Source organism: Pan paniscus, chromosome 5 (genome assembly GCF_029289425.2).
Source record: "Pan paniscus chromosome 5, NHGRI_mPanPan1-v2.0_pri, whole genome shotgun sequence".
In the NCBI taxonomy this organism is placed as follows: domain Eukaryota; kingdom Metazoa; phylum Chordata; class Mammalia; order Primates; family Hominidae; genus Pan; species Pan paniscus.
This window is the reverse complement of record NC_073254.2, coordinates 159752629-159824717: the sequence shown is the minus strand read 5'-3', so window position 1 is coordinate 159824717 and position 72089 is coordinate 159752629.

The following is a 72089-nucleotide window of genomic DNA, read 5'->3' as shown; positions in this document are numbered from 1 at the left end:
ACAGTTTTACTTAATTGTCTTTGGGCACAACCTAGTTATACGGCCACACTTAAACACAAAGGAGTCTGGGAAATGTCATTGTTTAGCTGAGTGGCATTGTGTCAACCTAAAAACGTCAGGATTTTTTTACTAAGGAGAAAGGGGGAAATCAATTTGATAAGATGTTTCTCATAGATGTTTAAGAGTTCTTACAGAAGAATTAAGTGTATTTTGTGTGTCTATATTTGGCATCAAGCACGTTTATCTATCAACGTACTAATAAGTGATTTCTTTGTTTGTCTTATGTTTTTCAATTATATACAATAGAGAAACATAAAAATTCAGACTGTTCTCAGAGATTAAGTGAAATATATATACACACACATATACACACAAACATGCATATAATTGACATGGAGCATAATAAATCCTTATCTATGATTTAAAGATTTTAAAAAATCTATCACTACAAGGAATTTGTTGCCATAATTTGTTGTATAAAATAATATTTTATTGTTTAAACAATATTTGCCACATTTATAACTAATAGCAAAGAATTATTCCAAAACATATTCCTGAGATGAATTTTTGGTCAAAATTTAAACTGAAGCAAATTTGTAAGTTTGCAAAGAAATCAAGTTACTTTCCCCACACTCATAAACTTCTTGAATTCAGTTAGCACTAGACATAGCATATTACAAGAAAGGCTGTTTGTTTTGCTGTTTACAGCCCAAAAAGTACTGGATATCTCCCAGGAAATTCCAATTTTAGGAGGATTCCAACAAGCATGAAGAACTGAGTGGTTCAGATTTAGGCACAGATTGGAATCATAACATGGACATTATTCCAAGTCCAACGTGTCCGATCTTTGAGATTCAGCTTTCATTCATGCAGGTTCCAACAGTGAGGCATTTATAAATAAAACCTGGAGATAAAACAGGATTCAATATGTCAATATATAATCTTCATTACTGGCATAATAAAAATTAAAATGTACCACTTTCACATAAGCAAAAAGTGATAAATTTTAATTTTTGTTACTTTTTTCTAAGATAGATGGCAGTTACTTATAGGTTTTTTTTTAATTTATGCTGTCCCATAATATACAAAAATGCTATAAAAAATGCTTAAAAACTTGAGTGAAACCAATGTTGTAAGATTACATATGCCCACCAAATATGCACTTTCATTCATGAAATTAGTTGTTCTTATGTATGTTTAAAATAGGCTTTTAGTAATCATTCATTTGTTATTTAACAAATTTTTCATTGTAATGTACAATAAATGCATTTATTTACTAGAGGTACTTATGGCTCTCAAAGCAAGTAATGCACACTGAACCATATATTAGTGGATTATTTCTGTGATATAAAGTTCAGTGTTCATCTAAAATAGATCTCTTTCTCTTTTTACTCTATGCCCTTAGTCCTCCTAATTTCTTTATCTGGTAAAATATCCTGCACAAGGAAGATATTTAATAAATGAGGTTAAGTAATAGGTAGGTCAACGGTAATATTAGAATTACCTTTCTACAAAGAGATGCATTAAGAAGCAATGTAGGTCAGTCCTGCAGAGCCTGACTAACAGGTTCTGACACAGGCAAACAGTGCACTTTGGCTAATCCTCCAGATTGCTTATTACCAACACTTGCAATTTTAACTTATTGGAGTCAATATCAGAAATAAAGATGAGAAAATGATTCAATCCATATTGCTACACTTCAATCACTGAGTTGAGAGACAAGACGTTTTAAGATTTCCAGAAGTTACAAAACCTGTCTCTACCCAATAATTGGAACAACCTGTTAACAAGTAAAAGTTATCACCAACCCAGTTTTGTTATCCACTGATGGTGTGTGTGGGAAGGGAGATTTACTGGATTTATCGATTTTATTTGACAATTTATATGCATAATTCTAAAGAATCTTTTCTAGCATAAGAAAAATGAACTTGGGACCACTGAGAGTGAGTTCATTAATTTTCCAGTACATAACGTTTTTATCTTTTTCACTAATTTTTTAATTTTTTCCAACTTAGCAGGATATATTTTCCTCATCTTCAGGATTTAATAGGTATATTTCCAATTTCACTAGTACACTAACAAACAGAAAAAAAAAGAAAGAAAAAATCATAGATATGTCAGATAAATATATACATTACATTTTATTATTTAACATAAAAACATAAATAATTAGCCTGAAAGTAGCAAATATAGAAATGAGGAGAGCAAATTGTCATCCTAGCTTTGTCCTTACTTTCTGGGTGACCTTGAATAAGCCTCTTACTTTCCTGAGCAATAACTTTCTTGTCTGTAACATAGAATGATCATGCTCATTTCGTCTTTCACGGCGTTGTCATAACAATCACATAACACAATTTACGTCAAATACTTTTAAAGCATAAAGAATTATATAGTAAAATGTTAGCCTTGTTAAAAACCAATTCAAAATATGAAATGCAATCCTCTTTAAAAAGATAAATTAGAACCTTGGGACATCATTATTGGCATTTCAAAATGATTATTTGCTTTTTAAACAAATTTACTGCAAGATTAGTATTTTCATTTAAGGGAGAGGATAAAAGAGAAGAAAGAGAAATTTAGAAAATTCTCTGAATCTCTGGGAATAAGCGATTACTCAATTTCTTGGTTTCCGGCATAAAATGTTTAGCAGAAGACTTTCTTTGAATTATTCAAATTATATTAGGAAGTAAGTCTGAATTTACTACCAATATGAATTTCACACCACTGTATTCAACCAAGAGGCATTTGAGCACCCTCTCACTGTGATTATTGTATTTCAAGCATTAGGTAGTTCTAGGGGTCAAACTTTGCACTGTCGTCTGTGTGAATGGTGACTCTAGAGTTCAGTTCTATTCGGCCTGCACAGCCATATGAGGCAGCTCTGAGCAAGGAAATTTGAGTCTGTTTCTATTACATTGGAACTGAGTCAATGATCCCAATAATGTAAGGATACATTACCAAGTTTCCCATAATATATGTGAAACTACAAATTCTAAATTCCAAATCTAAAAGAACAGAGTATTTTCTATCTTAAGGCTTTCTAACACACTTTTAAATAGAAGCCACTCATTTAATTATGATAGGACTTGTCAGGAACATAATTACTACATAAAGCAAAGATTTCAAATGTTTCTTTCACTAATCTTCTTCATATGTCTAATAACTGGGTATTTTCTAAATCATAACCTTTATTTTTGAATGCATTTCACATTCCCATCATTCTAAGCCCTCTGTAATATTAAAAATATGTTTTTATCAGCCATCTACTTTCAATATTTTAAAATGTTGGTAGCTCTGGGGCAGATGGAAATAGGCATGATTACGTGTTGTAAAGGTGTCTTGGGTTTATGTTCTAAGATCACAGATTACTCTGACTTACCTGTTTTCATTCCTTTCTTTTAGATGTTTACCTGCTTTGGGATTATTTGCTGCTGGCTAGAATGAAAAGACAAACATTCCCTTCAAACAGTATGCCATTGCCTAATAATTTTGCAAACTCAAATGAAATCCAACCAAATTCAGAATTTAGATTTTCCTACTGGCTTGTGTAATTTTTGTTTGTATGGGATAGAATCAGGTTCCATCTTTTATTCTCCTTCACAATATCATTAACAAAGAAAACTTTGAATGTTAGCTGGTGGGATAGATACATTGACACTGTTTACATAGCACTGTTTCCTACTCGGGCCTGCACACAAACATTCACACACATTTTCATGTACACACACTCCTGCGGAGGTCAATGAATATTACAATTCTTCTTCTGGAAATAATCCTTAAGAATGAATGAGCAAAAGACACAGTTTTCAACCCTATTTTCTCTTCTCTTTCTCTCTTTTTCTTCCCTCTGTTCTTTCTCTCTCTCTCTTTTTTCCTTCTTTTTATTTTTTTCTTCCTGGAGAGGTTTCTGAAGTTCAACAGTGATTCTTTAATTAAGAGAAAAAAAAAACCACACATACACACACTAGGGAACAAGAAGGAATAGTAAACAGTTCCCTCCACTGCTAGAGGGGTTAGTTACAAAATAAACATTTCACAGACTGGACCACATCTCCTGTAATGAGACAGCTCTGGCTAGTGAGACTGCAGCTAAAGTCCCCCCATTAAGGGCATTCACTCGAAAAATTAAGCGACCCACTTGTGTTGACTGAAAACATCCTTGCAGAGGGTTTTTGCAATCACCTACAGCATTTTTTGACAATCTGCCTTGTGCTTAACACTGCCTTTCCTGAAGGCTCTCTCTGCTGTGTTTTGTTTTAATGGTTCAGCCTCCTCACTGGTGATTCAAGGTCTAAGCTCTTTCTGTTAAGCCTCTGTATAAAATAAAACTCCTTAAGTCAGAGAAAAGGAGAGGTGAGAAGGGCATTCAGTTTGATTTTTTAGAAGGACATACAGAGGCAGGAAATTAGTATTACATTTTTTCCTTCTCCAAACCAAAACACACTGACCAAAGAAGATTGTTCACATTTGCAAAATTTGCTTTGAGCTCCTCGAAGGAAAGATGCTATATAAAATCTAAAAATAAGCCATGAAAAAAATGCCTTAGAATAAAAAAAAAAGAGCATTCTAGCAATAACCTTAGAAATGTCAGCATCAGTCCAAGAAATGCAGCAGGAAGTCACACTAGGATATTATTTACAATCCGGTGGCATGTCACATATCAAAATATATCATGATCTATCAAAATTAGGTCACTGTCTCTAAAGCACTAAATACATACAAACTATTAATGAACATGACATTATATTCCTGTTTAAGCAATGAGAAGATGGAAGTAAAGAATTCACCCGGACAAAGTCATTGGAAAAACAACAGAATTTTAGCTCAGTATTTTCAAACAAGAAAAACTCAACAGGGGTCATACTTCATAACATTACAGATGAAATGAGACAGAAAGTCTAAACCACCCATTTATTTGTCTTTCAAGCTACAATTAAGAGCTACTAATTTATGAAGGTGTTTGTTCACTTGTCAACCAGCACAGCACTGCATACTGAAATGTGTAATTCACTTCCAAGTCTCTTCTATCATCTAGAGTTATTTCTTTGACCCACTCACAAAAGGCATTTTTCTAACATATTAAATAATTGATTTCTGCTCTCTATTGTATCCATTGTATCAGAATTAAAGAAAAATACAGACAAATACATTTGTTTCTACAAAAGGTAAAAACATATACATGTAAGAATAAATTGTTAGCTAAACACTTCGGGGAGTACCTTGGAAAGCCAGAGACATAGATCACCTTAATTTACTCCAGGCACGGCTGGGTCTTCACTGTTACTCGTTGACGTCTACTCACCTTTGCTTCTTTACTCTTTTCAGCTTTAATAGCTCCCTTCTTCATCTCAACTATTCAAACCCAATCCAGATTTCACAACCCTGCATGAATAGCATTTTTTCTTCAGACTCTTCTTTGAAAAATGCTAGCTTTAAATTGTCCCCCTTCTCTGAATCCTTATTGTAGCTAGATTTCATATAACCCTATTAAAGACTTGGTTGTTTTGCTTTAATGTATGTTAGCTTTGTCATTCATTAATTCATTCCACAAATATTTATGGGATGCCTACTATGTGCCAGGTATAACTCTAGCTGCTGGGTATACAGCAATAAACACAACAGACAAAAATCTGTGCTCTAATATGTGTTTACATTTTATTGGAATTTGTAGCCAATATACACTATAAATAAGCTATAGCGTCAGGTAGTGATAATGCTAAGAAGAAAAGCTAAAGCAGAGAAGGGTGATTAGAAATCTCATAATGGAGATATATGTGTGGAGAGGTGCATATGTGTGAATAGGGTTCTTATTTGTCTGATTTTGCTGAAAGTTTCCTTATAAAACTGGCATAAGAAAAAGCTTTTGCAAACCACTGCTATATGGTTCTTAACACAGTAATGGACATAATACAAGTATCAATAAATACTTAGTAATTAATTCTTTTAGCTCTCTGCTACTGCCTTGGCCTATAATTATAAATAAGCTATTTTTACATTTGACTGTTATTCTCTGATGAAGAGGAAAGCAAAGGATCTTAACTCTGCTTAAAAAACAATGAAGTGTTTTGGAGTCTGAAGTCTTGCATTCTGAATTCACCTTTATTATTCATTAACTGCTTGACCTTGGTCAAATCCATTTTTCTCAGCATCTCTTTTGTCATTTGTAAAACAGTAATAACTATATTTGCTTCGCAGAATAAGGACCAATGAGGTCAGGCATATGACAGTATTTGTAAGATATTCTATGTTACACAAGTGGTGGTTATTTATATTATCAATGAGAAGTTGGGAGAAAAAAAACTTCCCTAATGTCCAGTTAGGAGACATGCATGTAAAAGGAATGTGGGGCTGTGGAGAGCTGAGTTAGGACACTAGAGCTTTAGGAATACACTCATCACATTTTACAAGGCAATATTTTAAAACGTGCCCAAGGGCTTCAACCAATAAAAAACTAAAGTTGCCATTTGCTAGAAGAAATAAACTTCCAGAAGCTATATAGTATCTGTTCCTTGTAGTTTATTCTTAAATGGAGAAAAGCAATTACATACACACAGAAATACCTAGTCAATCAGCCCTGAAGTAGTTACCAGGAACTTGAGACGAGCTACATACTTTTGTTTCAATAACTAACTGAACACGTGCTTCACTCAGGTCTGCTCCTAGATACTTTTATGGCTTATAGTTAACTCTGCTGGGTAAAGGTCTTGCCACTTCCCTGACCTTGGACCTTGATGTCATTGTGAAACTGCTGCATCCAATTCCAACTTCATTCTCAAGTCAGCCTTAACCACACTTACTGTTCTACCCAGCATTTGAGAAAGAGTGTGTCCCCAGAAGCTGTGGGAAAAGATCCAGAATGCCTGTGACCATTAACGAGTTGTTAATGGTCTTAACAACTTATATTCTCTTGTATTCAGAACCAAAGCTCTTTGTTTTATGTTTAATGAAGAATATAAAAATGCAAAAATGTCCACAGGACATCAAAAAAGTATACTTGAATCTCTCATCCATTTCTGAAAGAGAAAAAGAAAAAAAACGATGTTGAATTGTTTGGATTCCATTCAGAGGCATACAGAGAAATAAAAAGTTGAAACTAAGTTTTCGGATTAAAGAGTCTTTAAAGTGTACAATAAAAAAAATCTTGTGTTGTAATAAGGTCCAAAGGAAGAATTTATGTCTTTTCTCACGGCATTAGGAAAACAGGCTCTCACTAGAGCACAATCCACGCAGACCAGCTGTGGAGTCAGAGGGATATTGCTATCACAAATCCTTTTGGTATTCTCAGTGATAACTACTCTGAATTAGATTTTTTTTTTCCATGGCGGTCTCTTTTCAAGCCAAAATCCTTCTTCAGTGGACCACTGGAATGGTGAGTGTTCAGTGAACCGCACAATTGCCACAGAGATAAATATTCCAGATGTTGGGAATCAGAGGTTAAACTAGGTTTTGTTTGCATTACTAACAGACACCTTCCTACTTAAATCAGAAAGACTCATGGGCCTACAGGAAGTGACACACAACCTCAGAGGTGTTTACTGTCCATAGTCTGTAACAGCATCTCACTCCATGCACAGTTGTAACTGCAGAGACGTTCTTGGACGTGTGTTCCCAGCCCTAAGTAATCTCCATAAACTTAACCATAAATCTAACTACAGCTAAACGTGAGAGTTTCTGTTTTGTTATTATATATCTTAATCCTCCGTGTGGAACATCACTCATTCCACAAGAAAAAGGAGAAGAAAGGCTCTGAACAATAAAATCAGCAATGTGTCTCCCCAAATCATGAAACAGTTAAGAATGAGCCCCACTGAAAATACAACCAGAATGTGAAACAAAGCCCCTCTCAAGCCCATCATAAAACCGTGGTCTGGTCAAGCTGCCTTTGTTTAGTAGTCAGGTCTTTGCTAGTGAAAAGTTGTAAATGCATAGGAATGTTTTATCCTTGGGTGTGACTGTTAGTAGCTTGCAAACAAGGAAGGAGAGGAGATGATAAAAAATATATATCAACCTTTTTTGATACCACTATCTAAAAGTGTTTTTTTCTCTCTTTCTGTAAAACCGTATAGATAGATGCCAAGCCCATAATCAATTTTTCCTATCCAGTGTTTGAATATGAAATCATTATAGTAATAGAAACTTATAATACTCAACCACCTTGACTTACATAAAAACTGACTAAGTCAGAAGAACATAGAAACAAAATTATTGACCAAAGCTGGTAAAATTAAAATAATTGATTTTATCTTTAAGTCTAGCCTTGGTGTATGTGGATATAGGCTGAACTAATTTAAGACAGAGAAGGAATTCCAGATCAATGTGGAGGAATGAAGGCATACCATTTACCACGTTTTTCTTCCAAAATTGGCAGTAAACGTATTTTAAAAGAAGATAAAAAGCACGTTTAAGAGATTAATGAAAAAGGGAGAGGAGATAACAGGATTTTGTTTTAATAAGAAAATCAAGAAGCAGAAGAATGAGTAGTAAATGACACAGTAGAAACCCCAGACTATTTTAAGAAAACCTTAAAATTGAGCCAAATAACACTAGGATTCTGGGGATCCTTGAAACATAAATCATTAAGTACTTATGGAAGTAGAGTATACAGCTAAAAGTCCATAGGTATTAGCTAAAATTCTGTTTAAGAAACAAATAGAGACCTACACCCTAGGTGCTCAGAGATAGCCCCTTCCCCATCCTTGACAGACTAAAATTTTACTTTCTAACAATACAGAATAACAAAAACCCTGGATGCAAGAAAACCAGGCCCAGATAAGAGCTGTGATTCATTTCTTAAAAAAGGAAGGTTACGTGAAAGTCTATATTCTGAATATTATTCCAGTCCGCTTATTTGGCAAAGTTCTAGAAAGAATGCTATCAGGGTTATGCCTGCAAGAAGATGGGAGAATTACTAGGGGAGAAAAGCTCTATAAATTCTACCATTTGGGGACCTCCCCCAGTGAAGATTCCCAACCCTGTAATTCTACTGGGAAGTCTAGCATTTAACAAGTTCCACCCATAAATGCACAGTGTCCAGTTAGCTTCTTAGTGTGTCGTTAACAAATGTGCACAGCAAGCTAAATAGTCAAAGATATTTTATGAACGGCATAGACAAAAATAAAGATAATTTAAAACCTTGGAAGACATAAAGAAAAGGAAGAGAAAAATAGATTTATAAAATCTATTATCATATTTATAATTTAAAAAATTATATGAATGCAATAAGATAATGCTGTCAAAAAATCTGAGAACAAAAAGAGCTATTCAAAAATTTAAAATATAATATAAAAAATTAAAATTCCATAGAGGATTAGAAGATAAATTTGATGAGGAGCCATAAAATAGAAAAGAAAGAGAAAGATGGAGAACAGGAAATAAATTAATAATAGAGATTCAGCCAAAGAGGTCCAACGTCTGAATAATAGGAGTTTCTGAAGAGAAATTGGAGTGAAAAATTACCCAAGAAATTATTCAAGTAGATTTTTCAAGAATGAAAGGCATGGATTTACAGATTAAAAGATCCCATCAATGACCCAGCACAATGAATAAAATAAAGAACTACATCAAGGCAAGCTGTGAAATTTTGGATCACCGGGGATATATTAACAATTCTAAAAAGGTCTATATTTTTAAAAATTGTTCAATTTTACATGAACAACAAAAACCAATTTGGCAGAAAAAGAATCAGAAAATAGAGTAGCATCAGTTTTCTCAAATGTACTCTTGGAAGGTAAAAATGTCTTTAAAATTTTGAATAAAAATTCTTTTCAATCTAGAATTCTATACCCAGCAAACTGTCAAACATGTATGAAAGTTACCCAGCAAACTATCAAACATGTATGAAAGTAAAAAGATGTTTTAAGGCATGCAAAGTCTCAAAAAATGTAACTCCTATGTATCTTTTCTTAGTGAACTAATAGAAAAGGTATAGCAATTAGATGTGTGTGTGAGTCAAGATAAGGAGCATTTGGGATTCAGGAAACAAGAGACCAACCAAAAAAGACCAGGAGCATTCTCTTCAAAAGGATGAAGGGACATTATGGAATAATAATTGAGGTGTAGATAGCAAGAAACTGGTCCAGGTTGAAGCAACAGGATGGAAAATTCCAGAAGGATGTCTCCTGGGGGATGGGGGAGTGGGGGTGGGGGGTGGATGAAAGCTCACCTGATGCTTTGAATGAACTTTGGCAAAGAATTTTGGAAGAAATCAGTGGTAGGTACACTGATTTCTTATTAATTTCAGGTTAACAAAAAGCTGTATGAACAAGAAATGTAGTCATAGTACACTGTATAGTTAACCTATGGATGCTGGTTAACATAGCCATGACAATGTAAGTACTGAATATTAGTTTAACCTAACTATTGATTGTATTGGGTGAATGGGGAAAACAGTGGAAGGAAGATGGTATTAAGGAAGTGTAAGAGAAATCAAACCTGCATTATCCAGAATGGGGAATTAAGATCTAAAATGGAAAAATCAAGAAATAGTGTCACAAGCATACCATTTAGAAATACAGAGGCAACCAGAAGAAACTACTGAGATCGTAGAAGGTGGCAGTTTTGAAGAAGTAGAAACTGAATGTAGACAAGAGTGTGACAAGGAACTTGTTTCTTGTTTAGCATTATAGGACCAGTTGATATGGAAAATTATGTGTGTACAGCTGATAAAAATAACTTTTAGGCCAGGCAAGGTGTCTCAAGCCTATAATCCCAGCACTTTGGGAGGCCGAGGAGGGCAAATCACAAAGTCAAGAGATCGAGACCATCCTGGCCAACATGATGAAACCCCATCTACTAAAAATACAAAAATTAGCTGGGCATGGTGGGGCGTGCCTGTAGTCCCAGTTACTTGGGAGGCTGAGGCAGGAGAATTGCTTGAACCCAGGAGGCGGAGGTTGCAGTGAGCCAAGATCACCCCACTACACTCCAGCTTGGTGACAGAGCAAGACTCCGTCACAAAACAAAACAAACAACAACAACAACAACAAAATAACTTTTAATTTTAAAAAGAGAATAGCTAGAGAACTAGTGCTATGAAATGGTTTGGTACATCCAGCTACTAACCAACTGGGGAGATTTATACAACAAACTGTTGCTCAGTTGAATATTTACGGAGAAGTAGTTACCAACAAGACATAATTAAGATAGACACTCCTGGCCGACAGTACAGCCCAATCAAATATATAGAGGCAGGACAGGGGAGGACACACTCAGGAACCTACAGGTAATATGAAACGGTCAGAGCAGGGGGGCACAGATGGTGATAGTGGTCTGAGTTGAAGTAGGTGAGGAATGTGTCCAAATGGACATTGGAATCTTGAAATCCACCCTAAGGAGTTTGAACTTTTTTCCGCAGACAGTCAGGAGCTCTCTGCAGATTTAAGCCAGAGAAATAACATAACAGATTCCCATTTGGAAAAGTGTATTTGACAGTTTTATGGAGAGTCAATACAAGGCCTGAGACAGAAGGCAAAGAGTCGATGCAGGGGACTATTACGAAAGTCTAAGCAGAAACAAACAAGTGACTAAACCAAGGTATAGTAAAAGGGATGTAGAAGCATAAGGATGTGGTAGCTACAATGCAGGAAACTGGTGCTAAGAAGAGAGATGCAGAAAATCTTCCCAATTACCCGAAGACACAAACCATTATCCCTGTTTAAGGGAAAACCATGCTGATTTGTCAAGTAACTTGAGAAGAGAACACAACTAGTAAATGATAAAATCAGAATTAAACCTAGGTCCCCATGAATACAAATCTTGTTTTTTAGCTGGATCACATGGAGAAAAACCTTTACTTCATACATAAAATGGGAATGATGATAGGATGTAACTCATGTGATCACTGGGAGGAGAAAATGAGAATGCACATAAATTTGTTTTTTAACCTAAAAAAAGCGTTACATAATATTGGTAGTTAAAATAACTTTGCCTTAAGTCCAGCTGTTTCCAAACTTCTGTATTCATCATTTCTACTCACTTCTGTACACTTATACTAAGACGTGACAAATATTTGATTTTTACATGTACCGTAATTTCATGCAGTTGTACATCTGTGATGTAATCCTGTCTTTTTGAAAAATTGCCCATTTGTTCCAACTGAATCTAAGTTCCCTGAAAACCAGGTGGGAACTTTAGACCCTTTACATAGAATCTACCTAATGCTTTCTATCTGCTTAAATATATACTGACCCTTTGAATTAAAATCCTTTTCTAATCTCTCCAAATTTCTGTGCAGTATTAAAATACACCTTTCTTTCCCCACCCATAGGGAGGACAGACTGAAAGACAAAGACGAGGGTTATTTTTTGGTAATAATCATTTGCACTTGTGGGTTGGGTTAATAACAGTCAAGAGCACACAATCTGTCAGAAACAAAAACACAAAGGTCTTATCTTTGATATGCTCAGAGGTCTCCAAGTTTTTTATTATTTCTGTTTCAGTGTGACACACATTGTCTGAGGGGAGTAGAGGGAGGGGCTCTGCTGGCAGCTCCATTATCTATGCCTCGTTGTTAGCCTGGGGAGAAGATATCATTTACTCTGCCACCTTTGTGTCTCCTGGAAAATCAGATAACCTACTTAATGATTTCTAACCAGTTAAGCAATCTGGACCCTACATAGATGCTGTAACTCCTTGGCACTGATGTCTCAGGCTAAACCGCTTAGTCCCTGAGACTCTATACTATTTCACAAAAATACTGAAGAAAACAGCCTGGTGAAATAAGGTTTGCTGTTTTGTATGGGGGTTGCTATGTTGGTGTTTCTAGGACTTCGTCAGTCTCTCTCCATTTAGGATCATTTGCCTTAATTTTCCTCCATGATTGCACTAGGTTTATTGCTCCAGTAAATTTCTACAGGGTAAGGGAGGGCGGGGAGGTACCTGAATACCCAAGGGATTGCCAGCCCGCCTGATATCACCTGACTGCTCAGACCTTCTATCACAACAAGCGCATTCCTGAGGATTCAGTTGCATTGGTGGTGCTAATCCCAGGCTAGAGACATCAGAGGAAACTAAAAGTGAATGTGTATTTGCTATAACTGCAAAGGTAAGGAGCAAAGACAGAAGTGGGAAGAGGGCAGAGCCACAGCTCAACCAGAAACATTCTTAGGGGAAATAAATGAAAAGCCACACTGTGCTTACACCTCTGCCGGAAACAGTCAAATCCAAGGACATGTCATCAAGCTAAACAGTCATATTATTACAAATAAAATTTCATTCTTCACTGGTTTTTTTATTGTTATCCTGACTATATTATTATGCTTAATTATTCATTATCATTTTTCTCCATTATTGCTGTTATTGATGATACTGTGTTTTTAAAAACCCTGTAATAAAGCCACTTCCCTTAATCAGTCACTGTTTATTTTCTGTACTTCTGTCTCCATGGTGCAAGGGACATAATTGCTTTTCATTTTCGGCAGGCAGCAAGGGTGGAGAGAGAGGGAAGGTACTGGAAAAGGAAGGCTCTCCCTAAGTGCCTTGTGCAGGGTACATGGCAAAGCTACTCTCACAGGCATTACACTTTCATCGGACTTTCTCAGCACATTTAAAGTGTGGCATGTGTTCCAGGAAGAGGAACTTAACCTGCAGGAGAAGTTAACCCAGCAAGTTACAAGTCCTAGAAAGCCTGTGCCCAATAGTGAGCCACAAAGCCTACAAGATAAAATTATTAAATATATATCACTGCGTTGGAAAAATTTCTGGCCTTTGATTCCTATCTAAACTTAGTTAATTTGCTATCCCAGGAAAAAATTTATCTTATAATAACTACCTGGGCAATCTACTGAAAATGTAAAAACTAGAGCAATCTTGTCATTCAAAGTACTTATCCTACAGATGGAAATACTGAGGCTGACAAGAGGTCAAATGACCTCTTGCAAGGTCACACGGCAAATTAGGTGTAGATCCAGGAAAAGAAACCAAGGCTGCAGGATCCTTGTCAGGTTCTCTCTCTTCCTTAAACCACAGTCTTCCTCAATATGATTCTCCAGAACTGAAAATGATGAAAAATAACTTACAAGATGACTTATAAACGGTCAGTAAGTCCTATGCTTGCCAATGACAAAAAAAAAAAAAAAAAAAAAACACTTTAGTTGAATTGGCTTTTCTTCCCCCAAAAATCTGATCATCAAATACAATGTCTGTATATTGCTATAATTTACTGCCAGCAAATTGCATTTAACTTCATATTAGCTGTGGTAACTCAGAAACTTATATCATTCTGATTCACATTCTACCATATACTGAAAGCCGACTATGTGTGAGATATTGCATTAGATGCTGTGGGGACAAAGGCAGCCCCCGCTTTGGGGTTCAAAATCAGAGGCTGGGATTCAGCAGTTAACCTCTCTGCAAAGACTTTAGGTGGAAATTTGGACATAGGAACCCTTGTAAACCTGTGAGCTTTGGAGCCTTGGGGGCCCACACAGTGATTGTGAAGAGTCTTTAAATCCATATATATATTCACTTGCTCTTTCAATGAATGTCACAAATGTTGCTAACATTAAAAGTGGTCCTTATGGCCGGGCGCGATGGCTCACGCCTGTAATCCCAGCACTTTGGGAGGCCGAAGCGGGTGGATCACGAGGTCAGGAGACCGAGAACATCCTGGCTAACACGGTGAAACCCCGTCTCTACTAAAAATACAAAAATTAGCCGGACGTGGTGGTGGGCACCTGTAATCCCAGCTACTCGGGAGGCTGAGGCAGGAGAATGGCGTGAACCCGGGAGGCGGAGCTTGCAGTGAGCTGAGATCGCGCCACTGCCCTCCAGCCTAGGCGACACAGCGAGACTCCGTCTCAAAAAAAAAAAAAAAAAAAAAAAGTGGTCCTTATGTTGGAAGTTTTAGGAAGCACTTAACTAGAAAAGCTTTTTTTTCATTCATCTTTTAAGTTACAGGGTATATGTGCAGGATGTGCATGTTTGTTACATCTGTAAACAAACAAAAAAAATGTGCCGTGGTGGTTTGCTGGACAGATCAATCCATCACCTAGGTAATAAGCCCAGCATCCATTAGCTATTCTTCTTGATGCTCTCCCTCCCTCAGTCCCCAACAGGCCCCAGTGTGTGTTGTTCCCTGCAATGTGTCCATCATCTGCAGGGATGCTCTTATCATCCAGTTCCCACTTATAAGTGAGAACATTTGGTGTTTGGTTTTCCTGCTTACGCATTTGTTTGCTGAGAATAACAGCTTCCAGCTCCATCCATGTCCCTGCAAAGGACATGATCTCGTTCCTTTTTATGTTGCATAGTATTCCATGGTGTATATGTACCACATTTTCTTTATCCAGTCTATCATTGATGGGCATTTGGGTTGATTCCACGTCTTTTCTATTGTGAATAGTGCTGTAATGAACATACCCATGCATATGTCTTTATAATAGAATGATTTATATTCCTTTGGGTATATACCCCATAATAAGATTGCTGGGTCAAATGGTATTTCTGCCCCTAGATCTTTGAGGAATCTCCACATTGTCTTTCACAATTGTTAAACTAATTGAACACTCCCACCAACAGTGTAAAAGTGTTCCTTTTTCTCCACAGCCTCGCCAGCATCTGTTGTTTCTGGACTTGTTAATAATTGCCATTTGGACTGGCGTGAGATGGTATCTCATTATGTTTTTTATACCATTAGAGAAATCTCATTTGATTTCTCTAATGATCAGTGATGTTGAGCTTTTTTTTCATGTTTGTTGGCGACATGAATGGCTTCTTTTGAGAAGTATCTGTTCATGTCCTTTGCTCACTTTTTAATGAAGTTGTTCATTTTTTTCTTGTAAATTTGTTTAAATTTTTTGTAGTCTCTGGATATTAGACCCTTGTCAGATGGATAGATTGCAAAAATTTTCTCCCATTCTGTAGGTTGCCTGTTCACTCTGATGATAGTTTCTTTTTCTATGCAGAAGATCTTTAGTTTAATTAGATCCCATTTGTCAATTTTGGCTTTTGTTGCAATTTTTTTGGTGTTTTCATCATGAAATCTTTGCCTGTGCCTATGTGCTGAATGGTATTGGCTAGATTTTCTTCTAGGATTTTTATAGTTTGGGGTTTTATATTTAAGTCTTTAAACCATGTTGAATTACTTTTTGCACATTATGCAACGAAGGGGTCCAGTTTCGATTTTCTGCATAGGGCTAGCCAGTTCTCTAAGCACCATTTATTAAATAGGGAATCCTTTCCCCATTGCTTGTTTTTGTCAGATTGTTGAAGATCAGATGGCTGTAGGTGCTTGGTCTTATTTCTGAGTTCTCTATTTTCTTCCATTGGTCTATGTGTCTGTTCTTGTACCCCACTACCATGCTGTTTTGTTACTGTAGCCTTGTAGTATAGTTTGAAGTCAGGCAGCATGATGCCTCTAGCTTTGTTCTTTTTGCTTAGGGTTGTCTTGGCTATTCGGGCTTAAAGAAGAGTTTTGCTGTTGTTTATCTTTTTCTCTTTTGCTTTTTGATCTGGAAGATCAAGGATGGCACTACTTCATCACTTAATGGTTGTATTCTTATTAACATAAAAGGCTATCAAATGTCCATCCTAGTAATGACTCTTTTAAGTTCTCACCACATGCTATTGGCTTCCAGTCTTTATTTAAGAAAAAAAGGAGGCCGGGCGAGGTGGCTCACACCTGTAATCCCAGCACTTTGGGAGGCCGAGGCAGGAGGATCACAAGGTCAGGAGTTTGAGACCAGCCTGGCCAATATGGTGACACCCCGTCTTTACTAAAAATACAAACATTAGCCGGGCGTGGTGGTGCACACCTATAATCCCGGCTACTTGGGAGGCTGAGGCAGAAGAATCACTTGAACCTGGTAGGCGGAGGTTGCAGTGAGCCAACATCATGCCACTGCACTCCAGCCTGGGTGACAGAGTGAGACTCCATCTCAAAGAAAAGAAAAAAAAGGATGCTATATTCTCATCGTTACAGGTTTTTCTGAGAACAACGGGTAGAGCATTATATTGGAATATAGCATTCCTGTGGGGAGAAAAGGTTTGTAGGAACTAAATCATGCAGATTTTTAAGTGTCCAATCCAATCTGTCGTGTGAGAGGTTATATCATTTATCCATTCCACAAATATGTAACAAGGGCACACTATCAAAAGAATGATCTGGGAAAGAAGGAGACAGACTGGGTTGAAATTTTATCTTGGATAACTGGAAGGATAGGGAAGACAATAACAGAAATATTAAATTGAAAAAGTAAAGAAAATTAGCTGCCAAAAAAATTTTGATGAGGAAAGGAGATGGCTTAGGAAGAACCTTGAAATACTGACATATTTAATAGTTTGATAGAGAAGAAGGAGCCTGCAAGGGCAACACAGATGGAAGAGAGAGATAGGTATGAGGAAAATAGAGGAATTGTGGAAGATAAGGAAAGAGAATAATTCAAAAGGCAAGAAGATGCCAACATTGTCCAATGCTGCTGAGAGACCCAGTGAGATGAAAGGCAGAGAAATATTCATTCAGGTTGCAGGTATCAAAATGTACTTATATGAGGAGATAAATAATCAGTCTTTAAGAGGGAAGCTAATACAATTATAAATATAAAGAAATAAAGTGGAAATATATAAAGAAAAAAGATACAGTTTTATTGGGAAAGTAAATCATTGATGAATTTTATAAAGGGTAGGTATGAGCTTGTAATTTCTATACTACACAGCCTTTAGTAGAAATGAGAAAATGAAGATAAAGAAACTCAACAAAAAACAACTTGAGTGACCAGGATCATGTTATTCAGTCATATTTTGTGTGTTCGAAAAGAGGGGGTGCAACATTTCAAATTAGATAAAAAAGGTGACCCTGGAGAATCCATATAGAGAGAATCTTGCTTTCTCTATGGTTAAGGGATTATCTATTATGCATCAGATGCCTTTTTGGGTATTTTATACATGACTCCATTCAATGCTTACAATGATAGCTAACACATACTACTATGGGGTAGGCATGTTTCTATGGGCATTATGTGTAACACCTCACTGATAACTTCCATAATGTTGGTAACACTATTCCCTTTTTTAAAATGAGAATAATGAAAGCATTCAGTACGATTAGGTAGTTTGCTGAGAGTCACAAACTAATAAACAGCACATCTGGATTCAAATCCCTGAGTTCAAAGTCCATGTTACTTTCATTGCATTTATTACTTGGCTCAAAAGAGGAAGAGAAGTGAAACAGAACAAGGAAGTGAAATCAGAGATGCATGTCAAAATGTTTAAATTTAATTAACAAACCAGATGCATTTTGGCTCAGATATGCCCAAACGGTGCCTTGCAAATGCCTTTGTACTAATATTGCTAAGAGGCAGTAGGTTCTGCTGAAGGCAATACTGTAAGGAAAATGAAAGAGAAAGGCTGTGACAATACAACCATGATTGTCTCCTGAATCATGGTTAACTTTCACCCTTAGAAACACTCACTGAATATAAGCTTTTTGAATAAGGAAGAACAGTTGTATGGTCAAAAGACAATGTTAGGGTCTACCTTTTCCCAGTTATAATTCATTCACATGTATGTTTTTCTGTTCTGCAGCTAATTTCTACAATGGGTACTTCACAGATCCATGGGGAAAATTCAATAAAACAATGTATATACATAGATTTTATGGAATTTAAAGTGCTATACAAATGGCATGCCTCATTATTCTCTGAACATTCAGATTCCAAAAGACTGCCCCATACACCTCAATTCCCTCTAACTTTCTTCTCAGCCTTCTCCATTCCATGTCCACTTCTCACTGTGTTCCAGAAAGGACAGACTGTATGCTCACCAATGATCCTTGTTGATTGCCAAAGGTTAAGTGGCAAAGCATTGTGGGGATACATTATAGATGTTAAAACCCAGGGAATCCAAAAGACCTAGGATTCTGTAATACTGCACTATCACATTCAATCTAAGACGCACATATCTCTGCATTCTAACAACTCTGAAATATGGATGCATCTTGTAATTAACATGATAAGAAACCATAACGTCCTGTCGATCAAATCTAGCTGACCACCTTCTTTTGTATGGCTCTAGCGCTAAGACTGGCTTGTACATTTTTTACAGTTACAAAAAAAAAAAGAAAAATAGTTTTATAACATGTAAAAGTTACATGAAATTCAAATTTCCATGTCCACAATTAAAGCTTTATTGGAACACAGCCATAGCCATTTGTTTACATATTGCCTACGGTTGCTTTCTTGCTGCGATAGCAGGATTCAGCCATTATAATAGAGACCTTGTGGACCTTAAAGCCTAAAATATTTACTATCATCATTTACAGATAAGGCTTACCGATTCTTATCATACTTCAATTGACAACACTTTATGTTTTTTAGTGGTTGTATTAGAGTTCTCCAGAGAAACAGAAGCAATATGATTGATAGATAGATAGATAGATAGATAGATAGATAGATAGATAGATAGATAATAGGTGGATGGGTAGATAGGTAGATGTTAGATAGAGATATCTCTATCCATCTGTATCTATATCTATATCTATATCTATATCTATATCTATATCTATATCTATGGCTCCTGCAATTATAGAAGTTGAGAAGTCCCAGGATCTGCCATCTGCAAACTGGAGATTCAGCAAAGCCAGTGGTATAATTGGGTGCAAGTCTGAAGGCCAGAGAACCAGGGCAGGCAATGGTATAAATCTCAGTCTGAGGACAAAAGACCCATGGCTCAACTCAAGCAGTCAGGCTTCTCTGGTACCTTTTTGAAATAATTGCATTATACAGGTGGTTGGAAAATAGTCTTCACAAACTCCTAGAACAAAATTCCAGGTTAGCAGCTGGGAATCAAATGTACATGGGGCAAATCTCTCAGATATTTTAGAGCCTAAATGGTGATAGTGGGGCACTGAGAGAAAAATATATATATTTCTTATGAAAGAAATAAATCTGGCATGAGAAACTTATTTATGCAGTGGATCCCGGAGTTTGGGGAAGAGTATAAATTACAAGATTAGTACATCTACTTAACACATACCAACACAAGCTAGTTTCTCCTAGTTTACCAAAAGACCTAAAAATATGCTATTAATAAAAGAATTTTCTCATTAAATGAGGACTTAAGCCACCCTGCTTTTGGACACCACTCTTTGAGGATAGCTACAGGGGCAGAAAGTATTTGCCGTTATTGATTGCAAAAATAGGAGAGCAGTCATGACCTCGTGATGGACAGCTCAGAGGCTGGGCAGGACTCCTCATGGTTTAGCTCTTTATGTTTGGTTTCATTTTCTCAACTTTCTCTCCTCAAGCACTTCTTGAGGAGTCTTGGCATCCAAGTACTTCTCCCCTCTGGCTCAGATTAGGAAAATCTCATGGAAAGCCTCTGATTGCCTGGTTTAGGTCACGTTCTCACTTCCTGGACCAATCTGCAGGTTAGTAGGTGAGGTTCTACGTGACTGACTCTGCAGAGGTGCATACTTACTCTTAAACCAGTCACTGTTGCTAACCAGGCAGGTTGGGCAGAGGAACTTCCATCTGGCTCTCATGCTTGTGAAATGGAGAGCAGCTGAGGAAGAAAGAATGAAGCTCCTAAAAAGGGAAGGAAGCACAGACATAGACGTGGGGGAGATCTGAGTCAGCCAGCCTCCCTTGTTCCTGTGTCCTGCCCTAGGTCTGATGTCAAGGCCCTCCAGCGTTCATGTCCACAACACAATATTTCAAGAATACATGAAACAACTTCATCAATGACATCATGGTAAAAATGATAACTGTGAAATACCTACTGTATTTAATGGTCAGGATCACCGACCATTAAAAAAGTATTTTTCACTAATGTAAATTTACAAATCACAGAAAAAAGATTTAATAGAAAACATAATTTGTTATTATTTGATTGTTGCTCATGACTCAGATTCTTTGATGTCCACCATGTTCTTTAGTAGTCTACAATTTCTGTTCATGACACTTAAGGACTCTGCCTTGAATAAAGAGCAGATCACTTTAGTAGGTGACACAAAGAAAAATGAAATGTCTTAGGATCAGGCAGAGAAAGCTCAGGAGTGCCCCAGCTCTGTATGTGTGAAGGAGACTTGGTATTTGGCATATCTGGCACAGTTTAGAGGAGTCTCTTTGGAGTTTGAGTTTCTGGCTGTATTAGTCTGTTCTCATGCTGCTGATAGACATTCCAGAGACTGGGTAATTTATAAAGAAAAAGAGGTTTAATGGACTCACAGTTCCTCATGGCTGAGAAGGCCTCACAATCATAGAAGAAGGTGAAAGGCACATCTTACATGGCGGCAGACAAGAGAGAATGAGAACCAAGTGAAAGGGGAAACTCCTTATAAAATCATCAGATCTCATGAGACTTATTCACTACCATGAGAACAGTATGGGGAAAACTGCCCCCATGATTCAATTACCTCCCACCAAGTCCCTCTCACAACACATGGGAATTATGGGAGCTACAATTCAAGATGAGATTTGGGTATGGACACAGCCAAACCATATCACTGGTCAAAGAGCAACTTATCCCAATATTCCCTTCCTCCTTGTGCACTTAGAAAGGATGTTGTCCCAATGTATCTACATTTTAAACAAGACTCATTTCTTAACTGCTCAGAGAAAATTTTTTTCCTTTCTTATTTTCTTCTATAGTTCTCTAATTTCTTCTTAACATATTTTCCTCTAATCCTCTTTATTTTTAGTTTCAATGCCTTAATTTTTTTCCTACTTAGTGATTCCTACTAATCCTTAGTTTTATCTATTTTTATATTGAAATTTTATCTGATGGGTTTAAGTATTTTATCTTATTCTTTAATCTTCTATAGTTTTATAATTTTAATGATCCACTTTTTATCTTTTAAATCTCATTTGTTTAATCTTACTTTCAAACTCAACATTTTGTTCTACTGGAATTTTAATTCTCTTATATGTACTTTTACTTTATTCTTGTTTTTTCAATCTAAATTTTTATGTTAAATTTTTCTCTAAACCTCTATTGCCTTGACTTTTCTTTTTCCTTTCCTCTTTCTTTTTAAGTTTTAAAAATTATGATTGACAAAAGGAGTGTGAAAGTGGTGAAAATGAGAATGATGATGGAACTGATAATAATAGTAGCAGAGGAGAGAGGTAGAAGCCCTTCTTTCTCTCCATGGCTCTTAGGGCCTCTGTGTTTGCCCCCAGATGAATTCCTAATTTCTTCCCCTCCACAAAAACCCTCACCTTAGGAAATTTGGGAAAATCTTTAATCAACACCCCCAAGATGACTATTTTCTCAACACAGGAAGAACAACTCATTTATTGAGATGTTTTCACTTCTTGAGACCTCACACTATGTTGGTTTTGGCAGTTTGTAGGCTTTGCAGACAGAAGAGAATGGCCAGGGAGGCACCTTTCCTGAGGGGCATCCACTAGGCGATAATGCTGGCCTAAGCTCCTTACAGTTGACCAGCACGGAGACTTCCTATCACTAGACCCAAAAAGACACGCAGAGGATAATCCACAGCTGGGTTTCTGACTCTACTTGAACAACAGTCTGCCCTTAGAAATAGTAGTGTTTACCTCATAGACTTTCATAAGTATTCAATGAGTTGATGTTCATAAAACCCTTAGAACTATGCATGGCATACAGTAACTGCTATATGCTAATTCAATTTAAAATTTCTAAGTTGATTCCTCACACTTATTGGTGTCACAGAAGAATCCTCTTGCGGTTCAGTGAACCCTAGTCCCATTTCCTCACTGGGAGAGCAAAGAAAAAGCTAATGAAAGTGAGATTTATTCAAAAGAGGTTTGTTGTTGTTATTTATTTTACTTTTGTTACAGAATCATCTGGCATCTCTGGAAAACCTTCATAGATGCCAGAGACCATATTGTTCAAATCAGCAAGTTGTCTGTTTTCCATCTTCTCTTGAGCATAAGAAAGTAATAGAGATTGATTTCTTTCAGGATCTTTCCATCTTCTTAAGGGATAGATAATTGGGGAAAGTTAGAAAGAACTAATGACCCATTGTATCTACTGCATAGGGATGGTAATCTGTAAGATGGAGCTGATTATATTCCTACTTCAAGAAATTTTCTCTCATCAGAGCTCCATCCTTGCAATGCTCCATGTAGAAGAATTTCCCTCCTTATGACGGCCCTTGTCACATTATTAATGCATGTCCTCCTGCTCAGCCTTTAGGAATTGATACCTCTACCTTTTTCTGCATTAAAGACTGGACCCTCGGGTCTTCTTCAACAATTGCCCAACACTCTTAGGCAACAAATAATCCTTCCTTCATTGACTCACCAATAAACTCCACCTCAACTCATTTTCCCATTTCCAGAAGGGCCTATCTTGTGTACATGAATTGTCAGGTCTAGGTGAGCCTTCTCCAATTAGGATAGTGGTTTTTAACTGATGATAATTTACCTAGGAATGTTGACAATTGTATTTCCTTAGATTTACTAAATTTGCCTGGAATTTTTCTTTCAAAAGCAAACTGAGCTTAAAAAAATCTTTTTTGTTTCAATAACTTTAAGGGTACAAATGGTTTTTGGTTACATGGATGAATCATATAGTGGTACAGTCTGGGCTTTTAGAGTACCCATTACCCAAAGAGTGGACATTGTGCCCAACAGGCAATTTTTCATCTCTCACCCTCCTTCCCACTCTCCCACCTTCTGAGTCTCCAATGTCCAATGTCCATTATACCACTCTGTACGCCCTTACATACCCATATCTTAGTTCTCACTTGTAAGTAAGAACATGTGGTATTTGGTTTTTCATTCCTTAGTTACCTCACTTAGGATAACAGTCTCTAGTTCCATCCAACTTGCTGCAAAAGACACTATTTCGTTCTTTTTTATGGATGAGTAGTATTCCATAGTGTGTGTATATATATACACACACACACACACATATATGTATATATATGTACACACATATATTATATATATACACATATATGTGTATATACATACACACACACACACATTTTCTTTATCCATTCATTGGTTGGGCACTTCGGTTGATTCCATATCTTTGTAATTGTGAATTGTGCTAAAAGCAAATTGTTTTGTTATTTTCATTTTGTTTTTCTCATCTCAGATCTCATAGACTTCTGTATTGTGGAAAACTATTTCTTTGACAGAAGATTAAATTTTAAAATATCCATCAAGTGATATCCACGGTTTTTAGACCATTTATTTTTCTGGTGTTTTTTTAAATATAATACTTACATTTATTTTGGTACATACATTTCCTAATCAGGGCTCACTCTGTGTGGACATTGGGTTGCTGTTTGACATTCATTTATCCCACTGATCTATGACAAATTTAGTCATTCTTGGATGTAAACACCAAAATTTCTGGTGGCTCACATGCTGAACTACCAGGGTCACTGGAAAGTAGACGGATTGCTTATTCATGGACCACCTTTTAAAGGCCATTATATTTATGAAAATTTTTTTAAACTGCTAAAATTATTCATGAAGTGAATACTGATGGTGCTGAGTGGTAACACACAGAATGAAACACATGAAATGAAACCAGGGAGTATTTGACCCACATACATAGCCTTGGTGTGAGGTTCATAGATAATACTCACAGAGAGTCTCTGTGAGCTGATCATCATCTCTCAGATTGCTATTCTGAACATGGTAAAATGTAATCATTTCCCTACTGTAGTCCCTGGAAGGGCTTTTATGCAGTGTGCCTGCCATCCTGACTGGATTGGGGGAAGCAGTGAGACTCAAACATGAAAACTTTACAGATGAGCAGTTGATCTCCCAGTAATATTTAAAATTATGCATGGGTACCATAAGAGATTTCTTCTCCTATTAATGAATATCTAACAACTTAAACTGTTTATATCCTACTAACAGAGATGATAAAATATTTTTTCCCTTCTGACATATTCATAAGGAAGCAACTGTCTTTGATTAAGAAAATATTTCAGGCCGGGCACGGTGGCTCACACCTGTAATCCCAGCACTTTGGGAGGCCGAGGCAGGTGAATCACTTGAGGTCAGGAGTTTGAGACCAGCCTGGCCAACATGGCAAAACCCCGTCTCTATAAAAAATAGAAAAATTAGCCAGGAATGGTGGCATGCGCCTGTAATCCCAGTTACTCAGGAGCCTGAGGCAGAAGAATCGTTTGAACCGGGGAGGCGGAGGTTGCAGTGAGCTGAGATTGCGCCACTGCACTCCACCCTGAGCAACAGAGCAAGACCTTGTCTCAAAAAAAAAAAAAAAAAAGAAAGAAAGAAAGAAAATATTTTAACACAGGAGTTAGGGTATCACTTAGGAAACTTGAAAACCTGGGTTCAAAAGTCAATGCATCACATTAAGAGAAAATTGAGAGGACTTTATTTTTATTTCTGAAAAGTGACGGAAGAGAAGAGATAGAAAAAATTGGGGGAGATTAGAGCCTGTCACAGAGGAGGCAGCCAGGGAAAACCTCTGAGGATATATGGTAGCTTGGTGCAAATATCTGCTATAATTTCATCTCCATGAGAGCAGGGATGTTTGTCAGTTTTTTTCACTGATAACTCCCAAGCACCATGAGCTGTGCCTGGCACAATGTAAGGATTTAATGTTTTTTATAGAAAAGAGTGAATGAATGAATGAATGAATGAATGAATACACGAGTAGAAATTTTTAGTGTTCAATTTGAAATAGCTTGATCTTGGAATGTAAACTCTCAAAAAAACATTGGCCGACTTGACTATTTCCAAAGTTCTTTGTGAGTTGGTGAATGTTCTGAGAAAACTGCGGCTGAATTTCACATCTGGTAAAATCATGCCAAACAGACAGCACGTGTGAGAGAACATGATGATCCCTCACCCAACCTAATCCAGCGAAGGCAGATAAAGCCCCAGTACCTGTGCAGGGATAATTGCGATATTTTTGGACTTCCATGGGGGCATAGAATGGGCTTCAAGCTGATTTTCTCTAAATACTACATGACCTGAAGTTTCCACCTAATGTCCAGGTTTTGTCCATTCATGTACCACCACATGTAAGAATTTGCCTGCATGTACTAGATCAGGACTGTAAGGAACAACAGAATAACACACACACACACACACACACACACACACACCAATTTAGAAAACCCTCTCATAATATTAGTATAGTACTAAAGGAAAGGTTTAGAAGTTGATTACCCCCAGGAAAGCATTGTGTTTAAGCTATACGAATCCAATGAGAATATACTGTGTCTTTCAAAAATCTTATTACAAAAGAGGCTGGGGGCTGAAAAATGAGATCGGAGGTGACGGATGAAGTGGGAGTAGCAGAGGGGAGCACCATCTCACATCTGGTTGCAGCTCTAAAGCCGTGGCTCAGGCTGACCCTTTGCTCACCTGTGTTGATGCTGCCACACACGTAGGCAGCACTATGCCGCGGGCACTATGTTTGCCCATGGGCTGCTGTCCATGCTGTTGCAAAATACCCCTGTTCCCATAAACTCTGCCCAGACCATGCATCACTGCCTTATTTGTGGCACTAATTCACCCATGACCTCCAACCTCTTTCAGGATTTAGAGCACCAAGTCCCTCTGCTGCCACTGCCCATTGTTCCTCTTAGTTTTTCTCATTGTCTCTGATGTTCACCCCTCCAGATGGTGGGGAGATGGACTGTTCTTAGGTTTGCACTTTAGCAGAGGCAACACTAGATTGAGGGGCTCTTGAGCCCTAATAATACTGTTTTTATCTTCCACTCAGCAAACTGGATTGAAGTCTAATTTTACAAAGCTTTGATGTTTTCTCTAGCCCTTTCTTTCCCATAACATGCAAAACTTTCTTCCCAAGGCACACAGATACGGGAAACTGAGGCTATTTGTTTCCCTTTATACACAATTTATTTGTGAAGAGAGTATTTGCCAAACATAATTCACAGAAAACACAAACTGTACTTCATCCCGGGTTTCATCTCATTTTTATATCCTTACTTTCCTTGGGTCTTTTTCCCTAAAAACTTACTTTCCATTTATGTTATCTAGCTGTATTGAATATATTTGTACATGTTCTTCAGTTATTTCTAGAACAAGATGAAGTAAAATTAAGCAAGCATACTACGTACAGGTAGACACTCATGCCAAATGTGGCAAGACTTTTCACCGAGTCACTAGGGAACTTGAGAGCACCATCGTTGTTCCCATTGTACCACAGGTTCATCATACGATCTTGGCTGACTCTCTTCCCCCTTTGTTTTCATTTACTTTGGCATAAAGGAGTATCATGGCAGTTAACCTATCTCTGGGGTGTGTTCAGGTTTAATGAATAAATGTGTATAATGTCTTCGGAGCACCTCACGTGAGATGTGCTGTAACTGCACATTATTAGAGCTGCTATTACAGCACCACCTCGGGACCCTTAGCCTTTAAGCTAGCTCGAGACAGGAGGTCTCGGAAATAATAACAGCCATTCTCCCAGTGTGCCTTTCTCCTGAAACCTCAGAGATCTTAAAGACATTACCTTATTAATGTAAAACTCAGCACGAGACGGATGGGAATGACTCCTGAGTATTTCTTGTTTCTAGGTGGGAGACATCAGGCAACACTTTTGCACTAACACACATTTCACCTGAAATGTGAGCACTTAACCGACATTGTTCATGTAAGAGAGAACCCCTAATTCATGGTTTCTCTGCAGAGACCTGGCGCTGGGTGATGCTGCTGCGAAGAGTGGCTCTAGTGTAGTATTACTTACGCCTCTCAAGATAGTAATAAAGGAATCAAGCCACATTCATATATTAATAATCATAGTGGTGATCATATGTTTTTATCTAGCCATAATTTGGCAGAAGTTTGCTTAAGAAAGCATCCAATGTTTTTGATAGTAATATCAATGGAATGCACCAGAAGCCTCTATTTGTAGTTATATGGGTTATTGATTACTTTTAAATGGCTGAAACATTGGCTCTTATTTCAAATTATGACACACTTTTCGTAGATAAGAAATCATTGGCTGAGAATCAGAGTGTATTTGCCTAGAACCTCATTATTTGAAGGATGAAGAGGCCATTGGCTAAAACAATTATAGTATCAGCCTGCTCAAAAGTAATTCAACTACATTTCTTAAAACTATTCTATAAATCAGACAGCCCTTTCTTACAATTAGTCTTAATTGGGAGGCAAAAATTTTATGACATTCAGTCTCAGTATTATGCTGTCCTTGATGCCTAGTATGATATGCCCTGATGAGTTAAACCTTTCTAATAATGCTCTTCAGGCTCTTTAGTAACAAAGTCTTTTTGAATTGAGCTCCAAATGGACCTGGTTATACTGAAGTCTTCAAAAGTATAATTACTATTATTCATGGTGCTTTCAATGTTGAACCCTTTTTACCTTAAATTTTCTCCAACATTTTTATAAGTGATTTTTAAAGTTAACTCCATAATTCCACTACGTAACACTGGCATTACATACAGAGATGATGGAGATTTCAGTGAGTTGTCTGCTCACACAAATATATATTGGAAATGGAACGAGCCCCTGGGCTCTCTGTCACTTGGTTAAACCTCGGGCATTTGGCTGACATCATTCTTTGGCATTTGCCTCTCTGCTCTCACTCTTTTACCAACGGGTAATGGAAATATGGTTTTCAGCCTCAAATTATCCAAATGTGAGGAAACTAACTCCTTATAACATTCTACCTTTCCCATTCAAGCCCCATCGAACTCCACATGGCTCCAGCACCTCTGTTCTTCAGCTAGTGGGAAAAGAGCCCAGACAAGCTCAGTGTCAGACGTTTAACTTAGTCTTAGGCCATTGCCAGTCACTGATTCCTCATGCTTCATGTAAAGGCAGAAAAAGACATCAATTTACCCAGGCTAGTTTATAATGATGTATGTTATGAAAGCATTCCTCCTAGACACCTGCAGCAGGTAGCCTAGGCTTTGAAGCATGAGATTTGATTTCTCCATTTCAGCATGCAGGCATACAAATATTGTTATTGATCATAAAATTATCCCGTCCTTTAAAAATACAGCTACACTATTTGATTAAAGTACTTTCCACTGCCATAAATTTCAGACTGACTCCCCTTCAGTGCAGAAATTCCTTTCCACTTGGTTTTTTAGAGTGTCTGCAATTAATTTCCTTGAGCAATTCTTTAGTCCCATGTCAGTGGATGGTTTAAAAAGGAGGAACTGGCAGGTTCATTATACTGTCAGCTTAGCAGAATACTAAACTGTCACTTCTAGTAAAATACAAAGTTTTGCTGCTTTCTAACCTTCTGGAGAAAAGTACATCATCGTCTCTACTGGACAAGAGACCTGAAATTGGAGAAAAGCCTGTGGTGATACAGTCTCGGTCTCATCACTCACTCATTCATGTGCAGACATTACTCAGCTCTTCCTGAGTCCTTGTCTTCTCTTCTCCCAAGGCAAAGAATCAATTCACCCAACTGGGCTACCAATTGTCTGCATTTAGCAAAAGGGCACCATCACTGTTTGGTGGGAGCCAATCCTAGTATTTGTGTTACAAATCAGTTCAAGTTCTGACTCATAGCTTTCTTAAAAGCCAAAGAAAAATATTGGGGCTGGTGTATTATAGAATGAATTTTGAGTTTTCCCAGGAATTAAACTTGATTTACCACTAACCAAAACAGAACACTGCACGCTATTTTTAACAACAGTTCTTTTATTGAAACAATTAGAACAATTTCCCAGTAATTTGAGTCCAAAGATAGGACTTTCCTGGGAATATTCTGAAAATTAGTTTTTAGCATCAATTATTAAGGATAAATTTATATATTTTCCTCTTCGCTACTTTAGATTTGGCCTTAGGAAATCCTTTGGAAGCTTGCCCTAAAAAAAAATCACTTGGAGCCAGCAATCAATCACAATTTCAGAGTGCTTGATTACCAAAAAGACCAAGAAAGAATAACCTTTCATCACTCTTCATGTTAGCGTGTGTCAACGCTGACAGCAATTTCTACCTATGTTGTGGGTTGGTTGAAAAGTTAGATTTGGTAACTATTTTTTTCCATGTTTTGAACACAAAAAAAATGGCCTTTGATATCTGGCCATAGACCTTATTTGATGGACTTGATATTGCTTTCAGTGAAAAAGGAGTAGTTAGTAATAATCAATGTAATTTTAAACCCCAGTGTTTTTATTTATCCCACAGATCAATACCTCTATAGGAGCACTGCTTTCCATCAAAGACACTACGGAGAAACTCTGTTCATCAGCTTAACCATATCCATTTCTCAGCACCAATGATTAAATAACTTCAGCCTGTATGAATTTGTTTGGGGTGTACTTAAAGTAGGCTAATTCTGTTCCAGTTGAATGTCCTTGATTATATGGTACTCAGACAGAAGGAGATTACAAACACTAGAAACGATTCAAATGTCTTTGTGTTAATTAAATTGCCAGAAATTTTATCATGAGGTTGTAATGATTCCAAGGCCCTGGCAGGATGTGGCTCCTTTAAAAGGAGCAACACGCTGGACCCGCAACCTCCCTTTGCTGACTTAGCAGGGCTGTAATCAGCCTGCATGCTAGAGCCCCTGGGAAATGGGCAAAGCAGCCCTTTAGTACTAAGTGGATGTACAGAGGTTTTGCAGGAAGATTTTAAAAATGCGTGCTGAATGTCAAATCTCAAACCTACTCAAATAGGACAAGGTTTTAGAAAACCTCCTTTTTATTTCAAAGTCCAACACTGCTATTAGAACTTGGAAATGCAACTTTTCTCTTCACCTTCACAGCCTGCTAGAACTCATTTCGTGAACAATATTTTAGGAATTGTCTATTGATTCTTATCATTGTACTTTCTTTTCCACTCTTTGGAACTTGAGAGGAAATGTCCCATGCATTCTTCTCTCCAGTGCGAATTTTGAAAAACCCTCTGGGAGAGTATTTTCCCCTAGCTTGGCTTTGAATGTGGGAACATTATGATACAATGTGATAATGAACAATGTGAAACTGTTGGTGCAGTGATAGCAGCCAGGTCCATTGAAAACTGCATGTTCTGAAAGAGGCTGGATGGGTTGCTATGAAATGTGTCTCCCTGGAGGTTTTATTCTTGGTGAATTGTCTCTTCCAATAAGTTATCCAAAGTAAGAAACTTGGATTTTTCTCAATTGCAAGCAGCCTTCTTGCTTAGACTGTTGAACATTTTACACTGGAAATTTGAAGCCAGGTAAAACTTTCATATTTCTTTTGGAATCTGACACTACCCAGTTTACCAAGAGATTTGCCAAGATTTGACGAACCTTTCTATGAACCTCGGGAAATTTCACGCTAGTGCTGAAACCGGAAACGAGGCACATTTCACCAGGTGTCAGATTTCCTTCTGACCAGCTATCCGGGCTCTTCCCCCAGGTTGTATTAATTATTTCCTGCCTTAAGATGCAAGAGAAAGATTAACTGGCCTCACACACTACCAAATAAAATATTTCCATGGAAAAAGGATTCCTACCAAATACGTATCTGAAGAAGATGACTTCATGATATCACATCATTTTTATCTGGACTCATTGTTTAACCAGTGGCTTTGTTACAACACGGATAGTGTTCTGTGAAAATGGAAGCACAAATGGGGATTAAAAGTATATTATGACGGTCTAATAATGATAATAACAAGACCTGCAGTAATAGCTTCAGAAGGAAAAGAAGGAAGGAGTGAAGAACTTTTGAAGATGTTCTTAGTAAATTTACCAGTGAATTCAGTGACCCAATAGAGTTCTTGATGTGGAAGAGGAATGCAAAAACAAGCGTGCAACTTATAAAATTTTACAATATTAGTACACCTAGGCAAGCCATTTTGTAATTCTTTCCTTCTTTTCAAATGAATGAGGTTTTTATGTGATATTTATTTCTTAGATGTTTGTGGAAACCAGGCTTCCTCAGCCTCGGTATTATTGGCATTTTGGGCTGGATGATTCTTTGTTGTGGAGGCTCTCTCCTGAGCATTGCAGGGTGTTTACCAGCATCGCTGCCCTCTATTCACTAGATACCAGAAGCATCGCCCCCGCCACAAGTCATGGCAGTCAATACCCATCTCTAGACATTGCCAAATGTCCCCTGTGAGGCAAAATTGTCCCGGTTAGAACCATTTGTTTAAATCTTGTGTGCCCTATGTCTCCAAATGTTCCAAATTCTGCGATTTATGTGTCAGTTTTGCTTGTCGTTTGTTTGTTGTCCCATGCATTCAGAGTACTTTATATATATCAAGACTATAATTGCTCAACGTTTCCAAGGAACATCTAGAAACAATGATAGAATCTATGAGTTTGAAGAGACCTTAGGAAAAGAGGATCATAACAACAGTAGCAGCAGTAGCAACAAACTAAATTCTGAAGTTCAAACCCATCAATGAGGAAACAAAAAATGCCCTAAAAAGAAAGTACAAATATCAACAATCTCTTGAAACTTCTGAAGGGCCAGCATGTGAAAATGATCGCTAGCTTTTTCAGCAAACTACTATGGTTGTGTTGTCCAGTACAATAGTCACTAGCCTATTGTATTTTGTGATTATTTACATTGTATTATGTTGTGATTATTTAGGTTGTATTGTGTGATTATTCATATTTAAATTTAAATTAAGTAAAATTAAATAAAATGAAAATTTCCGTTCCTCAAGTCACTAGGGCTCAAAGCCATATGCAGCTAGTGACTGCCCTATCAGATGGTGCAGATAAAGAATATTTCCATCAGGGGGGAAAAGTTCTGGCCAATGCTGCTGAGAGTGCAGATGTAACAGGTGGAAATTCCAGTAAGATAAGTTTCAATTTAATATATATTTTTTAAAAAACATTTAAAAATTAGAGCTTTGCAACAGTTATTCTCTTCAATAAGGTTTGAGTAGATACCAAGAAAGAATTCTTGCTGAGTAGACTGGTGCAATGGATGAACTGAATCCTCTAGCCCAGACTCAAAGGGCCTGGTACAAGTTTTTGTAATGTTTTAATGTAATAAAATTTTCATAATTTCTAAATACAACCCCATGAAATTGAAAGAAACATTCATATTTTAAAATTGAGACATTTCAAATATTACATATCTTCTCGATTAAGACAATATTTACAAAATGAAGACTGCTTATTTAAAATTTTCCCCTGTGCTAAGACCTGTTCATACCTTATCTGCCTTCCAAAAGAAAGTATATATTATTATGCCAATATTCTCAAGTGAATTCCAGCCACTTATAAAATATGAACCTTGGTTGTATGCCATTTCAGTTCATATGATATCCAAACTCAAGATTTAGTTCTGTATTAGGGGAAATGAAAAACAAGGACTTAGGATGCTCAGGGCATGAAAGGGTCATCAGAGTGAAAGTCAAATGCTACACCAGCTTGACAGGGAAGATACTGCTCTTATATGTAGCAAAACAACTTCCAGTTAAAGAAAGAAGTCCTCTGGAAGGCATTTGAAATCCAGGTGATAATTGAGGCTAAATTATCCTCTAAAACTACTCCCAAAAACAAAACAAAAATGCTACATATACAGTTGACCCTTGAAAAACATGCATTTGAACTACCTGGGTCCACTTCCACATGGATTTTTTTTTCAATAAATATATTGGGAAAAATTTTGGAGATTTGTGTAAATTTGAAAGAACTTGTAGGTGAACCATGTGCCTATCCTAGAAATATCCAAGAAATTAAGAAAAAGTATATCAGGAATGCATAAAATATATGCAGATACTAGTGTATTTTATCATTCACTGCCATAAAATATACACAAATCTGTTATAAAAAGTTAAAATTTATCAAAACACACACACACACAATACAGGGTGTCATTCAAAGTTGCGAGAAATATAAACAAACATAAAGATGCAAAATTAAATCATAACTGCATAAAATTAATTGTAGTACAAACTGTACTACTGTAATAATTTCATAGCCATCCCCTATTGCTATTGCAGTGAGCTCATGTGAGTATCTGCTTAAAACACCATGTGATGCTAATGATCCCCACGTGAGCAGTTCCAATTCCATATTGCGGTAAAAAGTGATCTCTTGAAGTTCTCGCATATTTTCCATCATGTTTAGTACAATAGTGTCAGCTTTGAATAACACCATGGGATCCATAGGAAGCGCCAACAGTGAGGCTGGAAGTGCCCATAAGAAGCAGATTAAAAGTCATGACATTGCAAAAAAGAGCTGAATTGGTTAACATGTGGGGACTGTAGATTGAGGTCTGTAGCTGCAGTTACTGCCATCTTAGACGATTCATCTTGTAAACAGACAATGTAAACTTATAGTATGGAATACAGTACTGTAAATATATTTTCTCTTCCTCATGATTTCTTAATAACATTTTCTTTCTCTAGCTTATTTTATTGAAGGAATACAGTATAGAATACTCATACAAAATACGTGTTACTCAACTGTGTTATCAGTAAGGCATTCTGGTCAGTTAAGTTTTGTGAGTCAAAAGTTTTATGTGGGTTTTTGACTGCATGAGAGGTTGGTACTCCTGACTCCCAAGTTGTTCAAGAATCAATGTACTACTCTCTTTATTTATGATCTTTTTTTCCCAAAATACAAAGTCCATTCATAAAGCATGCACACATGCACATGCACAGTTTACAAATCTAATTCACTGAATTCCAGAGAACCAACTGGTACTTATTGAGGATTTTATTTTGTTTTTATGATTTTTATTTATTTTACTTTGTACTACTGGTAAGGCAAAAAGAAGACACAATTCCTGTCCTCTAGGAAGCTTAGTGGTTTAGGTGTATTGTAGTCACACACAAATACAATGAGAGAATATTTGTAGGTAATACAAACACACAGGGCAATTAGAGTTGACGCAGTAAAGAGATTGCTACAACTACAGCAGTCCATGGAGGCTTCTTGGAGGGCATGAGAGGAGTAGGGCTTAGAAGCATGGATGAAGAAGTGAAAACCAAACTCTGGATGAAAAGCAGAATGTGCAAAAGCAAAGCAATATCCCAATGCAAGCAAAGACGAGAGCTGCAAATCTGGACTAGGATAGGGAAATGACAGTTGAAAAATGGAGCAGGGTCCGATAGTGTGTGGCCTTAAAAGCTAGGTAGAGGATCATACACCTGATGTGTTAGGAAACAGGAGGTCTTTACACTCTTGTTTAATTAAGTGGTACAATGAAATAGAACCTAGGAATGTCACTGGGCATAGACCATAGAGTTAACTTGAGGATGGGTGGAGGAGAGTGACTACTAAAGGGTGCCTAGTCATAAGGCTATTACAGGGAATCGAGTCATGACAAAATGAGTGCTGGGATTTATTTGTGGATGATGGCAAAGGCTGAGGAGGATCATTCTAGTAATGAAGAATATTAAATATTGGTATGGATTAGAGTCAGGAGCTTGACATATCTTCTGGCTAAATTCACATATAGGCTTCTCTAAAAAGAGGATAGTAGGCTGCCTGTTTCTCAAAGAATCTTTCAGCCCCATGGTGCTCTGATCCTTAGCAAAGGAGAATCAGAGAGGAATTAGGTTCTTTCTTTTCTCTGTCTTTATTCTGCCATTCCTTGCTGAGCTGCTGGCAGCCTGGAGCAGATCACATACTTTCTCTGTGCCTCAGTTTTAGCATCTATAAAATATAAATTGGTTTGTTACCCATCTCACAGCAATGCTGCTGAGCTTGTGAAATATTGGACCCTAGGAAATATTGGACATTGGGAGAAAAAAAACTTGTCATAAATAGGAGACAGAGACCACCTAAAATTAGTACAGACTTTTACCTTTGAGAGCTGCGCATTTCTTATCCTGCAGGTACCCAGAATTCATCATGGACAAATATATTCATGCACACAAACTCTGAACAGTAGAGAATATTAAAATCCACATATCTTCTAGTGTTCCAGGATTGCAATGATGAGTTATAAATGTGAACCTCAAAAAATATATGGTCAAGGTAATTTTTCTATGCATTTAGTACTCTAGAAAGGAATATGTGAAATGAATGTTAAGACAAAATGACAGATATTCATGAGCAGTTGTTAGAAAGTGAGAAGAAGTAAATCATTTCTTTATAACCAACACCACTGAAAGCCAATTACCATCTGCTGGCCATCAAGCACAACACTCCCAACCTAGGAGAGGACTACTGTATTAGTGTATGGCACTAAGAGGCCACACAGGAAATATTATACTCATGGTTGGAAGATACTAATGTCAAATAAGAAAATTTCTCAGAGGACATCTAGTTCAACCCCTTCACTTTAAGTGGGGAAGAATCTGATGGACTGGATGATTAAGTGGCAAGTCCAAGGTCCCAGGGTAATTAGTATGAGGGGCAGAAGTGGATTCCTCAGTCCAGGGACACACTGCTCACTTTTTGTGGGTCAGAATTGGCCTGGGTGCCATATTGAGCAATCATGGACGTGCCATTCCTGAAAGTGATATGATTTCTCCCTCTGAGGTTCCAACCTTGCCAGAAGACCAAAGCTGAACAGTGGCAGCAAAGGGATGGAAAAGTAAGAGTAAGACAAAGATATGAAACATTCAGATTATAGGTCTTCTCAGAGGAGGTCTGGTTATCTCTACTGCTTGTCCTCATTACAAATATCTAGTCCTAGCGGCCTGCAGGAAGGAAAAGGAGGAGTTACATCATAACTTGTATTAGAGATAAAATATCTGCTAGAGCAAAACATAAAGAAACTTAACGGGGAAATTTCCCTTTTTGGTGTATTAGAAAATATGAAGGATTGCTACTGAGAAGTCAGAAATAGGGACCAAAAAAATGAAATGAATGGAGCAAACTTAGTATCAAGACTTTGGAGAGTAGAATGTTGTGACAAAGAGGAGAAGAGAAACTGTATCATTGGATTCACATGTTGGGCATGAGAAGGAACCTTTCAAATAAGGTGAATCAAGATCTTCTGAAAAAAATAAATTGCTGGCTTCACAGAATACTAAGAAAGGTTCACAAGTTTTGGATACCCTTGAAGTGAGATAAGGGGCGTCCATCGTCTAACAGAGATTGTAACTCTCGGGAAGGGAGGTCTGAGCTTCTCACGTGTTGACTTGGCATGACAGGAGTGTAGCAGCACAGCAGTTTGCAGTGTCTGAAGGAGAATTTGCTTATGTTTCCTGAACCAACCAACTCTGCCACTTTTGCTTGTTCACTTGAACCAATAATTAGAGAGACAAATAATAAAGAAAAAAATTGAAAGAGAAAGACAGAATCTCTACCTGGGAATTTTGATTCCCTGAGAAGGATTAAGAACATCCAGACACATGTACTATCTGAAAATTTTTCTTTGAATTTATTCTCACGGCATAGTAAGAAAAAGTATTTAGAGGTTGTTGAATAACCACTCTTTTATTCAGAGGCATATCACCTAGTATATAAAATATAGTCAAAGGGTGCTTGGGGGAGTGTTATTGATACGCTTATTTATAGATTTGACAACATGATCAAAAAAGTATTAACTTGAAATTTGAAAAACAGAGATAACTACTCAGATAAATTGATAAAGATGGAAATTATCAAAAGCAGCAGATAACACATATGAAAAGTATTAATTCAAGAGAAAAGTGACAGGGAATAACATTAAGCAATATTAAGCCTTGGATTCTTCTATTCTAATGTACAGAAAATGCTACGGTAAAGCAGGCTTCAAATTTTTATAAAAGAGACTACCTAAACCTTGTGTACTAATAAAATTTTAAACATAGCAATGAACATTGTGTTTACAAAATGAGACTTATCAGAAGTGGTAAGAGTATGGTACAGTAGAACGAGACACGCAGTTGTACAAAATTTCATTAGCTACCAAGGTAAACTGGAGAAAAGGCCATTTAGGTGAAAATTTTAAAGAGAGAGAGGGAAAGAAAGAATATAACAGTGTGAGGATGCTTTTGATGTGGAATGACTACTTGTCCTTAGCTGTCTTAAATCTCATCTTAAATATTTTTTCCAAGTGTAATTGCTAATAGTATATCTTTCAGTCTCATAAGTGTCCTGGTTTGAATAAAAAGCATGTGGTGTTCCTAGCTAATGGTAAATATAGACTGTAAATTTAGATTACATTTATAAATGCATAGTATGCTGATTTTTGAAAAAAGTGCTGTTCAAACCTAGTTTTTATACATTTTTAAAAAGACTAACAAACTAGAGTAACCCATGCTAGTAAGGAGCTGTGAATTACATCAGAAGAAAATCCATTTAAGAAGTAAAACAAGAAAAGACTTCAGTCTAGCATGACATTATCTTTATTCTTTTAATAAGAGTTTCAAGAAATGATGATTCAGCTTCATCTTAAACATTGTAGTAGGGAGATCTTTGATTAATGGATACAATTTATGGAAAGGCAGATTTCAATGAATTGTAAACAAGTTCTTTCTAGTAGTTAGAGCTGTTGTTAAAAGGGATGAACTACTTTGACAACTTATGACAGCTCAATTGGAGGCTGGATTTCTGCCAGTCATGGATGATACAGAAGGAAATCTCGTTTTCCTGGAAGTCTGGACTAAAGTACTCTCAAGATTTTATGTATCCACAACTTAAGTCTTCAGCAAATGAATAGCGTGCCTGTTCTTTGAGCTTTCTGTATCACAACAAAGGCACATGGCCAATATCCACTTAGAGATATAGACTCATAAATAAATAATATTTATTGTTTATAAATTTGTAAGCAAATAATATTTATTAAGCACCCACTTTATATCAGAGTCTTGCACATATAGCACTATTTTTAATCTTCATAATAAGCACAGGAAAGTCACTGTTAACCCTTCCTAACAGATAAGGAAGATGAGGTTCCAAAGGCTTTTGATGTCACCAAAGTTACTCAGTTAAAAACTGGGAGAACTGGAATTCCAGTAAATATACTGTGAAATCAGTCTATTCAAGTCAACTTTCATTTTGTGCTCCTAACACCCTAGCAGTGTACCCTCCTGGGAGAAGTGCTGAAATGCTGTTTTTTTTTTCATTTTTCTGTATTTCCCTTAAAATTTCTACAGCTTAGCTGTGTGCTGCAGAAAATTAAATATCAAGTGATATCAGAGGAATGTGGTCTAGAGTGTCTTCCTCTCCCACTCTGTGTGTGTGACCTCTTTTGGTGATCCAACACCTTTCTCACTCCTACAACTAAAATTAAAGCAGTGGAAAGTGTTTGCCTCAATGTACACGTTCTCTTAATGAAACACAAGTGGGCTTAAAGGTCAATAGATTAACAAGGGAACATAGATAGTGTTTCTTATCTGGTGGGCAGAGTGATGGTACTAGCACTGGCATTTGGGGAATAAGAGAAAAAGAAGTTTTGGGGTTATATGACAGAGAACAGGAATATTGTGTGAGATGAGAGAAAAACCAGGGGGTGGATGAATGAAGCAAGGGAAGTATTTGAAAGTCACATTCAGGGCTGGGCGCAGTGACTCACGCCTGTAATCCCAGCACTCTGGGAGGCCGAGATGGGCAGATCACGAGGTCAGGAGATCGAGACTACCCCCTGGCCAACACAGTGAAACCCCGTCTCTACTAAAAATACAAAAAATTTGCCGGGCGTGCTGGCGGGCACCCTTAGTCCCAGCTACTAGGGAGGCTGAGGCAGGAGAATGGCCTGAACCTGGGAGGCGGAGCTTGCAGTGAGCAGAGGTCGCACCACTGCACTCCAGCCTGGGCGACAGGGAGAGACTCCATCTCAGAAAAAAAAAAAGAAAGTCACATTCAGGCTAATCGTAATCCAGAGAACATCAATGCTATGATTAAGAAATCATTTGCCCTAGAATCACTGCAAAATAATAAATAATATCACACTTCATAGGTATGCAGCATTTCTGCTTTATGGAACATGTTCACTTGTATTATCTCATTGGATTGTCATGATATTTATGGAAAATATACATAATTGTCTCCCATTTTACCAAAGAGGAAACTAGGCTCCAGGGACATGAATGACTCACCAATGTCCATAAATCAGGAGCAGTCCAGTAATGTTTTTCCACTACATTCCTTTTATTCTACAAATATAGTATCTTCTCCTTTGAAGAGCACTTCTTCTGCCTGATATGAAATTGCATATAAAAATAAGAGTTTTCATTCTTTACAGAAATTCTAAGCCCAAACTTGTTTATAAAAGGACTTGGGTGTCATCTCTGTTTTTATACTGTACATAATTTTTAAGTTGATGTTTCTTTTTTCTTTGTATGATTATTCACAATGAATAATTCCATTTGGTGATTTCAGATTAAAATCTTAAGGACTCTATAATGAAAAAAAATCAGAAAGAAGTGGAAGATTATCTTTCACTCAGGCTCGTGACCCACTCATTCCAAGGTGATCTATCTCTGGGCTGCCAAGCCAATCTTGGCCGGCTTTTATTTTTATTATTGAACCAGGTCATCTGAAGTATTCCACACCAGAGATCAAAGAAAGTCACACTTTTTTTTGTCAAGGTGAGCTTTATGGAGCAAACCGGCCATTGAACTGCTTTTACGACCAAGAAATCGTTTGTCTGCCAGGCAGTGTGATTTGCTGAGTTGAGCCATATGATTTCCAGTAATATTTTCTTTTCAAGATTTTCTTTTAGTCCTGAAACATCTTGTAAATATCAACACAGGTAGCAATATACACAGCAATATAGCACTATATTTAATCTTCATAATAATCAGGGGAAAGTCACTGTTAACCCTTCTTAACAGATAAGGAAGATGAGGTTCCAAAGGCTTTTGATGTCACCAAAGTTACTCAGTTAAAATCTGGGAGAACTGGGATTCTAATAAATATACTGTGAAATCAGTCTATTCAAATCAACTTTCATATTGTGCTCCTAACACCCTAGCAGTGTACCCTCCTGTGAGAAGTGCTGGTAGTTATTTATACCTGTTCCTTTGCAAAGGAAAAAAACAATTGGAGTCATTGGCCTACACATTGACTGAGACACAACACAAAGGACTTTGAGAGGGTTCAGTTACCTTTCAAAATGAGATGAATGGAGTCAAATTAGAAGGTTTTTTGGTGTATTTTGATTTTCTGAGTTTATTCTGTCATTGTTGAGCCTTCTTGAGTTCTTCATATGGAATCATTTGAGAATCAGTGGGGCTTACCAAGCCAGGTTACATAGTTAGAACTGGAGAATTGGAAGAATTAATTTGCTTTAGGAGAGATTTCAGGGTACACCAAAGATGGGGATAAGAGATGTAGCTTTATCTTGGCATAATCTTATAATGGCCTTGCCACATGCATGAATGTATTACAAGCAAACACAAAAACACTCCTCTCCTTATATTGTATTGGTTCAGAGATGATGGAGGGAACTGCAAATTGCCCACCAAAATATATACTCTCCTTCTTCCATGAAATTAGCCCATGGCTACATTGCTACACTGTTCTGTGGCCTCCCATGCAGTTAGATATGGCCATGAGATCCATTTCCCACAAATGGATGTCAGGGGAAGTGATGTCTACCATTTCTAGATCTGAATTTTAAAAATATGTTGTAACTTCTCTACCCTCTCTTCCTCCTACCTGCTGGCTGGTACTCAGGATGTGATGGCACCTTTATTTGACCATGCAAGCATGGAAAATGCCCAGATGATTGCAGATCTGCCTCTACAGCTTAAACTCATCACATTTTACTGGAAAGTAAAATAGACTTCCATCTTCTTTACAACACTGAGTTTGGGGCCATTCTGTTATAGCAATGTGACCTTTACCCTAATTAAAACAGAGGCTGACTAAAAAGTTCATGAGCCAATGACTAATATCTCCATAAAGGAAAATATAACAGCTTACATAAAGTCCAAGATTCAGAGCAGCAGTAGTATTTCCAACTTACTATCAGGATTCAAATAGGACTCAGTCCTCAAAGCTAATACAGTATATATAAAGAGGCACTCTGATTCTTTGCAGATTTTGCATTTCTTTTCTTTCCCTAGAACTGCATCCACTTTGAAACATGCAGCTCATGGTTTGTAGAATCCTCCATATCTGGGTGTATCTTGGTCATCTGTTCTAAGACTATATGCTATACTTAGCCAGATGCTAGAAACAGCACAGTGACCCAGTCTTCAATGGAGACACTAACTAAATTGAAGGCGATGGCATCGAACATCATTTTATAATGAGGTTTCTTTAAATGAGTATGTGCCAGGTATTTTTTAGCTGAAGCAGAGGAAAGTACTAGAGTTATAAAAGTGCTGAAGTCCTGTTACTTACGTGTAAAACCTGACAAAATCACTTCTTGTGCTCTAAATTGCATGAGGCAAGTTAATTCAACAGTTTTCAGTCATCCACTCAGTGTTGGGCACTGTACTGGGTGTATATATAGGGATACACGGATAAATAAAACACGGACTCTGTCTCGAAGAATTTATATATATATTACAACTTAGCAAGAGAAGAGCCACATGTCAATCACCACTTCCCAATTCTGGCATCAAGACCTGATCCCTGTTGCCCTACTCTATTTTTTTGTTCTCCATAGCTCTTTTTATCTTTTGACATATTATATAATTTACTTTTCATATTTATTGTTTTGTCTTCTCACCACCACCACTAGAATTTAACCTCCAGAAGGGAACACCTTTTGTTTTGTTCACTGAGCTATCTCAAGGAGCTAAAACAGTGTCAGACATGCAGTGGCCCTCCAATAACTATTTGTGAAATAAATGTCACCCAAAAGGGTGACAGATTCAAGCACTAGTGTCACATGAGACACACATAGTACGGATTGGGAGGAAAATTAAAAACACAGAAGTAATAGAGTGCAAGCAGTCATATGAACTCTCTAATCCTGCAGCTTAGATCTGAGCCATCAATGGTCTTCATGTTTCACAGCTGACATTCTAGTAGAGAGGGTTCCTCACTCCGCAATGCATTTATGTAGCAATGGAAGCTTCTTGGTTGAAGAATAAACCATGTTAGAAGAGGGAACCTGATAAGCCTGTGACTGATGTCCTGTTTTTTGGTAAATCTAACACAAACCTGCTGAGTTACCAAAAATAAGGAGGATATGAGCCTTCAGAGTGATTCTAATCTCCTTCTCATTAATGAATTCACAAATAAATGATAAATCAAGAAGGAATTTAGTTTCCATAATCTACTAATACTTGAGCAATAGTTTTTAGTCTACTATAGGACCTGTTTGAGGGAAACAGAGAAAGAGTTAAGAAACATTAACTACATCCTGTTTCCTGACCCCATACTGAAAGCTACCATTTCTACCATAATGGACTCTCTGGCTATTTTTTGTGGAAAAAGACCCACTTCACTGCCAGGATACTGAGTGCCCCAAATTTAATGTTTGCATGACAGAACTAGCAAAATGCTGATGGTGATGCTTCTTTTTTTATTTCATTCTAGGAACTTCAATGATCTGCCAATATAACAAGAAAGGTAGGAGGGACTATATTTGAAGATGTTACAATACCAGATCAAAGAAAAATGGTGACCTGTGGAAAAATAACATCAAAAGGAATGAATTTCATTTTGATTTCCAGAAATCAAGGAATAAAATATATACTGAAGTCGATTAATGATTTTCAGTGAGTTTAGCACCAGTATTGGGTACATAGATAAAAAATAGTTTTCATCCTTTTTACTAATACCAAATCTTAATTTTATCTTTGCTCCCTTTTTCTTGGTTTCCCATTTCAATCTCCACCATTACATTTTCCACTGTGACTATAGCAAGGAGGGCAAAGTGGCTGTATTACAAAAAATTCTGGAGGTAGATATTTCACTTACAAGGGTAGAAAGGTATAATTTGTATGAGTAAGGAAGTTCTTGGGTTGTTTGGGGTTTTTTTACCCAAAAAACAATTGAATCAACCTATTTGGGTGCAAAAAATAAACCCCCTCCCAAGGACATGATCTGGAAGCAGATTGTAAAATAATAAGATAATAACGTTGGAAATTTAAGATGCTGTTGTCAGCACAGGAGAGAAAATAAGGGACAAATGAACATTAAGAAGATGTGAGAAGATTGTGGAAAGAGATGAGTACCACCAGTATAATGAAAGTGATAGCCAATAAGAAATATGACCACTGAGAGTGTCCTCATGATGGGGGATGCTCAATGCATTCCTACAACACTAATTTTTGACATCAAATTGGAAATTAATGTATGCTTTATTGATTAAATAAACTCACTGATGTGGTTTGGCTGTGTCCCCACCCAAATCTCACCTTGAATTGTAGTTCCCATAATGCTCACATGGGAGGGACCCAGTGGGAGGTAATTGCATCATGGGGGTGGTTACCTTTCTCCCAGCACTTCTTGCTGTCTCCATGGGCAGAAAAACGTGTTTGCTTCCCCTTCAACCACGATTGTAAGTTTCCAGAGGCCTCCCAAGCTATGCTGAACTGTGAGTCAATTAAACCTTGTTTCTTTATCAATTACCCAGTCTTGGGTATGCCTTTATTAGCAGTGTGAGAATGGACTAATATACTCACAAACCATAAATGTTTAGTAAAACAAATACACCAATAACCTTGTATTAGTGTTGAAATTATTTTCTTCTCTGTGTTAGAGTAACTGTCTACCCTCTTCAAACTTTCAGAAAGGACTCTTCTAAATCCCACATCTTGAGTTAGTCATACGTAACAGTCATGAAAGAAGAGGAGGGGTGAGTGAAGAAAGCAACTGCTGAGAGGGATTAGCAATGTATGAAGCAGACTATGGGTTGGTCTGACCAGAAGAATATAGAAATTACTGAGATTTCCCACAGAGATACGATCCATACTGGATATGAAAGTAAGGGGTAACCCCTGAGGATTAGAGAACATACGGATTTTCTGAGTTACAGCTGGGCCTCTCATCTGGAATTGCTATGAGCACTGGTGCATACTCACCAATATTCTGAACCAGTCAATACCTAAGCTCTGAGCCAGAAGTACATCCTTACCATGGGTGCAAAACAGTCACTGAATGAGCCATGGAGTTCTGTCACACAGCAATTTGGGGATGGTGGCAGCAACTCCCTTACCAGATCAATATTGGGATATAGTTTCAGGAATCTTTCCTGTTAGCTTATATCTTGTAATTCCAGTCTTGCCCATGATTCCAAGAACAATATTTCTTGTATAACCAGGTAGAGTGAATTTTGCTCTTTCCAGTTAGGAATCTTAACAAATATAACATCCTAACCCTGAACTTTTTGCATGAGATAAATCTCTTTTTGGTCATTAGGCATGATGGAGGCAGAAGCCCAGGTCATTGCATTTCTATTATAGGCAGAAACTATGGAAACTGAGATTCACATATAACATTTTTTAAACTATGCACCAGGCCAAGACGGGGAGATCACTGGAGGTCAGGAATTGAGACCAGCCTGGTCAACATGGCAAAGCCCTGTCTCTACCAAAAATACAAAAAATTAGCTGGGTGTGGTGGCACGTGCCTCTACTCTCAGGTACTCGGGAGGCTGAAGAATGAGAATAGTTTGAATCTGGGAGGTGGAGGTGCAGTGAGCCAAGATCATGCCACTGCACTCCAGCCTGGATGACAAAGCGAGACTCTGGCAAAAATAAAAATAAAAATAAAAATAAAAATAAATAAAAAATTCTGCACCAGAGGGAAGCCTTCCCAATATGCTAATATTAGAAGAAGTCCTGCCCCAGGCTTATTTTCCTCCACCAAGTTCACCATATTTACACAGTTCACTTTAAAAAACACTATAAAATATGACCTCCTCTAAGCCATTTCAACTACATATGCTACTTCCTACATTTTCTCACCCTTCTGCTTTTATTATAACATTTCTACAATTTCATGGTGTAAAATTGTCATATTTGGTTCCATAAGCATAATTCCCACAGTTGTTGAGCATTAGTTTAATGTTTAAATGAATTCGCTCCTCACCGTGACTCCATTTATCTTCACTTCTAAATTCCTATTTTGGTTGGCTGAAGTCTGTCCTCTGGTAGTTTTTACAAGGATGTTTATGGAAACAATATTTCTTGATTTCTTGTATGTTTGAAAATATTTTTCCTTGTTTTTTATTATCACACAGTGGTATATCTGGACATAAAATATGATGATGTTCCTTTCTATTAAAGCTTTGTAGACATTGCTCCACAGTTGCTAGCGTTGGATGCGGTTCTAAAGAAGTCTGAATCCAAACTTACTGTTTTTCTTCCTTAAACATCAGGTTCTTTTTTTCTTTCCTTGCCTGATGGTTCACAGGAGTGTTCTGATATGATTATGTCCAATAACTTTTCTCAGGAAAGACCTGAAGTTGATCAATTAATGTCAGTTTTTTCTCTGACATGTTCTGCTCTCAATTGTTAGAATATCTTTCATTATTCCAAGAAAGATTTCTTTGAATTTATTGGTGGAAATTTTATCTTTTTAATGTGCATTAGTTTTACATCTGTTGAGGCTTTATAATTTTTCACATTTTCCCACTAATTCTTTGAAACTTTCTTTTTTTCCTACTTAATTTTGCTCATTTATGTCAAACGTCTGTTGTCCTAATTGTGTTCTCAGCTGCTTTCAAAAATACTATTTTTAAGGTGGTTTTATTTTTCTCTTCAATTTTTGTTTTGGTGGTGGTGAAATTGGATATGATTTTTACATTTACTGAATAAATAATACATGAATAATGTTCAAAATTTAGGCAGCAAAAGGTCTATACCCTTGAGGCAATTCTAATGCCTTTCCCTATAAACAACAAATGCTCTTCTATATCTTCCTCCATGTATAAGCAGCAAAAATATTATTTATCTTTTTTACACAAATGGTGGCACACCCTATATATACTGTTCTGCATTTTGATTTTGTTTTATATTTAAATATATCTTGAAGATCTTTCCATATTAATATATAAAGAGCTTATTTTCTTCTTTCTTTGTTAGTTCTTTTCTTTCACACTTGTTGATATTCTTTTGTATTATTCAACCTCTTAGAGACAAATATTCAAGTTATTTTTATTCTTTTGTTATTATAAACTATATTGTACTAAATAACTTCACAGGTATGTCATTTCACACATGTGATATGTTTATTGGATAAATTCTTAAAGGTGTAATTGCTGAACTAAAAGGTATTTGCATTAGTAATTTGCATAAATATTGCCAGGTTATGATCAGTAAGAGCTGTTCTAATTCACACTCCCACCAGTAGCATACCAGTTTTCTCACGCCCATGCTAACACTATGTATTATGAAACTTTTACTCTTTGCCAACTAGATAGGTAAAAGATATTATTTATTGTTGTGTGTATTTGCATTTCTCATATTACATGTGAGTCAGGCACATAGTTGCACATTTAAGATTTGCATTTTCTTTTCCTTTCATTCTTATTTTTATCCCTAACCCATTTTTATTGAGTTATTGGTCTTTTACTTTCGGTATATATTATGGAAATTATACATAACAAATTTTTTTGAAAGTTTCTTGCTCATCTTTTAAGGTGGTTAATAAAATTTTAAGTAGATTTTTATCCTGCATAATCTATCTTTTTATGAGTATTGCAATTTATATCTTACTTAAAATTCTTGTCACTCTAATATTATTTATTTCTGTGTGACTGTTTTTTTCAAATGCAATCTGATCAGTAATGCATCTTTTCTCCAATGATTTGAGATGCTACTCAAGTGCACTGAACTGTTTCTGGACTTTTATTTCTGTTCCATTGAGTTATCCATTCATTTATTTGCCATTACCACACTGGTTTGATTTATGTCACTGTATGATATGTAATTCTTCTTATTTAGAATTTTCTCTGCTTGTTTATTTTTTATATGAAATCAAAATTCAAGTTGTTTAGATCCCTCAAAATCATCTTAGTATCTCATTGCTATTATACAATAGCAATTAAAGTTAACACATTAACTTTAATAAAATTGTTATTTATATTATAATGAATCTTTCAATCCAAAAATATTATGAAGTTCTCTTTTTTCAAGTCCTCATGTCACTCAGGAGTGCCTTAAGTTTTCCTTTATAGAGATAGTGCTTATTTCTCAAATATATTCTTAGGTAGAGAAATCTCTGTCCAATCATTAGAAGACCACGAAGGCAACCCAACACAGACTTTAGTAGCCACAGCCAACATAGAATACAGACTTTATGGAATTAGTTCATGAAAGTCATTCAGGAAACAAACAGCACCAACAACAAACCCTGAGGAGTGAGCAGAATCTTATTTTCATAATTAAACATAATATTATTTTAAATGTCCAGTTTTTAACAAAAATTTTAGTACATAGAGACATCAGCAAATATAGTTTATAAACAGGGGAAGAAAAATATACCCAATAGAAACTATTCCTAAAGAAATTCAGATATTATATTTACTAGATTAAGACTTAAATTCAAGTATTTTAAATAAATTTGAAGAACTAAAATAAACCAGGTTTAAAGAACGAAAGAAAAATACCAGAAGTATGTCTCATCAAATAAAGAATATTCATAAAGTGATAGAATTTTTTTTTTAATGAACAGACAGAAAATCTGGAACTCAAAAGTAGAGTAAATAAAATAAAAGTTTACTATAGGGCCACAACGGTGGATTTGAGCTGGCAGAAGAAAGAATCAGCAAACTTGAAGATAGTTCGGTTGAAATTACCTTGCCTGAGAAACAGAAAAAGAATAAAGAAAAATGCATGGAGCCACAGAGACCCGCGGGACACCATCAAGCATACTAACATAACCGGAGTCTCAGAATGAGCAAAGATGAAGAAAGGGGTAGAAAGAATATTTAAAGAAATAATGGCAAAAAGATTCCCAATTTTAATTAAAAAAGTAATTTTCACATCAGATAAATTCTTTGTGAATTCAACATAGGATAAATTCTATGAAATTTACACCTGAACACATCATAATCAAACTATTGAAAGACAAAGGTAGTGAAATTCAAAAGCAGTAACAGAGAAATAACTCATTGCCTGTAAGGGATTCCCAGTAAGATATCAACTGATTTCTCATGTGAAACTACGGAGACCAGTAGGCTGCAGGATGACATATTCAAAGTGCTGAAAGAAAAAGACTGCCCACAAAGAATTCTACATCTGACAAAGGTATAATTTTAAAAACAAGGAGAAATTAAAACATTCTCAGATAAATAAAAACTGTTGCTAGCAAAACTTCCCTGTAGCATACTAGACAGTAAATTATATCTACATAAAGAAACGAGGCGCGGTGGCTTATGCCTGTAATCCCAGCACTTTGGGAGGCCGAGATGGGCAGATCATGAGGTCAGGAGATCGAGACCATCCTGGCTAACATGGTGAAACCTCATCTCTACTAAAAATACAAAAAATTAGCTGGGCTTGGTGGCAGGCGCCTGTAGTCCCAGCTACTCCTCGGGAGGCTGAGGCAGGAGAATGGCGTGAACTCGGGAGGCGGAGCTTGCAGTGAGCCCAGATAGCTCCACTGCACTCCAGCCCAGGTGACAGAGTGACACTCCATCTCAAAAAAAAAAAAAAAAAAAAAAAAAAAAAAAAAAAAGCAACGAAGGAAACTACATAGGTAAATATAAAAGACAGTATGGGCTCATGCTTATAATCCCAGCATTTTGGGAGGCAAAGGTAGCAGGATTGCTTGAAACTAGGATTTTGAGACCACCTTGGGCAACAAAATGAGACTTTGTCTTTACAAAAAAGTACATAAGTAAATAAATAAGCCAGACATGGTAAAGTGTGCCTGTAGTCTTAGCTACTTGGGAGGCCAAGACAGGAGGATCACTTGAGGCCAGGAGTTCAAGGCTACAGTGAGCTATGATCTTGCCACTGCATTCCAGCCTGAATGACAGAACAGATCTCTAAAAAACTTTTAAAAATCAAAGACAGTATAAGTGTATTTTGTATGTATAATTCTTTTTTTTCTTATCTGACTTAAAAGACAACTTTTAAGAATAAAGAATAGTTATAAATCTGTGTTGATGGATATACAATGTAATTACTTCACAATAATAGCAAAAAGGAGAAGGGAGGTAGGGATGAGGCTTTATATAAGCAGCCGTATTATATGCTATTAGACAAACAGAATTGTAATATATTACATGTTAATTGCAATCTCTAGGACAACCTGTAAAAACAAGTCAAAATATATAATAACAGAAACAACAAGGAAATTAAAATGGTACACTAGAAAGTATCTGTTTAAAACAAAAGAGATAGTAATGAAATGAGAAAGAAGACATATACAGTAAACAAAAAGTAAAATGGCAGATATAAATTATTTTAGTAATTATAATAAATTTAAATGGATTAACTGCTCCAATAAAAAGGCAAAGATTCACATAATGGATTAAAAATATGGGCCAACTCTATGCAGTATGCAGTAGACAAACTATTCTTTTTAATTTTTTTTTCTTTTCAACTTTTATTTTAGATTCAAGTGGTACATGTGCAGGTTTGTTACATGGGTAAATTGTGTGTTGTGGGGGTTTAGTGTACAGATAATGTTGTCACCCAGGTAAACAGCATAATACCTGATAGGTAGCTTTTTGATCCTTACCCTTCTCCCACCCTTCACCTTTAAGTAGGCCCTGGTGCATGTTGATCCCTTATTTGTGTCCATGTGTACTCAGTGTTTAGTTCTCACTTATAAGTAAGAACATGAAGTATTTGGTTTTTTGTTCTGCAACGATTTGCTCTCCAGCTCCATCCATGTTGCTCCAAAGGACATGACCTTGTTCTTTTTTATGTCTGTGTACTATTCCAAAAATAGTATATTTTCTTTATCCAGTCCATCATTAATGGGCACCTAGGTGGTTTCCATGTCCTTGCTATTGTGACTAGCGCTGTAATAAACATGTGTGTACATATATCTTTATGACAGAATAATTTTTATTCCTTTGGGTAAGTACCTAGTAATGGGATTGCTGAGTCAAATGGTAGTTCTATTTTAAGTTCTTTGAGAAATCTCCAGAATGCTTTCCGTAGTGGCTGAACTAATTTACATTCCCATCAGCAGCATATAAGCATTCTGTTTTCTCTGCAACCTCACTAGCATCTGTGATGTTTTACTTTAGTAGTTGCCATTCTATTTAGTGTGAGATGGTACCTCATTGTACTTTTGATTTGCATTTCCTTAATGATTAGTGATATTGAGCATTTTTTCACATGCTTGTTGGCTACATGTATGTCTTCTTTTGAGAAGTGAGGAGTCAAACTTTAGATTTAACAACACAAGTTAATTGAAAGTAAAATGATGGAAACAGATAGAACATGCAAACTGTAACCAAAAAACATCCAGAATGGTTATATACAAATCAGGCAAAATAAACTTTAAAACGAAAATTGTGGCAACAGACAAGGAAGGACATTTTATGATGATAAAAGGGTCAATACATCAAGAAATGACAATCGTAAACATATATTCACTTATTAAATGAGATCTAAAATACATAAAGTAAAAATTGACAAAGTTGAAGGAAGAAGTAGAAAGTTCAACAATAATGGTCGTAGCCTTCAGTAGCTTACTTTATTTTTTATTTTATTTTATTTTATTTTATTTTATTTTATTTTATTTTATTTTATTTTATTTTATTTTTATTTTTTGAGATGGAGTCTTGCCCCTGTTGCCCAGGCTGGAGTGCAATGGCACAATCTTGCCTCACTGCCTCCACCTCCCAGGTTCAAGTGATTCTCCTGCCTCAGCCCCCCGAGTAGCTGGGATTACAGGTGCCCACCACCCACGCCTGGCTAATTTTTGTATTTTTAGTAGAGACAGGGTTTCACCATGTTGGCCAGGCTGGTCTTGAACTCCTGACCTCCTGATCCTCCTGCCTAGGCCTCCCAAAGTGCTGGGATTACAGACGTGAGCCACCGCGCCTGGCCCAGTAGCTTACTTTAAATAATGAATAGGACTACCAGACAGAAGATCAACAAGTAAGACTTGAACAACTAGACATAACTGGCATCAGTAGAACACTCTACCCCAAAGCAGCAAAATACGTATTCTTTTCAAGTATACATGAAACGTTTTCCAGAATAAACCATGTTAGGCCATAAAATACATCTTAATGAATTGAAAAGAATTGAAATCATGCAAAGTATGATCCTTAATCAAAACGTAGTAAAATTATGGATTAATAACAATACATTTTGGGAAATTTACAAATGTGGAAATTAAATAACACACTCCTAAATAGCCAATGGCTCAAGGAAAAAAAATCAAAGAGAAATTATAAAATACTTTGAGATGAATAAAATAAAGACATAATAAACCAAAATGTATGGAATATAGCTAAACTAATTTTTAGAGGTATATTTGGAAAAAAAACTAAATTCAAATAAAGCAAAAGAAAAAATAAATATCAGAGGAGAACTAAATTAAGTTGAGAATTTTAAAAATGAGAGAGAAAATTGACTAAAAAAGTTTGTTCTTTGAAAAGATCAATGAAAAAAAATGAAAACTTTTAGATAATTTTACCTACCAATTACAAAGATCAGGAATGAAAGAGGGGATATTACTACTGACTTTACTAAATTAACAAGCATTATAAAGTAATACTGTGAACAACTGTATACAAAACTTTTAGATAACATAGATGAAATAGACAAATTCTTAGAAAGATACAAACTACTGAAACTGAATCAAGTATAAATTAAAAATCTGAATAGAACTATAACAAGTAAAGAGATTGAATTGAATCAGTAATCAGAAACTCACACATGCACACAAAAACTCCTAGGACCAGATGGCTCCACCGGTGAATTTTACCAAATGTTTAAGGAAGAATTAACACTAATTCTTCACACATACAAAAGAATCCCTTCCAAAAAATACAAGAGAAGGGAACATTTCCCAGCTCATTTTATGAAACCAATATTATCCTGATACCAAAACCAGACAAATATGCTGCAAAAAATTAAAGACCAACATATCTTATTAATAGACACAAAATCCTCAAAAAATACTAAGAAGGTGAGTCCAAGAACATATAAAAGGATTAGACATCATGATCAAATATAATTTAACTCAAGAATGCAAAATTGTTTCAAAATACAAAAATTAGTCAATGTAATACACCATATAACAGAAAGACAAAAAACACATGGTTGATAAGATGACAATAATGCCCAATAGTAATTCAACACAATCAAAATTCCAGCTGCCTTTTCCCTAGAAGTGGATAAGCTCATTTTAAAATATATATGGAAATGCTGAATAGCCAAAACAATCTTGAGAGAAGAACTAAGTTTGAGAATTCACATTTTCTGATTTCAAGACTCACTACAATGAAACAGTAATCAAGACAGTGTGGCACTGGCATATGAGACCATGGAATAGAATTGAGAGTCAAGAAACACACACACATGTACACACATACACATGCATGTGCCCCTTTACACTGATGGTCAACTGATTTTTAACAAGGGCACTGAAATAACTGAATGGGGAAAACAACTGTCTTTTCAACAAATAATGCTGAAAATAATGAATTTCCACAGGCAAAATAATAAAGTTGGACCCCTGCCTCACACCATACACAGATATTAACTCCAAATTGATCAACAACTTAAATGTGTGTAACTAAAACTATGTAGCTAAAAGTATACAGCTCTTAGAAAAAAACGTAAGCATAAATCTTTGTGATCTTGGATCAGGCAATGGTTACTTAGATATGACACCAAAGCACAAGCAACAAAAGAAAAATTTGATAAATTGCACTTCATGAAAGTTACAAACTTTTGTACCTTAGAAGGTACAATCAAGAAAGTAAAAAGACAACCCACAAAACAGGAGAAAATATTTGTAAATCATATATCTAGTAATTGAATACTACCTAAAATGTATGAAGAACTTGCACCCAACAATAAAAAGACTACACAATTTTTTTAAATGGGCAAAGAATTTGAACAGACATTTCTCCAAAGAATATATACAAATGGCCAATAAACAAATGAAAAGAAGGGAAAACAAATCAAAACTACAATATTATATGGGAGGGGGGATGTAAAGTAGCATTCCTGCTTTGGAAAACAGTTTTGCAGTTCCTCAAGAAGTTAAACATAGAGTTACAATGAGACTCAGAAATTCTGCTCTTAGGTGTATACACAATGTATACATGAGATAATTAAAAATATGTGCATGTAAAAACTTGTATGCAAATGGTCATAACAGCATTATTCATAATAACAAAATTTTAGAAGTAATCTAAATGTCTACTGACTGATGAATGAGTAAACAAAATATGACATATCCATACACCAGAAGGTCATTTGGCTATAAAAACAAATGAAGTTCTGATACTTGCTAAAACATAGATGAACTCTGAAAATATGCCATATGAAATAATCCAGACTCAAAAAGTCACATATAATTTTATTTATATAGAATGTTCAGAATGGGTAAATCCATAGAGATAGAAAGTAGATTAATGATTGCGGGGAATGGGGAGTGACAGCTAATGGGTATGTGTTTCTTTTAGGTGACACAAATAAACTAGAATTAAATAGTGGTACTGGTAGTATAACTCTTTGAATATATTAGAAATACCTGAATTGTACACTTTTAAAAGGTGAGTTTTATGGTATATGTATCATATCACAACAGGGGGAAAAAAAACTAGTGTGCTATCTATTAGAATTGTGTATTCTGTGTATTCTGTCATCTATGCCAAAAAGTCTTCAGCAGCTGCCATCTTGTTGATGGCAGTGGTGGCCCAACTGGAGCAGCCACTGCGAAGATGCCAGCTGCAACAGGAGAGGGTGGCTAGGGCTACATGCTCCATGGAGCTCACAGGAGCCAGGAACAGGTGGGAGCCTTGCCCCCTTCCAAGTTGGTGGGGCAGGAGCCCTGCCCTCCTGGGCACAGCTGCAGTCACCCAGCTGTGGCTGCTGACCTGGGCATTCCTGTACTCTTGAGGGCCCAGGAAACCCCCCTGACCCCCCATCCCCACAGGCTTGGGAGTGCCTGCTCCCACTGCCTGGCCTCTCCCTACTCCCAGCACCCACTCCAATTTCAGAGCAAAATTGGAGGCTGAGCTCCAGCACTGTCACAACCCAGCCAGGTGTGCATGTTCTGAGGGTGGCACTGACATGCCAATCCCTGCCACCTTGGCCACCTCCAGACTTTGGGCACCGATGAGCACAGGAAGGAAGCTGAGAGGGGGCTGAGGATGGCTTGGCACAGGCCTGCAGGCACCCCTTGTCACAAATAGCCTGGGTGCCATAGACATCATGTTGATGGTGGCAGGAGGCAGGCTCCTGGGTGGAAAGGGGAGGGTCTTCAGTTAAACCCCACCTTCAAGCCTGGGAAGGCCTGAAGCATGGGAGCCTGGCTGTCAGTTCAGTAGAGTCTGTGCAAGAGTGAGAACTTAACAGTGCTTTTTCCAGGCCTGCGCATGGATGCCCATGGACCAATCAGCATGCACTTCCTTCCTTCTGAAGCCCATAAAAACTCCAGACTCAGCCAGACTCAGGATGATCTGCCTGTGGATAGAAGATACCCACTCCAGGTGTCCTCTCTGCTGGGGGCTGCACAGTCATTGGGATGATCTGCCTGCAGATAGGAGCTCCACTCTGGATCTTCTCTCCACTGAGAGCTGCACTCGATGGGATGACCTGCCTGTGGAAAGGAGCAACCCACTTTGGGTTTCCTGAAAACTGTACTCTTGCTCAGTAAAGCACCTCTTCACCTTGCTCACCCTTCAGTTGTCCGCATACCTCATTCTTCCTGGACGCAGGACAAGAACTCGGGACTTGCCAAATGGTGGAGCTGAACAAGCTATAACACAAACAGGGCTGAAACATGCCCCTCCTTGCTCACCAAGTTGCAGGTGATGAGGAAGAGAGAAGAACTGTGGCCCTTCTCAGGGCCCAGACCAAAAGGCTCCCCGAGCCAGGGCTGTGACACCCTCTTTGGGGCTCTGCAGTTTCTAGTGTCTCCAAGCTTCTGGGCACTAGCACATTCCCCTCATCCAGATGCAGGTGCCAGCAACGGAAGCTGCTTGCAGTGCATCGATCTAGCCACAGGATCTCATAGAGCCAGCACCTGGAGCTGCCCACACAGCTGCAGCAGCTGGCATGCCTGGCTGTGCACAGTGGCCAGATCCTGCACTCACTAGTTCATGCATCCTTTTCCACTCCATGTCTGGCTTGCCCTTGGCAAGCATGGGATCCCGGCCAGTAGCATGAGCTGAGCATAGCCTGCCAGGCCAGGTGGGTGGAACAAGCCCAGTGGGCTCGAGCAAAACTCGGGTGAAGTTGCCACCGGCCACAGAGGTTTCCAGCTGGAAAAGTGACACCTGAAGAATCCTGCAACATTTTGACATCATTTTCTCTTCTTCTACATTAGTCCACATTTTATTACACTTAGCTGTCCCTCCTCATATGTTTTAGTTTGGAATTTTAGGTACTCCACAATTGTGTTGAATATAGAACTTCCATTTTTGTTTCTCACTCACTTTGTCATTTTCCAATTGATTTTTGAGAAAAAGTGGAAAATAATTGATTTTTTTCCTCATGTCCTAACAAATGGCTAGACTTTGTTTTTCAAACATTCTAGAGCAGAAGTTCTCAAATTCTTCTATCTCAGGACCTTTGTGCTCTTAAAAATTATTGAGGACCCCAATATGTGTTATTAATATATGCTATGTCCATCGCAGTGGAAATTAAAACTGAGAGTGTAAAAAATATTTGTATTACTGGCCGGGCTTGGTGGCTCATGCCTATAATACCAGCACTTTGGGAGGTCTAGGTGGGCAGACCACCTGAGGTCAGGAGTTTGAGACCAGCCTGGCCAACATGGTAAAACCCCATCTCTACAAAAAAAATAAAAAATAAAAAAAATTAACTGGGCTTGGTGGCTCACACTTGTAATCCTAGCTACTCAGGAGGCTGAGGCAAAAGAATCGCTTGAACCAAGGAGGTGGAAGTTGCAGCGGGCCAAGATCGTGCCACTGCACTCCAGCCTGAGTGACAGAGCAAGACTCCATCTTAAAAAAAGAAAATGTGTATATATGAAAAGTGGCATCGTTTTATATTTCTACAAATATCGTAAATGTCTTGCATCATAGAATATAGCTGGATTATCATATCTGCTTCTGCGTATAGTCTGTTGTGATATCAAACATCTTGTCAAGCCATTGGAAAATTGTACCAATCATTTTTGAGAAGATGAGTGAAAGGGTAAAAAACATCCTAATATTAGTATGAAAATAGTTCATGAACCTCCAAAATGGTCTCAAGGGTCCTCAGGAGTCCTGAGACCACACTTTGGGAACTGCTGCTGTAAGCTATATTTGTTACATAATACACTTCTTTTCAAGCCCATAAAATTCCATTCTCAAAATTCAAGAAGTCTGTGTCTCCTTCTGCTTCTCCATCTTATGTTTTCCCTGTCTCTGAGGGTACATCATAAAAGCAGGATAAATAATCTACCAAGAGTAAAATTCTCATTGCATAATCAATTCTGCTAGCAGAAGACATTTTGTCACCTGTGCAACTCCGATGTCAGAAACAATCTTGGCATAACAAGGACTTGAGTTATCTTGAGGAATGTCCTAAAAGAAAGAGGCATTCTTTCACATTGCTTGGCTCAGGCATTCCCCACTCATCAGCTTCTGAGACAATATGCCAGACTGTCTGACATGCCTCCCTTACACAGCCTCCACAAAATGTTTGGAAATGAAGAACTATAAAAGAAAACAACATCACCGTCACTTGATCTGCAGTCTGTATGTGGTTATTAAGTATCTTACACTGTTCTGCTCTCTTTCCACCTCACCATGAATATGACCACTACTTCATTATAGCTGCTGAAAATAAGAGAAGAATTTCCCTCTTTTTGAATCATAGCTCCTCATCTGTTCCACCTTGCACTTCACTCCCAGACCTTCTTTGCCTTCAAATCCTGCCTTGGCTCTTGACTAAAGTTTATCTTCCTACATAGCATCTATTTCAAATAATCAACATCTACAGCTTTTCTCAAATACATCTCCTGTTCTTATGTTTTGAGTCTACCCTGCCACTATTTGCAGCTCCGTGTCCTGAAACTTCCACTCTGCCCAGGTATATGGAGAAGAAAAATTTTTGAAAAAGCTTTTTCCAAACATGTCTTGCCTTCAGGCTCGTTTTTTTTTTTTTTTTTTTTTTTCATTGCTCCTCCTCCCGGGTAAAATACATTTGATTCAAAATATTTTAGGTTTTCATATCTTGAAGACATCCTCTCAGAAAGCTTTTATGGTGGAGGAAGAGAGACTAGCATGAGCTGCTACCCTGCTATTATCACTAGCTGTGAGAATACAGGCTCATGACTGGTGGTGCTGTGTCTCAGCACCTAGGACAGCATCTTGCATATGGAAGGTCTTCCACTGTATGTCTGTTGAATGGTTAAGTGAATGACTGATTGCCTTCCAGCACCAAAATTAGCCTTCCAATAAAATAATATAGCTTTCTGGCTTTTCTCTCTACCTTTCCCTACATTAGTCCTATGTGTTCTGTCTTCTTTGCCAGTTATCACTAAAAGCAATCTGATAATGATCAATATAGAATACAGATTTCTGTGCAGGAAATATGGTAATTTTATGGAGTTTCATGGAGATAACACCTTCACTTTATGAAAACAAAGTCTAATGATGAGGATAGCAGTCGCTGCAAATGGCAAAGGTAATTCTGGACAGGGAAGTTATTTCTTGTACCTCATAAATCATGGTGGAGAAAAAATACCTCATCCACCTCTAGATAAAACTGTCACAGCTTAATCCTGTGCCTGAGGAAATCTGATAGTTTACTTTTCAGTTCCATTTTCCCCTAACTCTTTTATGGGATTCAGGTCAAAGTTTCTTCCGTGACATTTCTCTTTAAACAATATCTCTCCCCATTTTAATTTTCTTATCAGAACATCCAGGCCAGACCAAGAGCCAGGTACTGATATTTATGATGCTAACCTCAGTGCACATTAATAATGTATTTTTATAATTCAGAGATTTTTTATCTTGTCATGGAATATTTTAGGTGTTGTACAACTCAAAGTCTACCGGATTCTCTTTTGGTCTGTTTATTTACAGGAGGGAAATAAATAATGACAACTTAAATTTATATTTAGCACACATGGGCACACACAGGCTTGATTTTGATAACTGTTATGTTTACATTTGGAAGTAATGAAATGTAGTAGAAATAGTAAGGGGACCTTGAGTCAGAGACCTGAGCTTCATCTTGGGTTTATGTTACCAGCTCTGTAAACTTAGGCAATTTATTCAGCACCCCTGATACTCAATCTCCTTGTTTGTAATATGAATGTAATAACAGTAATACTATCTCACAGTAATAATGAGAGATTTGAAGGAGATTTTAAAAATGTAAATATGCCATGTAAGCCCTGAAACTCCTTGTGAGTGCGTGCCACAGCACATTCATTCTTGACTTTGTTTCTGCTGTACCATGAGAGAGGGAGGAGCCTTATATACATAAGGAACTCCCATGTTCAGGTTTCAGGATTAGGCAGAACTACATCAGAATCCTTGCTAAGGTTTCATTTCCTCTAAAGGTTGCAGAAAATAAAAACACTTAATTCATGTGTTTTAATGAAATAATGCATATAAACCATAGGGATTGTCACATAATAATAACCAATAGATATTTTGTTATGAATTTTTTTCCAAGCACACTACCTACAACTGCACCCATTCTCTCCTACTCACACACAAAAAAAATCACCGGAAGAAATGTAGGAATAATAATTCTTTGATATACCACTGAATCCATCCTGATTTATTCTTTAATTGGGTCAGTCCAAAACTTGGCAATTTATTCTTTAAAAAGTATTACTTCCAGTACATCTTTTGATCAACTATTATACACCAGAGTGTCTGCCTGTGAGCCGTCAGTGGTCTCTACACTGTATGTCATCGACTGATTAAAAAGCTGTAGGATTATTATATGCCCCAAGTTTTATCTGTAGACTAAATAAATAAAAGTAAAACTCTGATTAAGTGGGATTCCACCACATGTTTTAATATTTAAAATGGTTTAACATTAAAATATGAAAATGCTGGGTTGCAATAACCTTTCAAAAATTTTCCAAATGACTGAAACCATACCAATTAATTTATGTCATCAAAATCCTAACACAAATGTAGGCAGGGGGAATCTTTAATCAGTATGGCTTGATGATGGTTTGATGGAATGATGTGAGGTGAGAACAAAAATAGGAATATGAAAATTAGAGGAGATGAAATCTGACCTAGATATCTTTTCTGGTACACATTATGCTTCTCTAAAATTTTGAATTCTTGATTGAAACAGCCTCCACCTAAAGTCCTCCTGGTTAGAATTGTGATTATGTGGTCAAGGTGATTCCAGTTGATCAGTGGGCAGATGCTTAGTTGAATACTCATTTCCATGATAGGACATTATGATACACATGAGAGAATCAGAAGCCAATCTGAAGATAACATAGAACATTTCAAACAGGTGATTACAACATCTACGCAAACATGTTTGCTTGAATGCAGTGAAAAGTAAAAGGAAGAAAATCAAGGAGCGTGTTATAGGAGAATTTTTCTGTGTGCCAAAGAACCGTTCTGGCTTAATTATTTTCTTTCTTTTTCCAATCAATTGTCTGTGTATCAACGAGTGAGAGTCTAAACAAATTCTCTCTTTTCTCTCTTTCTTTCCATATATCTATGTATACATATGAATGTATATGTATATATACATACATTGTGAGTGTGTGTGTGCGTGCGCGTGTGTGTCTTTATGAGAGGCACATTGGGGATTTGAAATTTGCTGGAGTTTATGGTACTGGACAATTGATAAGATCATCCCAAGAGAAGTCAGAGAACAGTGAGTGGGAAGCAAAAAGAACAAAGGGGCAAAGCTAAGTCAAAAACTCGACTAAGTTATATAAACTGACTCTTAGTTACAGTGAATTTGTGATGCTTTACTCAGCTGTTATTTTCAAAAGTCAAAAATTTTGAATGGGGGCCAGAATTGGATCCTATTCTGAATCAACAAAACCAAGCTCTTTCCATCTCCATCAAAAAATGTTCATTTTGCCAAATAAGAACATATTGAAAATGTCACCAAAATGTAACGTTCTCCTTCCACCAGCCCACTTGACACAGGGATTATCTCACTTACGGCTCACAACAACTTTTAAAGTAAGGATTAATATTATCCCTATCTTAGACATAAAGAAGCCAAAGAACAAAGTGCCTACAGTCACACATCTCATAAGCTTTGGAGCTGAGATTTGAACCTAGACAAGTTTGTGAACACACTTTAGCTCTTAATCACTATATCTATACATCTTCCAAGAAGAAAGAGCTGGACAATAGGCTCCTTGGGAGTATATATACGTATTCAAATCAGTACTATAGCCTAAGAAAGGCTTGAAATTCATTTTAAAATTTTATTCATAGTATTATACCAACTACATATATAAATATATATATAATCACATTACTTTCTTATTACAAGGAAATAAAAGTTCCCTTTTCTCCTATTTTCTTTCCTCTCTTTTTCAGGTTGATCTATTTGCCTCCATAACAAATAAAGAGCCTAATTAAAAAGGTAAGACTGAAAAGCAACATAGGATAAAGGGAAAAGTGAGGTTAAGTCAAGGATAGAAGCTGGAAGATCAGAGCTTGGCCTCTGGTCTGCTGTACATGCTGTTAGGTAGCAGCATGAATGTGACTGGTTGAGTATAATGACTGGGAATATATGGAAAATCATATCAAATCAATGACTAATATTCTAAATCATCATGTGATTGAATGTTGATTTCAGTAGTGAAAAAAAGTCTGTCCAAATCTTAGAGAAAAATCAATACAGTCCTGTGCCACACAATAATGTTTCAGTCAATGATGCACCGCATATATGATAGTAGTTTCACAAGATTATAATACCATATTTTTACTGTATATTTTCTATGTTTAGATATACAAATATCTATTATTGTGTCACAATTGCCTACAGTACTCAGTACAGTAACATGTTGTATGAGTCTGTAGCTTAGGAGCACTAGGCTCTACTATATAGCCTAGGTGTATAAGAGGCTATATCATCTAGGTTTGTGTAAGTACATGCTAGATGTTTGCACAATGATAAAATCGCCTAGTGATTTATTTCTCAGAATGTATACCTGATATTAAGTGAAGCATGACTATATAAGAATATTTCCATAATAAGTGGAAATTAAACTAAAATTTACAGTAATGGGAGAGATTAAGAGAAACGAAGAGAAATGGGTATTGAAACTCAAAGTAGTAAGGATACTATGAGAAAAGCCATGGAACCTAAATTAGTACGATATGTTCACAAGACAGAGAAACTATGCACTATAGTGTCATGAGAATTGTGTTGGCTAGGAGAGGAATAGCGGTTATGAAAATTTGGTCAGAGTTAGATTATTAATGTCAAATATTTCAATATAAGTATTTTGCACTTTCTTTTGTAAGCATATGGAGGCAATGACTGATATTTAATGCAAATTGAATTGGTGTAGTGAGAAACTAGAGTAGGGCTCCAGTTACAAAATGCTTGCATAGTAAAGATATGAGACAGGAAAGATCTTGAATACAGTCATGGCAATGGATATTGGGACGGCAAGGCAGATGTAAAATGTTAAAAGCATTTGCAGGACTTCTTAACGGATTAGATATGGACAAGGAAGAAATGTAAGGATTCAAAAATAACTTCAAAGCTAAAAGCCCGAGTATCTGATAAAATATAATAGTGCCATTTGCAGAAACTAGAAAGAAGAAAAGAGAATTGGATTGTGTCATAGTCCATTTTGTGTAGCTATAAAGAAATACCTGAATCTGGGTTATTTATAAAGAAAAGAGATTTATTTGGCTCACAGTTATGCAGGCTGTACAAGAAGCATAACATCAGCATGTGTTTTGGTGAGAACCTTAGGAAGTTTGCAATCATGACAGAAGGTGAAGGGGGAGCAAGAATGTCACATGGTAAGAGAGGGAGGAAGAACCAGGAGAGGGATGCCATGCTCTTTTAAACCACTAGCACTCTTGGCACAGTGCGGTGGCTCACACCTGTAATGCCAGCACTTTGAAAGGCCAAGGTAGGTGGATCACCTGAGGTCAGGAGTTCGAGACCAGCCTAGCCAACATGGCAAAACCCCATGTCTACTAAAAATACAAAATATAGGTGAGCATGGTGGTGGGCTCCTATAATCCCAGCTACTTGAGAAGCTGAGGCAGGAGAATCACTTGAACCTAGGAGGCAGAGGTTGCAGTGAACTCAGATCGTACCATTGCACTCCAGCCTGGATGACAGAGTGAGACTCCATCTCAAAAAAAAAAAAAAAAACTAGCTCTCTCATGAACCAATTGAGTTAAAACCCACTCATTGCCATGGGGACAGCACCAAGCCATTAATTAAGGATCCACTTCCATGACCCAAACACCTTCCACTAGGCCCCATCTTCAACAATGTGGATCAAATTTCAACATGAGATTTGGAGGGAACAAATGTCCAAACTCTATCTAGTTGAGAAGCATATCAAGTACTAGAAATATCAACATTGACATGAAAGAAAGAAATTTATCTGGAATGGCAATATGCCTAATTTAGAGGTCATGGATTGAGATTCATCTTTGGGAAACAGCTTCATAAATGTAAATATTATATTTGTATGACTTGATGAGTCCTTCAAAGATAGTCATGAATTGTTTGTGACCATGACGGATTCACAGGGACCGGGTTTACCCTTCTATCTTCAATAAGCAAAAATTTTGAAATATTCCAGCACACATATCAAGACTATAATCACTCAGGAAAAGAAACAAGTTAAGTGAATTTTACATTTTACATCACTACCTACAGTTCAAAGAAGCCAAAATCATTAAATTTATTGGGAAGAATATCAGAGAGGAGGGACACAGATAAAGTGTCCCAAAGACCTGCAGAAGATCCCTTCAGAGAACTGTAAAGTGATACTCAACTAGGGAATGCTTCAAGTCTGAGTACTGATCTGCATATAAATGAGCAGAAACTACCCAAGTCTGAAGAAAAAACTGTGGGAAAACAGCAACATTTAGGGCTCCCACAAAACTGGGCATATTTTGTATTTCCACCATCCAAAGTAGAAAGTCATAAAGCACTGGGTAGAGTTCTTGGAAGGAGATTATCTTAGTAGTGGGACCATACTGACTTTAGATTAGTGGCTATTCTAGATCACACCTCATCCTTTCAAGAATCTTAAAAGGAAGGCTAAAGTTAGCTGATCCCAAGCAATTGTTCACCAGGACAAGTTCAAAACAAACAAAAAAAAATCATGCAACATCCATCAACATAATATTCACAAGGTTGGATAATCAATCAAAAATTACCAGACCTGAAAAAAAGGTAGGAAATGTAACCATAATCAGGAGGCAAAAAGTAAAAAACAATCAACAAAAATATACATAGATGTGACATAGATAATAAAATTAATAGATCAGGAAGGGCCAGGCATGGTGGCTCACGCCTGTAATCCCAGCACTTTGGGAGGCCGAGGTGGGCGGATCACGAGGTCGGGAGATGGATACTATCCTGGCTAACATGGTGAAACCCCGTCTCTACTGAAAATACAAAAAATTAGCAGGGCGTGGTGGCGGGCGCCTGTAGTCCCAGCTACTCAGGAGGCTGAGGCAGGATAATGGCGTGAACCCGGGAGGCGGAGCTTGCAGTGAGCTGAGATTGCACCACTGCATTCCAGCCTGGGTGACAGAGCCAGGCTCCGTCTCAAAAAAATAATAGATCGGGAAGGACTGGGAAGTTAAAACACACACGCACACATATATATGTATATCCATATATCCATACATATATATATATATATACACACATAGATATGTATATCCATCCATGTATGTTATTCCATATATTAAAGAGGAGGAAAGCATGAAAGTGATGAGGTGCAAAATGGAGATTTTTAAAAATAAAGCTAAAACTTCGAGAGGTGAAAAAATACATTTCAAATTGTTAAGACACAAAATAGGATTAACCATAAATACTGTAAAAGAAATTATTAGTAATTTGAAAGATGTAGCAATAGAAAGTATCTAAAATAAATAAAAAATTAAAAAGCCATTAAAAAGAGCTTTAATAATAAGATCTTATGTTGGGAAAAGCCTAAAGATTCCATCTAAAAACTATTAGAATGGATAGATTTAATAAAGTTTCTGGATACAAGATCAACATAAAAAATCATTAGCATTTCTATATGCCAACAGTGAACAATCTGAAAAAGGTTATCAAGAAAGTAATCCCATATACAATAGTTACAAATAAAATTAAATACCTAGGAATTAACCAAAGAAATTAAGGATCTCTATAATGAAAACCATAAAACACTGACGAAAGAAATTGAAGATTATACCAAAAAAATGGAAAAATGTTCTATGTTCATGGATTGGAAGGATTAATATTGTTAAAATGTCCATACTACCCAAGGCAGAGCTGCCCAAAACCATGGGAACCCACCTCTTGCATCAGCATGACCTGGATGTGAGACATGGAGTCAAAGGAGATCATTTTGGAGCTTTAAGACTTGACTGCCCTGTTGGATTTTGGACTTTCATGGGACCTGTAACCCCTTTGTTTTGGCCAATTTCACACATTTGAAATGACTATATTTACCCAATGCCTGTACCCCCATTGCATCTAGGAAATAACTGACTTGCATTTGATTTTACAGGCTCAGAAGCAGAAAGGAATTGCCTTGTCTCAGATGAGACTCTGGAATGTAGACTTTTGAGTTAATGCTGAAATGAGTTAAGACTTTGAGGGCCTGTTGGGAAGGCATGATTGGTTTTGAAATATGAGGACATGAGATTTGGAGGGGCCAGGGGTGGAATGATACGGTTTGGCTGTGTCCCACCCAAATCTCACCTTGAATTCCCATATGTTGTGGGAGGGACCCAGTGGGAGGTAATTGAATCACGGGGGCACATCTTTCCCATGCTGTTTTGTGATAGTGAATAAGTCTCACAAAACCTGATGGTTTTATAAGAAGGAGTTTCCCTGTACAAGCTTTCTGCCTGCCACCATCCACATAAGATGAGATTTGCTCCTCCTTGCCTTCCGCCATGATTTTGAGGCCTCCCCAGCCATATGGAACTGCAAGTCCATTAAACCTCTTTTTTTGTAAGTTGCCCAGTCTCAGGTGCATGAAAATGGACTAATACAGGAACCCTTATACACTGTTGATGGGTATGTATATTTGTACAACCACTATGGGAAACAGTTTGGAGGTTCCTCAGAAAACTAAAAGTTGAGCTACCATATAATCCAGCAATTCCGCTGCTAGATATATACCCAAAAGAAAATAAATCAGTATATCAAAGAGATATCTGAACTCCCATGTTTGTTGCAGCACTGTTCACAGTAGCCAAGATTTGGAAGCAACTTAAGTGTCCATCAACAGATGAAGGGATACAGAAAATGTGGTACATATACAGGAGTACTGTTCAGCCATAAAAATCAATGAGATCCAATTATTTGCAACAACATGGATGGAACTGGAGTTCACTATGTTAAGTGAAATAAGCCAGGCACAGAAAGACAAATATTGTATGTTCTCATTTATTTGTGAGATCTAAAAATCAAAACAATTGAACTTATGGACATAGAGAGTAGAAGGATGGTTACCAGAGGCTGGGAAAGGTTGGGTTAGGTGCCGTGTGGGGAGGTTGGGATGGTTAATGGATACCAAAAAAAATAGGAAGAATGAATAAAACTCACTCTTCGATAACACAACAGAGTGACTATAGTCAATAATAATTTAACTGTACATTTAAAAATAACTAAAACAGTATAATTGGATTGTTTGTAACACAAAGGATAAATGCTTGAAGGGATTCTCCATGAACTGATTATTAGGCATTGCATGCCTATATCAAAACATCTTATGGACCCCATAAATATATATATATATATCTCTACAATATACCCCAAAAAATTAAAAATATTTTTTTAAAGTGCTTTAGTAACTTAGGGACAATATCAAGCAGATGAACATACATATAAATAGTGTACTAGAAACAGAGGTGGAGTCTTTGAAAACTATTTTAAGAACTAATGACCAAAATTTTTTCAAAGTTGATAACTATAAATTATACAAATCCAAGAATCAACAAACACCAAGAAGAAATATGAAAATTACTATACCAAATAACTTAATAATCAAATTGCCAAAAAAAAGAAAAAATGATGAAGGGAAAATCTTAAGAGCAGCCAGAGAAGAAGAGACACATTATGTACAGAGGAACAAATGTAATAATGACAACAGACTTCTCACAAAAACAACACTTCCAAGGGCACAATGGAGTGACAATATTAAAATACTTAAAGGGGAAAAATAAGCTGTCAATATAGAATCCCATATCTAGCAAGTACATTATCCAAAATTAATAACAAAATAAAAGCTTTTTGGCCAGTCGCAGTGGTTCCCACCTGTAATTCCAGCACTTTGGGAGTCCAAGGCAGGCCAATCACTTGAGGTCAGGAGTTCAAGATCAGCCTGGTCAACATGGTAAAACCCCATAATCCCAGCACTTTGGGAGGCCTAGGCGGGTGGATCACCTGAGGTCACGAATTCGAGACCAGCCTGGCCAATATGACAAAACCCCGTCTCTACTAAAAATACAAAAATTAGCCGGGCCCGGTGGCACGCACCTGTAATCCCAGCTACTCAAGAGGCTGAGGCAAGAGAATCACTTGAACCCGAGAGGTGGAGGTTGCAGTCAGCCGAGATCACGCCACCGTACTCCCCTTCAGCCTGAGTGACAGAGCGAGACTCTGTCTCAAAAAAATAAAAAGGCTTTTTTTCCATACAAACAAAAATGGACATAATTAATTTCCAGAAGTATAGTAAAGATACATGTTTTAGTTATTCAGGCAGAAATATATCTAATGAGCAAAATCTGGATATTTACAAAATTCATAAAAATAATCCAATAGAAGACAGCAAACGTAGAAAAAAGGACAAATGGTAAAATGGATTAAATCCAATTATCTTGATAAATGCATTAAATAATATGGTCCAAATATGCCAGTTGAAAGACAAATGTGTAAGATTGGATTTAAAGAGCAAGACTCAACCATATGCTGTTTATAAAAGCCTACTTTAGTATACATATATAAGTTAAAATTAAATGTAGGGGAAAAGGTATACTATACAATACAAACACTAATCAAAAGAAAATTGAATGGCTAAATTAGTATCAAACAAAAATTTCAGAACAAAGGAATCACTAGGAATAAAGAGAAATAATTTATAATAATGAAGGGAACATGATAATTTTGAACAGTTTCTAAATACAAAAAAGAAGCAAATTTAAGGAAAAATAGGCAAATTCACAAATATCATTGTGAGATCAATATTTTGCTCCCAATAATCAATAGAAGAAGTAAACAAAAACTCAGTAATAATTGAAGAGACTAGAAAAGCATTATAGAACTACTTAGCTTACAGGATATTTATACACATGCCACCAAACAGGAGAATACATATGTGCAAATGGAAATTCACAATATATATTTGGGTTCATGAGGAGGCAATTATCAATACATTTAACATAATTGAAGTTATGTAAATTACATTCTGTGACTACAATGGAATTATAAAAGTGAATAATAGAAATATAACTGGAAGAAATCTACAAATATGTGGTAATATAAAAATAAATGCTTCTAATACCTCATGAGCCAATAAAAATATCATAAGATAAATGTGAATATATCTTGACCTCAGTGCAAATTAAAAATACATGCAACATTTTGTGGGATGTAGATAAAGCAACAGCATTCATTCTCAGCAGAGGGAAATTTATAGCATTAGAAGCTTATATTAGAAGAGATGAGATTTCTCAAATCAGCAAGTTTAGTTTCCATTGTAAGAAACCAGAAAAAGAAAAATAAGTTTTTACAAAAGAAAGCAGAAGAAAGGAAATGATTAAAAATAAAAGAAAAAAATTAAAATATGGAAAAATGATAGAAAAAGTAAACAAAACCAAAGAAATAAAAAACCGGTTCTTTGAAATGTCAATAAAATTAATAGCCCTCAAGCAATGCAAATCAGGGGAAAAAATGACACAAACTACCATTATTGTAAAAGAAGGAAAAGATATTACTACAGATCCAACAAACATGGAAATGGTATTAAAAGAATAATATGAACAATATCAAACCAATCAATTTGACAAAAGTTCTTAAAAGACACAATCTACCAAAGCTCACTTGAGAAAATAATCAATAACTTGTGTAGCTGTATGTCTTTTAAAGAAATTGAATTGTTAGTTCATAACATTTCAGAAAATAAAACATTGGACCCACGTGATTTAACTGTGGAATTGTAGAAAACGTTTACAGAAGAATTAATACCAATTCCGTGCAAACTTCCAGAAAACAAAAGAGGAAACAGTTTCATTTGGTGAGGCCAGTATTACTCTGTCACCAATATAGTAATATGTTCAAAAAAAGAAAACTTCAGACTACTCTCCCTAATGAACATAGATGAAAAATCTTTAACAATATTTTGTTAAATGTAATCCAAGGGCATATCTAAAGAATAAAACTATATAATCATCTCAATAGATGCAGAAAAAGCATTTGATAAAATTCAACATCCATTTATGATTTACAAACTCTCTGTAAATTACTACTCAAGTTAATAAATGGCATCTACAAAAAACCTTCAGTTAAATCATACTCAACAGCAAAAAGATGAATGTTTTCTTCCTATTACCAGGAACAGGTCAAAAGTATTTGGTCTTACCACATCTGTTCAACATTCACTACTAGAAGTCTTAACCAATGAGACAAAGTCAGAAAATGAAATAAACAACCTACAAATTGGAAAGAAAGATGCAAGATTATCTTCATTCACAAATGACCCAATTGTTTCTACAGAAAAACCCTCAAAATTGTATTTTTAAAAATCCACTAGAACTAATAAGTAAATTTATTAAGGCTGTGTGATACAAAATCAACACACAAAAATCACTTGTAATCCTATGTACTGACAACCAGCAATTACAAAATGAAAATTTAAAAATTACTATTTACTACCATAGTACCCATCATCATGAATATTTAGAAATTTTATTTACCAAAATACATGCAAACATGTATGCTGAAACTTGTAATTGCTAAAGGAAAATTTTCAAGGCCTAAATAAATGCAGAGATATAATATACTCATGGATTGGAAAACTTGAGATTATTTAGATGTAAGTTCTCTTCAAACTGTTCAGTAGAATCAATGCAGAATATTTTGTAGAAAATGACAAGTCAATTCCAAAATTTATATAAAAGAATGAAATTGGAAGACTCACACTACCTAACTTCAAGTCTTACTATAAGGCTACAGGAAGTAAGAGACTGTGGTATTGACTAATGCTAGACACATAGACCAGTGGGACTAAATAAAGTCTGGAAGTAGATAAATATCTATAGGGTCAATAGATTTTTCACAAAAGTGCCAAGGTAACTCAATGTGAGAAAGAAGAATCTTTATTATAGTTGGCTATCCATACATGAACAGACATAAACACACACACACCAATTTCACTATTTAATCCATATCATTTAAAAAACCAACTCAAAAGGGATAATAAGCCTAAATATAAGAGCTAAAATGATAAAACTCCTAGAAAATATATGAGAAAAATCTTTGTGACCTTGTGGTAGATAAAAATTTCATGTAAGATACAAAAAGCAAGAAGCATAAAAAGAAAACAAATTGATAAATAGGATTTCATCAACATAAAAATATTTATTCCTTCAAAAATACCACTAAGGTACACACCAAGGGATTTCAGCCAACATGGCCATCAAGACACAGCCAGGAGAAACATCTGCCACCAAGAGACTAGGACATTGGGATGACTGGAATGCTCCAAACAGATCTTCAAAAGGAAGCCATTGAGAGTAGACAGAGGGAGGATGCAGATGCTAGACTGAAAAGGGAGGAAGCTGGGAACCCTGCATAGGGCTACCAAGCACCAGGACTCATTCTCAAACCCTATATAGTGACTCCTGGGAAGGGGTGAATTGAACAGGTGAGGTGTGTCCTGCTTTCACTGTGGACCTCCAGAATCCTGGAAGCAGGAGACCCTACAACCCCCATGGACACTTGAGCTGGCAGGGTGAGATCCTTAAAGCGGAAGTAGGGGCAGGACTCCAGCCTGTGCAGAGCCCAGAGTTATTGATGCAGGAATGTCTGCAGTGGAGCACAGTCAAGGATGCCTACCTCCCAAGGCTCACCATGCTCTTCTAGGAGACTTTAGCCTTGGCGTTACTGTTGGACTTGGGCAGAGCAAGGTGATCTTGCCTGTGAGATGAGGGCAGCCTCTAATCTGAGCACACCCCTCTCTGTTGGCCTCTTCTAGGGTCCCAGCTTGACCATGCCAACTTGCAGTACAGCCGCAGATGCTGAACCAGCATGCTTTCCTAGGAGCCCTCATGATAGCTCCTTCACCAGTAGACCATGCCTGACCATTGGAGAGCTACAGCAGAGTGGCCCCTGCCATGCACACAAACCTACCTGCACCCTCTCCCAAATGCAACTTCTCCTGCACCATTTTGCTGGTACACACTCGCCCATGGCCAATCCCCAGTGCTTTCCCAGTGTGCGTGTGCAGGGGGATTTTACCTACCCTCTCCTGCTGGTACACATGTGCATACACACCCCACAGTGCCACTGTTGCCAGCATGAGCACCCCCCACCACCCCCTCCCACTGACATGGAGGCACCCAGCTGAGTCTCCCATTGCCAGTGTAAATGTGTGCATATATACCAGCAACCCTGCTCCCCCATACCATTACGGCCACAAATGCAAACACACTCATGGATGCCAGCAACTCTGCCTGCCCCATGCTGACACCACCACTGCTGCCATCATGCACATGAACACTGTCAGCCCTGCCCCCTCCTGTAGCCACCACTGCTGATGTGAACCCATGCACTGAAGCCAGCAGCCTCACATCTGCCAAAGCCCCACCCTACCACGCTGCCACCACCACCAGCATGAGTACATGCAGGAATGCCACAATCTCACTCCCACCGATACTCCACCTGAGCAGGCGCAGGTGCATTCTGCTGTGCTGCTACATCTGCTGACACATGAAAACAATTATGGATCCCACTCCCACTGCCCTGATGAAGCATTTTGGTCAGCACCACCCATCAGAGTGTTGTGACAAGCAGAGAGTGAACACATTGGCCCCTCCAGCACAGCAGGTTCCTAATCTTGAGGGACCAGAGAACAAAGCTGAAAATACTAGCCCCCCACCCGAGTTAGAATATTCAGCCCAAGAGTGTTGGCCTGAGCCTTGGCCCCCCAAAATCTTCCAGAAACAAATC